Genomic DNA, 60948 nt, shown 5'->3' with positions numbered 1-60948 from the left:
AATTCTGCTACATTTTCCAATATGCACCTTCACATTGGCATTGGCCTACTAAAGTGTCTCAATTATGAGAAACCTGTATGTTAGGCAAAAACAGATATAGCAACAATGTTCCTGCAACAAGAAACTGTTAACCCCCGAAAAGACAAAAATTACCTTGATTTCAAGGTGTGTCAGCTCCCCCCAATAGTGCCCATGGAGAGGAATGTTCAGAGCTGTGGCCCCTTTTGCCATCAAGCTCATTTAATAACTGTTTTCCATTCATCAAAGCAGGGCCATGAAAATCCCACGTTAGACTGTCCTTTAGTCAGCAAGAGGTTTTCCTATCATTCCAAACTCTTTATTTAAAAAACTCCCACCCCTGTCCCCTTTATTCTCTCAGGGGTCATCCAATGGAAGCAATGGGGCTAATCCAAACAAGCAGCTGTGAAAGAGAGTCTGTAACAACTTGCATTCAAATTATGAGCTTATTCTGTTTGGATGTAAAATCTCAATAGAACAGTGGCTGAGGCCTCAATGCTGCAAACATAATACACACTTGAGCGTTAAAAACAGATCAACACCAATACGTTCTGGATTTAGCAGGTTACCTCAGGGATAAATTATGTGTGTGACCAAGGCAACATTTAATACTTCACTAGCTTCTTGAACAAAATTCCCCAACCTTTCTGGCTTTGTGGACTGGCTGTGGGGCAGGGGGCAGATGGTTCCATGCAAGTGGCAGGCAAGCGTGCATCTATTCCTTTTTGCGCAAGCGGTGGGCACACCAATCGAGCTGCATGTGCACATTCGCCCACTGCTCACACAAGCGCATCTGTGCGCTCCTGTGCTTGTCCAACACTTCCCCGTGTCAATTTCAAATGGCTCAAGGAGATAGTGGGCTGTGGCTTGGGGTTGAATAGAATAGAATCACACAATTGGAAAGGCCCTTGGTGGTCTTCTAGCCCAACCCCCTGCCTAAGCAGGAAACCCTATACCATTTCAGACAAATGGCTATCCAATTTCTTCTTAAAAACCTCCAGTGTTGGCATTTACAACTTCTGGAGGAAAGTTGTTCCACTATTGTTCTCACTGTCAGGAAATTTCTCCTTAGTTCTTTCTAAGTTGCTTCTCTCCTTGATGGGTTTCCACCCATTGCATCTTGTCTTACCCTCAGGTGCTTTGGAGAAAAGCTTGACTCCCTCTTCTTTGTGGCATCCCCTGAGGTTGGGGGCCCCTGTTCTAAAGCTTGTAATGTATCTTCCATTACACACTGGGGACCGAGCATGATGCCTCATTAGCCCCAATTCCGTGCGCAGCCTAGGTATAGAACTAAAAGAGCTGACAACCCCTGCCCAACAAGTAGATGGATCCATGATAGGGGAAGTCCGGCCACGCACGTAACCGAAAAAATAAAACTGACTATGGGAAAGCACTGGGAATTAATCAAGTTTCTTTTCAGTTGAGGGTTGGGGCAGCCTGTCATGCCCCAATTTGACACGTGTGGCCATTTTATTTAGCTCTCTATTATACTCATTTATTCTTTTTTCTTTCTCTTCACACTATAAGGGGGTTTTCAGGCTCACCACATTCTTAAGGTGGGGAGGGGGGAAGGAGCAAATAGTGAGGATTGTTTTGGCTAGGTGATCTTTTCCCCCCTGTGGCAACAGAGGTTGCTCCTGCTGAGAATGGAAGGTGGAGTTTGAAAACACCGGGCAATATGGATGGAGTATTTTTTGGAGGTGGTGACTTTTGAGGGATATTTCTAACTCACAATATTATGTGGTGTAATTCTGGTTTGTGTTTCCAGAATTTGCAACAGACTTTGCCAATTTTATGTCTACCTAAAGAAAAAGAACTTGTTTTCGAAGATGGACTTTGCACATTTCTTCTTTGGATGGGGTTTCATCACTTGGAAACCTGACACACCATGGCAAAAACTCTTCTTTACTGAAGGAGATGGGGGAGTCCTACTCCAAGAGGGGGGAATGACAGCCTCTTTTCAAACACAGGGGTTGCCACAAAGAAGAGGGAGTCAACCTATTCTCCAAAGCACCTGAGGGCAGGAGAAGAAGCAATGGGTGGAAACTAATCAAGGGGAGAAGCAACCTAGAACTAAGGAGAAATTTCTTAACAGTGAGAACAATTAATCGGTGGAAAAACTTTCCTCCAGAAGTTGTGGATGCTCCAACACTGGAAGTTTTTAAGATGTTTAAGATGTTTTTCCTAAAGGCGCAACCCCCTGCTCAGATAGGATACCCTACACCACTTCAGGCCAGAGGAGCTGCACCTTTAGGAAAAACATCCTAGCAGTGAGAGCAGCTTAATAGCTGAAGGAATGATCAGGAGAGCATTCTGGAGTTCAATAGTGGCTGAGATGAGCATCAGACATAAGATACTGTATTTTTCAGAGTATAAGATGCACCAAGATTTTTAAGAGGTAAATTTAAAAAAAAAAAGTTTTTGCATTCTGCAGGTCTCCCAAACACTCTGCACACCTCATTTTTTTGTGAAAAACGGAGCATGCAGAGTTTGAAAGGCTCTTAGAATGCTCCTGAAAGCTGCCCCCCCCACCGAGCAAAAAATGGCCCGTTTTTTGCCAAAAACAGGGCATGCATAGGTTTTGGAAAGCTTGTAAAGTGCTCCTGGGAGATTGGGGGGGGGGGGGCAGGGGAAACAAGCAAAAAAATTACCAGTTTTTCACAAATTTTTGCCCTCCCAAGCCCCCAGAAGTACTTTGCAGCCCCCCCCCAACCCTCGCCATGTCTATTTTTGCAAAGGAGGTGGGCTTTCAGGAGGCCAAAAATGCTGTATTTAGTGTGTAAGACACACCCAGATTTTCATCTTCTTTTTTTTGGGGGGGGGAAAGGTGCGTCTTATACTCCAAAAAATACGGTAGCTTAGGGAACTGATTCCACAGCCCGATTTTATGATTTTTAACTTGGGAGTTAAATCGCCGTGGTGCCCAAAATTATTCCCTGGACTTAAGCCCAAGAGAGAAAACCACCATACTGTGTAACATGGCACGTTTGTGAGGGATCTTGGAGCCTTAGTGGACAACCAGCTAAATAAGAGCCAGCAGTGTGCAGCAGCACCACCACCAAAAAAGCCAATGTAATCCTAAATTGCATTAACAGAGGGATACAATCAAGATCAAGGGAAGTAATAATACCATTCAATAAAGCCTTAGTAAGACCACACCTAGAATGCTGCATGCAGTTTTGGTCATCACACTATAAAAAAGATGTTGAGACTCTAGAAAGAGTGCAGAGAAGAGCAACCAGGATGAGTAGGGGACTGGAGGCTAAAACACACGATGAACGGTTGCAGGAACCGGGTGTGGCTAGTCTGGTGAAGAGAAGGACCAGGGAAGACATGATAGCATCCTTCCAATATTTGAGGGGCTGCCACAAAGAGATGGGTGTGTGTGTGTCAAGCTATTTTCCAAAGAACAGGAAGGCCAGACAAGGAATAATGGATGGAAACTGATCCAGGAGAAATTCAACCTAGAAATAAGAAGGAACTTTCTGACAGTGAGAACAATCAACCCATGGAACTGCTTGCCTTCGGAAGTTGTGGGAGCTTTATCACTTGAAATTGGACTGCCATTTGTCAGAAATGGTGTAGGGTCTCCTGCTTGAGCGGGGGTTGGACTAGATGACCTATAAGATCCCTTCCAACTCTATTAATATGTTAAAAAATATGTCATTTTCCACTTGAAGACTAAAGAAAATTCAGATGATAGCCATTTTCTCTTTCAGGTTGAAATCTCCAGTATCAAGAAACTGTGCTCACTACGTGTAGGTTTATGTATTGAAAGTAGCAATTTTTATTCGAGTTAAAATTATTTACAAAAACCAAAAGACATACTTCATGAAACTGGTACAAACTATTATTCCTGCCGTTGGCTTTTTGCTCCAAAGATCACAGCTGAGAAATACTGTATAAAATAAAAATAGGATTGGATTCAGAAAAGTACTCTACGGTTCTAGTTTCCAATTGCGCTTATTTACACATATATTTACAATGGAAAAAAAAGTAGTTTTATTTTAAAACTTTTCAATTTGAAGGTTCGCCTCAAGTACCCATTGAAATGCAGAGTTTGATGAGGGTTTTAAACAAGAAAATACACTGCAGCTCCACAGGGGGCGTTTCCCCTGACTCTTATCCCCCCCCCTCCCCCAGACCATCTGCATCCATTCAGTGCTTGTTAATTAAAAACTGTCAACACAAGACTTTAATCAATTCCCATTCAGGTCATTTACCAGTGTAACAGAGAAGGGTGGGTCCTGATTTCCCCCAGAATTGCATTTAATCGTCCTTCGCCATGGCGCACACACAAAAAGCCTAACTTAAAAGCTACATGAAATCAAACTCAAACTGGAAGCCGTTTGCTCTACAAACTAAAAATGCCAAAAAATATATCCAGAAAAATCCTGCATCGCAAAAATAATTTACAAGTTCAGCTTTATTCGGTTGTTCTCCCTTGTCCTTCACCCAAGGGCAAACACATAAGCCTCAGCTGTCTTTTCTAAGTTACACTGGTACGTTTTTGGGGACGGAAGGGGGTTTTCTTAAAAAGTGGTGAGAACATTTTTTTTTAAAAAAAGAAGAGGATAAGCTTTTGTTTCTAATCACTTACTTCCATACTGAATTCCCAACAATCTGCATTATCAAAAATAGGAAGACATAGAAGGCAGCCACTGTGTGTAAAAAAATGTACAGCTTGCACTGATACAAAAGCACGTTTTGTAATTTTATACATGGAGATAACAAGATCTAAAAAGCAGGTTAGATTTTCTGTTATTTCTCCCTTCCCTCATTATACATAGAACTTAATATTTTTTTTATGGCTTCAAGTTTTACAAATTCAAAGAAAGATGATGCAACTACCTAACACAAGTAATGTGAAAAGTGTCAGTGACACACACACGTGTCCCCAAGAAACTTTTGTGAAGATTCAAGACCAGCTTAATAAAAGTCATGAGCAATTCCGTCGGGACGATGAGTGCAGGAGGGTCCCTAATGTTCAAAAACACAACGGAATGAAACAAAAATAGTATTTTGCAGGGATCTTTGTTCCACAAAAGTCTCAACACAATCCTTTGCTGTGAACTAGACTCTACACTGAACAAAATTTTTGCTATATTCAGCTATTTAAGGCTTTGTATTGTATGCGTTTTACCTGCTCAAAACTCAAACTATAGAAAGATTTACCTTAATTGGAAAGATTTGTCTGCCGGATGGTTTAGCTCAATGTTTCTTTGAAACAAACTGACAGCATTTAAGAAGTTTTTGCTTATTTCCGAAGTGTAAACTACCCTGGATCGAACATGGTTTCACACTAACCTTTAGCAGGGCTTGTTTTACTGCATTTTTAAAAAAATATAGATATAGACACCGGCCGGGAGGGGATCTTTTTTCTTTCTGCATGCCTCTCTCAGAGCTCTGACGTGATACGGTCCATCAGTTTACAGTACTTAGGCCACAACAATTGCAAAAACTGAGAAGTAGCTTCCAACAACCCAATTTTCAATCAAAGCAGTATAAAAAATAAACTATCCGAGCCTCAACCTCTTTGGATTCCAACACATTTTTAAATATAGACAGTAGTTAAGATCGCAAAAAGTATTTTAAAAAAATCTTTCTATGTCTTTTTTTTAAATCGTTTTGGAATAATCTCTTTCAAAAACAAGAGCAAATTAAACTCAAATCAGAGCTAACGCTGCTGTCCAGAGCATTTTTATTGGAATATTTTTTCCCCCCTCGATACCTCAGTAGCTAAAGCTGCCTTCGCCTTGGCTGGCATGAAAAGAAGAACAGTGGCTCAACAGTAAACAGCAGTTGCCTTACCCGCAGTAGGATTATTATTTTTTTCCCCTTCGAAGGTTGTCACAAAAAAGCCAGACAAATAAAGAGGATGGATAAAACTTTGCCAAATACATGGAAATACTGCGCTGAGTTAACTAGAAAACATTGTGAGTTCTCTCGGTCCCCAGATCTCTCATTTTTGATAAATTTGCAGATTGAAGCAGTAGCGGTCCTTTGGAAAATGCCAGATGTGGTGGGGAGACCAGGTAGCCTTAAAAATCCAAAGAGAAAATGAGACTGGAGGAATGCTCTTGACGCATCCCTGAGCACGTCCGTCGCCACCTCCTCTGCTTTTTCTAAAAGAAAAAGCCCCCTCCTCCTTCTCCGAGTGCCTGTGGCCCAATGGGGGTGATTAGCAGTGTTCCAAGTATTCAATCACTCGGGAGATTGACTTCTGGCCTGTGGTTCCAACTGCACACTGGGTGAGCAAGGAGACAAAAACAGGGATAAGCGTTAAGATTGCGCTCTTCCTTTTGAGGGACTCCGGACTGCTTCATTTTTCTGCTGACCCCTTGCGCCAGTCTGGCCAAGGCCTGATAGTGTTCTGGAAGTAATGCTTCTTATTCTTTACTCCTAACAGAAAAGCACTGTTAGGTGCCGTTTGAAAAAAACTCAGCATGTTCCAGATCTCTCAGGAACATCCTATTCCCCTAACCAATAGAACAGGGGTGTCAAACTCAAGACCTGCAGGCCGGACCCATGCCTCAGAGTGCTTAGATCTGACCCACAGGGCCACCTTGGAAGCAGAGAAGGAGCAACCTGTGATCTGCCAGCGAAAATGGAACTTGTGAGGGGTGAGCGCAGCCATCCCTGGCTCCGTTTTCGGCTCCGTGTGATGGCTTCCTGCAGCCCTCTGCCAGTGAAAATAGAGCCTGGGAAGGCCTCCATTTTCGCTGGCAGAAGGCTACAGGATGTCGAGCTGGCCACGCCCATTTGGGCCCCCAAGATCAGAACTCTCATGTGGCCCCAATGAAATCGAGTTTGACACCCCTGCGGTAGAGGTTGCACATCCTTATTTACAGCAACACAAATGTGGAACAAGATTAAATAAGACTGGCAGTTTCCCATTTTCAAGAAGAAGAAAAGACTTGCCAGTTATTGCTTAGGAAAAGCATCGGGCAGTAAATGACTCCCATTCATAGCCATGAATGAGCAGAATGCTCTCTGGCTTTGCCTATAGTCCTTGACTTATGACCACAATTGAGCCCCAAAAATTTCTACTGCTAAGCAAGACATTTGTTAAGTGAATTTTGCCCCATTATACTACCTTCTTTCCCACCGTTGTTAAGTGAATCACTGCCCTGGTTAAGTTAGCAACACAGTTTGTAAGTGGATCTGGCTTCCCTGTTGACTATTATTTTTAGAAGGTTGATCACATGACCCCAGAACACTGCAACCATCATAAATATGAGTCAGTTGCCAAACAGCTGAATTTTGATCACATGACCATGGGAATGTCGCAACAATGGCATGAAAAATGGTCACAATTCACTCTTTTCAGTGTCATTGTAACTTGGTTGCTAAATGAACTGTTGTTAAGGACCGCCTGTATGTGGTTTGTTGGTGAACCTCTAGCTGAGATCAGCTAGAAATCTGCCCAATCTTATGCTGCAAATAACAAACAAACAAACAAACAAAAAAACCAACATCAATGCAAACAAGCTAGTCAGGCAATAAATAATTAGAATCGCCGAAGATCTACTTACGGTAAGATTCATGAAACTAAGAAATTTTTTGAGCATTTCAGTCATGATTGAGAAGTCCCCGTCAGGTAAGTATGTCCTTACAGTAGTCACATTGATCTAAGGAAATAAATTTTGCATCAGGACATTTCCAAGCTTGGAGGAAAACATATTTTGCAAAACATGACACGGGAAGAAATAAGTGTTCGCACGTGGATCCACGCTGCCTTAACATAGGACCAATGTCCAAATATCAATCTGCATAACTTTAAAAACTAGATACCGTAAAGCTTTCCAGCCACTTGTAGCTATTCCCTCTCCCCCCCCCTTTCCATATACAGATCGCCTAACTCACCAGTCTTAGCATTTCAATAAAGATTGGAAGCTGTTGTTGCTCTTGAGAAAAAGAAGCAATTTCAACCAAACGTGGTACACAGATGACTTATTCTCTGAAAACAAATACTGTGGGGGTAAGACACCCTTTTCACCCCTCGGGGTATGTGTTCTGTTAATATATAGCCTGTTGTGCCTTAAAATGGCTTCTGCTGTACTGCCGTAAAATGGCTTCTACTGTACAGCGCAGTGGAGCTGCCATGGTAACTGCTTCACAGTCCTCCACAAGGGAGCTCCCTCTGGTTAGGGGGAAAATCCAACATTAGAAATTATATTTGGTTCTGACACTTACCCCCTATAAATAAATACCCAGGCAACGCCAGGTTAGCGGCTAGTAAGAAAATAAAGATATGTAAGAGCTATGAAGCCTTTGCCAAAAGCTTTGCCATTTTAACATTTTCCCTGGCTACGAATGATCTCAATGACTAAGCATTGTTCCGGTTGAGACTGCACTCGCCAGAGAAAAAGAACTATTTAAACAGCAGTGCATTTGCTGTGTCAGACTAAAGAACCCTGACGTAATATCAAATATTTTATTCCCTCTTTGCTTGGGATGAGATTCCCAGCCTGCCAGCAGACATAGCCATGAACAAGATTGGGGGGGAGGGGAGGTCAGCCCCAGCCCCCAGCCCTAACATAAATTTGGCAGCACACGAGACAACTGGGAGCGGGAAAATGTAGGTCCACATATCCAAGTCCATTTCCTGAAGATGTTTTAATTCTGGAATCCCCCTGCCCAAACACATTTAGCCCTGCTCACTGGCAACAATGACATTAAGGGCTTTCGGCAGCTGCAGATTTTTCAAAAGTGCAGTTCATGTGCTGAACAAACCACACAAACATACACTGCCCTTGAGTTAACAAGGTTGATCTTGGATTGAACACATAAGGAAGAGAAATTAGCTTGGGGATCTTCCAGCAGCCAGAGCAAACAATGCAGAACACGAGACAGCTTCAAGTGTGTTTTGCAAACACTTTAGAAGTGGTATTAGACTATAAACACAGCAACAACCAGTCTTGGAGAAAAACACTGTTGTGGCCTGCCAGCAGACAACAAGGACGTTGGAAGGGAACATGGGCCAGTCCTGGAGTCTGGAGAAGGCTTGGACGAGGGTTCTGCGTCAGAGGCAGAGAGGGGGTCAAAGCCATTTGGTAGTTACATGCTGCCTCCGGACCCTGACATCAGTGAGGCAGAAGAACAGCGGGAGCCTGTTCCCAGCATGCGCATGCGCAGAGCTGCCAGAAGGCAAGAACGATTAAGAAAATGGTCGACTCGGGAGTAAGACTTGGAGACGATTGGTCCCTCCAATAAGACATAAAATAAGAGCGCACGGGATGTGAGCTTTTGCAGGAAGCAATTAGTTCATCTGGTTGGTTCAAGCTTTGAAAAGTTCTGTCTGACTCTGTGCTAAGTTTGGCCTTGCTCTGCATTTGGCAATTAGACCTGTGGCAGCATTCCCAGGGAGATATTGTGGGCGTTTATCAACATTCCCCTAAAAGACTGTGGCAACTCGAGCAGACATCTGTCGGAATCTTCACAGACTGTTTGTGAAGCCTTGCGGACAGTTAATGACCATAATTCACAGCCATATAAATAAAAGAGGGTTTTGGGAACTAAGATTGCGATTTATGCTTTCTCAGGAAGCCTAGGTCAAAACAAGCCCACTTGGTGGTGGCTTTTGTCCACCTACGGAATCCCAGCCCTGTGTGCAGACTGTACATAACCAAATGCCCTGCTTCAAGCAAATCCACTCTTTCCAGCCATCTAAAGGGTTATGCAGTAGTGAATTTCCTTACTGGACTCTCCTGGCAGAGGCAACCTAGCAGAAGGGCTGTGTAAGAGGCCACAATGCAGTCTTCCATGTGCTTTCCAGCATGTTGAAGGGCTGTAAATAAACAAGAAGGTTTTAGACCAATAGGCTCACTTCACATTCTACACAACTTTCCTGATTTTTTTCCCACCACAGAGAAATACTGAGCAATCCCAAAGAGTAAGTTTCTCCCCAATCAGCTCGACTCTGAACTCACTGGCTAAACTCCCGATTTACCAGAACGCAACCTGAGCCAAAGGTCAATCATTAATCCATTTCTTTCCTCAATAAAGACATTATAAGGTTCAACAGACACATTCGGCACTCAAAAAAAAAACCTCACACACCAATCAAATTAGTTGCAGTTAGGTGTGAGAGGACACCAGGGGAAATATTGCAAAAAATTGATATGAAGGAGCGAGAGAAGGAAAAGAAATAGAATTTAAAAGAAACCAAGATACTGAATACAAGCAGGTAAGATTAAACTTCCTTTTATCAAACAAGACACGATGCCGTAGCTGGAGGAGAGCCCTGTCAATCCATGGGAGGGAAAAAAACAAAAAACAAACCCAAGGGTGTCTGGTAACCTATCTTCCAATTAACAAAATTAGCACTACTGAGAAAGGCTTTTATACCTCTTAATAAAATTTATTAAAAAAGGGGGCCACCAAGCTCTTTCCAATAGTGTCAGAATCAAGGATTTCCAGGAAAGAGACAGCAAAGGCTGACACCTTAAGCAGAGAGATTTTTAAAAAGTAAGAAAATAGCCAGGGCGGTCAAGAATCACACACTATCCTGGCTTCTTTAAATGCCTATTTCGTAGGCTGCTCTCTTGTCCAGCTGCTGCTATCCACTGTCAGGCCTGCAGCCATCTTTTCTTTTGGATCTTTGGCCTGCCACACTTTATATTATTCTATTATGCCTTTTTCTATTGTGGGAAAATGGGAGGGGGGGGTTGTACGGAGTTGGATGATATGTAGCCATAACAAAATCCTTTCTAGAAAGCCAAGGTCATCCTTGGCTTTGCACATCTGCACCTGACCAGAACTGGATGGGTGGAACTGCCAGCACGGCAGTGGGAGATTGGACCATGAGATGAACTTGTGGGTGTGGGGGCAAGATCTTGAACTTTCAACTGGGTGGGAAAAACCAGGAAGCTTTCAGATTTGGGTTTCCCCAGATGTGCCAACGTGGCTCTCTTAATAAATTGGAACTTTGAGGAATCCTTTGCCTCGGACTCTGATTTAATTTTGGCTGCTAGTTGGAACCCTGACACCCACCTTTATTAAGATCCAGCTCTTCTTCTTCCTCTTCTTTCTTTTCTTTCTCCTCAGCGTTTTCTGGCTTTTCCGTGGAGACCCACTGAATCTCCCCACTGGTCTCCTGCCACTCCCCACTCTGATCATGCTGTGCGGTAGGAGCCTCTTTAATCAGCTCGTCGGTCTGGCTCTCGGCCAATTGTGCTGCTCTCTCTCTTTCCAGGAACAACTGAGAGACAAAAGCCAACCATGGTTGAGTTGGAAAGTCAACTGCACTACATTAACTCACCAGCCGCCCTCTTTTCACAACATACTTATTGTGGCCGCCGGCCCCTCCAGCAGCTGAATCAGAGAAGGCGGCAGCGTGGGAGTTAGGGTCAGCATCAAGACAACGTGAGCGCTCCGAGGGGGAAGAGGGAATGGAGAGAGAGAGACAGAGAGAGAGACAGAGGCGGAGCCTGAGCCGTCTGACAGCTCTCAGATGGAGAGTCAGCAGCCCCCAGGTCTGGAGGTGGCTGATGAGAAAGAGAAGGAACAGCTGGGTCCAGTGTTTGATGCGCAGATGCCCAGAAGGCAGAGGAGAGGAGAGGAGAGGAGAGCACTGGAAATCTATGGGCCAGTCCTTGGGGCAGAAGAGCCACTGCTGCTAGCAAAGCCCCACCCTAGCTATGGGGATAAAAGGCAGGGGGAGGAGATGAATAGATGTGGCAGACAATCTTCCTGCTGGACAGACTTGTTATCCTGCTATGTGAGAGAGAAACTATTTGCCAGGGCTGCTGGTGCTCCTAATGAAGAAATTATTGCTTCAACTTCAGAGGGCTTGTCCTGTTTGGGGAGGTGGGTCAGAACAATATTATAATTCATGCATCCCCTTAACAGCTTTGGGATTCAGCACGATGGTAACTTCAATTCTAGTGTAGGAAGTTGTACAAAAAAAAACAATACTCTGATGTGATTGAAACTTAGCACCCCACAGTTGATCATCAATGGGTCAGACGGTGGTAAGCAGAGTGCTGTTGTGTCAAGCCAGGCCAAGACTTTGGGGCTGGTAGTGAATTCAGAGCTGCTGGGAGTAGGATTAGGGCTGTGATGGTGAACCTATGGCACACGTGCCATGTGGAGCCATATTTGGTGGCACACCAGCCATCAGCTCTGGTGCGCATGCATAGCCAGCCAGCTGATTTTTGCCCTTCTAGAGGGCTGGGGGAGGCTGTTTCTGCCCTCCCCAGGCTTTAGGAAAGCCTCCAAAGCCTGGGGAGGGGTCGTGTGTACATGCATGGGCGGGAGTCGCATGCACATGCACAGGCCTGTGGGCTTGCCAATTCCCCAGCCAGCTGGGGAATTCTGGGGGTTGAAGTCCACAAGTTGCCAACCTTCAACACCCCTGCTCTAGAACCTTTTCAAATGAAGCCGAAATCTGAGGTTTGGCACACTTCTGTGACTAAGTCGAGGAAATGGGAGTGAAGCAGGGATGACTCTCCTTATACACCCGCTTCTTGTTTGGAAGATTGTCAGGATAAAACGGAGCTTCATGCCAATTACTTCCCCACAAGGGTGGCTGGGAGACACCTTTAAGGCTTTCCAATGGTCACCTGTACTGTAATATCTGATATTATAAGTAATAATATTTGTGAGAAAAATTGCCAAGGGGAGGTGACAAGAAGCAAGTTTTGATTTCTGACCCAATAACCTTAACTGGGCAGCTACTTTCTCTCATACTTTTTGCAGCCAGGAAATATGTTCTCTCTGAGTGAGAAGAGACAGGTTTAACCACCTCCTATAGAACTCTAGCTCACAACCCAACCTAGAGTACATTAAAAAAAAAAACTATTTGGACTGCAGAGCAATGGTTTTCAAAGACTGGCTACATTCCCTCTTCTGTGCAATTTGAGGGGATGATAATTTCAGGCAAGGGGTGAAATGCTGAATTGTGTCCTGCTATGGATGCCTGTTCCCGTAGTTTAACTCTTCAAAAAGCTGGGCCTCACTCCTGATCCCTTGTGATGTGCCTTTATGTCCTTTTGTCATCATAAAGGTGAAGGTTCCCCTTGCACGTATGTGCTAGTTGTTCCTGACTCTAGGGGGCAGTGCTCATCTCCATTTCAAAGCCAAAGAGCCAGTGCTGTCCGAAGACGTCTTTGTGGTCATGTGGCCGGCAAGACTAAACACCAAAGGCGCATGGAACGCTGTTACCTTCCCACCAAAGTGGTCCCTATTTTTCTACTTGCATTTTTACATGCTTTCAAACTGCTAGGTTGGCAGAAGCTGGGACAAGTAACGGGAGCTCACTCCGTTACGCAGCGCTAGGGATTCGAACCACCAAACTGCCAACCTTTCTGATCGACCAGCTCAGCATCTTAGCCGCTGAACCACATCGTCACTTATCTGTCATCATAGGAGCAGTCATAGAACTGGTTGAAATAAAGGAAAAGAAATTGTTGTGTTCTGCTGAGATTGCGCTTTAGCTTCCCCCGGCAAGTCTACAATTGATGGACTACCCCAGCAAAGCAGGTTATACGTGTTCTTCACCTTCAGGCTTGTGCGCTTGAATCGTCTGACAGCCTTCCTGTCTTTCGCCAGCACTGTTTTGCTGAGATCAGCAAACTGAAGAGGGAGCAGCAGCAGCCCAAGATTCCAAAATGGAGGTTCTACTCCTCCCAGAAGGCAGAGAGGTGAGGCTATTTCCTCCCCCAGGAGGGGATCATCCCAGCTTTTATTTCTAGGCAAGGGGGTACATGAACCATTCTCCAGCTCTCCACAATTCTTACTTTTAAGAACAACTTATGTGGGCCATGTGAGTCTTAAGGCAGGCATGTCCCAAAGGTGCTTTTTCAGGAGGCAACTGGACTTCCTTGTTTTTCTTTGAAGACGTTTTGCTCCCCAAGAGGTTTAAACAGCTCTGACTGGATGGTGGGGAATGGAGGGATTTATAATCTTTGCATTTAGCTGGTCATTTGCATCCCTTTAGAGAGTGGTTGAGGCTACTTGGAGGTTTGTCTGTGTCCTCAGGGTCACCTGAGTAGTACAAATGGGTGTGGAGCCTTCATGGCTGCACCTCCGTGGCTTCATCAACCCTCAAAAAGGATGCAAATGACTATCTGCAGGGAATATCAATCCTTCCATTTCCCACCACCAAGTCAGAGAGAGACAGAGAGAAAGAGTGAGAGACAGACGAGAGAGAGGGGGGGGGGAGAGACGGAGGGAGCGAGGGGGAGAGAGAACTGTTTCCCATAGAAAAGAAAACACCGGGAGCCACAAAACTTAGATTAGACTGGGTGGGTCATGTGACTGGGTGGGAGTGGGTGACATCCAGTTGGCTACACCCACCCAGGTTTTCTGGCTCTGTGTTTTCTTTTCTGTGGGAAATGGGTCCAAATGGCTCTTTGAGCATTTAAAGGTTGCAAATGACCAGCTGTATGCAAGGAATATAAATCCTTCCATTCCCCAACATCCAGTCAAAGCTGAAGAAGCTTCTTGGAGGAGAAGCGAAACGTCTTCAATGGAAAACCAGAAAGTCCAGTTGCCTCTTGAAAAAGCACCTTTGGGACAACCAGGACCTGGATGACTGAGAATCTGCATAGACATTAAAGCAGGCTTGTCAATAAAGGTAACATAAAGGCTGACATTTTACTTTGGAGTAGATTCATCATCATTATTATTTTTAATTAAAAGAACCTTTGTGCTGGGCCTGAAATAAAGGGATATACTCAAAGACTTAGCAAAATCTACACGCAAGAGGTGGTTGAATGTCAGCTCCTGCTGAAGATATGATTTATTTATTTATTACGTATTTGCTATAGCTTGCATCCCATTCACTCTAAAACGGCTGTGGGCATCTCAGATTGTGCAACAGAACATTCAATGAGAATCAAAACCTAACCAATAGCCTCTAATTGCACCAACCAATGGGGGTTGGTCAATCATCAATATCCCCAATTGCTTTACCACTTTCCCATGTAGCTCTACATGACTTCTATTTAGCCCCTGGGAACCCCTGCGAATGGACTTCAGGCACCACAGATCAGTCCACCAATTTCAGTCAAACGAGACACAGAAAGATGGTGGTAAAGGAGAAGAATTAATATTGCCTGCCTCCTCTGTGCCGGGTAGTTTTCAGTAACACCTCCCCACCCCCACCCACCCCGGATGATCACCAAGCTACACATATTTTGGATGCAAAAAGATGGAATTCACCTGTACTAAAGCCTGAACAGCTGCCATTTGTCCAGATGTGCTTATGCTCTCCTCAGCTTCTCCCAAGCAGAAGGAATCAAAGGAACACGATGTTTCCATATTCACAAGGCAATGTCTGTTTCTTGCGCTGTATTCAACCAGATTAATCAAAAGACCCAAACCCTTAAGGTTAAAAGAAAAAAAAGAGGGAAGGAAAATTAGAAAAGTGCCCTGTTATTCCTAACTTAGACATTGATTGTTCAAGTGGACCAGACAGTTGTAAGGACTTGGTAAGATGCATATCTTGGTAATCTTGCCTATGAAATTTACATTATAAATGTACCTATGACTGAAAAATGGATCTTCTGCTTTGCAAATGATGGACTCAGAAGCCTCCCAGCAGTTTGAAAGTTAAACCAGAACTGTTTCCTCCACGGAGGCAAAAAGCCACAAAAGGCTATGAAAATCTTTCGGTGCAAGGATGGGACCAAACTGGCTTCAGCAGAATGTTAAAAAGAAAAAGGTTGTTTTTAGGATCTATCGTGCAATGCAACCACAGAAACATTTTATTTATTTTCCAAATACTCATGGGTGGAAATGAGGGGTTTTTTTTACTTACCAGAACCCGAATATCAAATCTCTGTTCTTGAGGTAGGAATTTTGGAACCTGAAGCACACAGTTCAGAGCGGTGCCGATGAGGCCCTCTTGCTCCCCGGTTTTGGTACTGCCCCACTCTGCAAACATTAAAAGTGAGGAGAAATTGATGAGTCTGTTTTATAACCAGAAACAGTCCTAACTTGTTATCCCAGTCCCTCTTTTCATTTCCCTCTGTTGTAGGGAAAATATGAAAAGGGAGTATTATGCGTGTTTGCCCCCTTGAGTTACTAATAGTAGTAGCACTTATATACCAATTCATAGTTCTTTTACTTTACTTTATTGTCATTGTACATATATACACAGTTTACATATACAACGAAATTCACATAACAGGCCACAGAGACCAGGCCTAACACACATAATAATCCCCAAACACACACACACACAAATACCAAAAAATTCCTTGCCCCTAAACCACCCAAGCATCCACACAACAGACCAAATAGCGCTGTCCAATAGCTCACTGATGGTGGCCCTTCAGTTCATTGTTGAGTGCAATTATAGCTCTGGAATAAAAGCTATTCAGAAGACGGGTGGTCCTAGTTTTAATTTTTTTGTATCAGAAGGCAACAGTCTAAAAGATTGTAAGTAGGATGGGAAGAGTCTCTGAGAATGTTATGTAACGTGCTCAAACAGCGAGATGTGAAGATATCATCCAGTGCTGATAGCTGGAGCCTGGTGATAATCTGGGCAGTTTTAATGATTCTCTGTAGAACTTTTTTGTCCGCTGCAGAGCTGCTCCCATACCTTACAGCCCACTAAGCGATTTAGAGTCAGCCTCTTACCCCCAACAATCTATGTCCTCATTTTACCAACCTCGGATGGATGGAAGTCTGAGTCAACCTTGAACTATTCAGAATCGAACTCCTGGAGTGAGCAGCAAGTTACCCTGCAGTACCACATTCTAACCACTGTGCCACCATGACTCTTTTACTAATAAAGTTGGGGCAAAAATCTAAGCAATCAATGTCACCCATTTTTCATTTCCTCCCTACAGATGAAGACTTTGCTCTCACAAAACATCCGTTCTTCTTTGGAGCATCTCCTTCAGTCCGCTATCCCAAGACTACAAATTAGATGTTATTTTTGTGACAAAAAACGTTGCCTCTAACAAATGGGCGAAGCTAAATGTAAGACATGGAGAGGTCCAGAAGAGTTAAAAGGACCTTCAAGGCTAACAGGATTCAATTGAGAGATCAACCCACATTGAGGCCTTTGTCTCCATTTTTTCTTCTTCTGATGCCTGAATGGCCTTTGACCGGTTGATCCCCAAAGAATCTACCTTTGTGGGTTACTTTACATCACTTCACCAGCAACAACCCCTCCTCCCCCCCAAATACTACTGCCATTTTTGAGAGAGAGAACCAACAGTCCTCGCCACCGGTTGCCTCTTTCCATGCTTCCTTACAAGAATCAGCTACTTACCATTATCATTTGTCAAGTTGAGTAAGACTCCGATGATGGCTCTCATACAGTCTTCGACTGCCTTACCCACGTGGTTCATTACATTCTGGTAAGGCAGTGGCTTACTGTCTGCAAGACAGATGGTGTCTTCTGCTCGGTTGTATCTCTGGATTAGCTCCTCGCAATGCTGCAATGCTCTGGAAGATTAAGAAGCCAAGAAGGCACAATCCAAATTATCCCTGCATCACCTTCCTTAAAGAAATGTTTCCACCAACAAGTTCTGATTGGAAACTGAATGTCATCTGTCATGTTGCCCTAATAACAGCGAGCCACAGCAATGACTGCTCACTTTTCACCTTTTCCCTGTAAATTCAGAGAAAAGCCAGCACAGAAAAGCTTCAAGACATAAAACTTTCAAAGTTTAAATATGCACTGGGCCCTGTTGATGAGTCTTTTAACTAACTGTTATACCATTAACATAAATATGTTTTAGAACTTACTTAGCTGAAGAGACGATGAGCTGTGAATCCTTATATGCTATTAAATAGCTTTGATTCTCTGGATTGTGAACTGTTACCTGGAAAAAAAAAACTGTCAAAAGACTAATTTCTTATGTCTTTCTTAAATGAGCAATGCTTTTATTTTGGCAACATTTAGCAGCCTAACTTGTAAACAGAAAGGGACCAAACTCTAATCCAGTGTTTGAGCTGCACAATAACAAATGGTGAAGATTAGCATTATTTTAATGTACTGGAAATTTAGGATTACAAAAACATGGCGGCATGGGGGAGGCAGAAACATGGGATCTGCCTCTTGAGGCCACAGAGGTCCTTTAAATCAGTGCTTCCCAATCCTGCCAACTTTAAAATGTATGGACTCCAACTCCCAGAATTCCCAGGCCAGAATGCTGCAAGTGAACAAGGTTGAGAAGTACTGGTTTAAGTGAAAGAGTGAGGACCTGGTTTAAGGCTGTTTATGGGATGCTGACTATGTCTGTACCTGCATAGGGATCATTAAATAGGCCAGCCTTCCACTAGCAATTACAAATCCAATGTGAGCCAGAATCACTTCAAGCCACATCATTCTTCTCAATCATTTCCATTTAATGACCCCATAATCCCTTGCAGGGTGGAGTCTGGGCAACTGAACTGGAGCTGAGTGATTACTGGCTGGATGCCCTTCCTGTCACCAATGTGGAGTTATATTCAGCAGATATATTCTCATCGTGCCGAAAGAGAGAAATACCATATTTTTTGAAGATGCACCTTTGTCCCTCAAAAAAGAGGGTGAAAATCTGTGTGTTTTATACACTGAATACAGCATTTTTGGCCTACCAAAACCCCACCCCCTTTGCAAAAATGGACGTGCAAAGGGTTTGGGAGACTTGCAAAGTGCTCCTGAGGGCTGGGGAGGGCAAAAACAAGCAAAAAACGGGCCATTTTTGCTTGTTTTTGATCAGCCCCCAGAAGCATTCTACAAGCCCCCCAAAGCCTCTGCATGCCCCCATTTTTTGCAAAACGGACCTTTTCTGCTTGTTTTTGCCCCCCACCCTAGCCCCAGGAGCACTCTAAGAGCCTTCCAAAACTCTGCATGTCCCCCCTTTTTTGTGAAAAATGGGCTGTTTTTTCTCCACCCCACCCCCCTCGGAGCACTCTACAAGCCTCCCAAAGCTCTGCATGCCACCTCCCCTCCCCTCTCCTTTTTTTTCCCCCCAAAAAAACAAGGCATGCACAGGGTTTGGGGAGTGCAAAAACTTTTTTTAAATTTACTTCTTCAAAATCATGGTGCATCTTATAGTCCGGTGCTTCTTATACTCCAAAAAATACAGTATCTGTCTCTACTTAGGATCATGCTCACAGCCTAATTGTGAGGCGAGAGTTCCACCTCTAGGCCACCGCACCCCTCGCCATCATTCTTGACAATGTTACTTATTATTTATTATTTTTCAGCAGACCCACTTAAAAAGAAAACCCTGAAAAACCAAAGCTCTGTCACACAGAGAACTTCAGGAAGCAGAACCAAATGTTTTTCCTCAAGCCGCAGCGAAGCAAAAAGGCATACCCCAGCCAATAACGAGGCATCATATACACCACATTCTCCTTATTCTGGTTCAACATCCATTTTCTCCAGGATATTTCATACTTACACTTTCCAAGACCCGTAAACATCTTTCCGCTCCCCAGAGTGAAGCAACCAATTTCTCTTCATTCTCATCGCTGCTTAAATGATCCACACACTCTTTAACTGAGAAACAAAAGACGGGTGTGATTGCTAAGCCCGTAAGACATTTTGTAAGATTTTTTTTTTACTTTCCCAAAATGGTGTAAGATTGGTATACGTTTCAGTTATACAACTTAAGTACCTTTGAAGGCAAAATTAATACCTTTATCTACAATATGATCAAGACCACCCAGAAGTCGCAGCTCTTCTTTAAACCAGTCGCCTGCCCGCTTTGAAGTGAGAGAGAGAAGGGTCTCCATGGCCAAATGACCAGTCTAGAAAACATACAAGGGAAATCTGCATATAAATACAGCCAAAAGGCAAAATCCTCCCACAAAATAGAACCACTGGCAAACTTATATGTGTTTCATGGCAGATTCCCTCCATGTACGATCCATGAGCCGTGGTGGTGCAGTGATTAGAGTGCAGTACTGCAGGCTACTTCTGCTGACTGCTATCTGCCTGCAACTTGGCAGATCGAATCTCACCAGGCTCAAGGCTGATTCAATAGCAATAGCAGTTAGACTTATATACCGCTTCATAGGGCTTTCAGCCCTCTCTAAGCGATTTACAGAGTCAGCATATCGCCCCCACAGTCTGGGTCCTCATTTCACCCACCTCGGAAGGATGGAAGGCTGAGTCAACCTTGAGCCGGTGAGATTAGAACCGCTGAACTGCAGATAACAGTCAGCTGAAGTGGCCTACAGTACTGCAACCTAACCACTGCGCCACCTCGGCTCTCACCTTCAGCCTTCTATCCTTCTGAGGTGGGTCAAATGAGGACCCAGACTGTTGGGGGCAATAGGCTGACTCTGTAAACTGCTTAGAGAAGGCTGTAAAGTAGTATATAAGTCCAAGTGCTAGTGCACTTTTCTATCCTTCCTTCCTTTCCTCGCAGTGGTTAGAACGCAGTTTGATTCTTACAGGCTCAAGGTTGGACTCAGCCTTCCATACTTCCGAGGGGGGTAAAATGAGGACCCAAATTGTTGGGGGCAATAGGCTGACTCTGAAAATGCTTAGGGAGAGCTGTAAAGCACTATGAAACCGTATGTAAGTCTAAGAGCTATTGCTATGTTGACTAAAAATACACTGTATATAACTGTAACTGCTGTTTCTCTGCATTTTCATGATTGTTTTTTTAAAAAGGTAAACTCAGAGCTCACCGTTATGTTTTCGAGATCCAGATGTTTATTATGAACAGTTTCACAGAGCCTTCGGATTTTTTCCTTGATTTTGTTCATGTCTTTTTCATTAAGCAACTTGGAGGAGGAGGAATCCTGCTCGAGCTCCAGAAGTCGGATCATTAAATCTAAGCTGGCTCTGTCTAGATCCATGTTTAAGCGATCTCTGCTCAAGATATACATTAAAGCTGCTGTACAAAGCGACAAGTTCTTCGGGCAAAAGAAAAAGAAAAGAACATGAAAAAAGGAGTAAACCTTTGAGTAGGAGAATGTGAGACTTGGTTTGCTGTTTCAAGATGTTTTAGAAGAGCCAGATACGGTTAGCAGGGTCATGAATTCACAACTCAAAATGACAGCTAGCTAGGTTTTCCTGACTTGGAAATATTATTATTGTTCTATTTTACTTAAAATACATTTCATTAGAATACAGCTCTACCAGGTCACTTGAAATAAGTAACTTCTCCTTATGTTTAGCAACAGTATCAAGGGCAATTTCATGTACATATTTGCATGTATGTGCACACATTTGGTACAAAGACTTCTGTACAAAGATTGTGAGATAATTATCCCCCAAATCTGTACCACAGATATTTTTATGCTCAATTTAATGCTGAAACATTACATCTGAAGCATGCGGCGCATACTCAAAAGTATTCCTCCCCTTCAAAAATTCAAATCAAGCTGTTCGACAGCGTCGTGCCCAACCTTTCTACATCGTGTGGTCCTGAATTCAAAACACCCCGTTCTGACAAATCTTTCAATCTTCTGGTCCTTTGAAACACTTGCAATATGATCAAAAACGCCCCACTTCCCATGCCAAACAACTGTTTCATACTCAAAGCCAGCGTTCTGGACTAGAGACCAGGCACTCAGAATTCAGAGTGGCACCAATCCTGCCTTTGTGCACCGGCAGAGTTTCCAGATTGCTAGCAGACTGATGCTTTCAAGAGAGAAGCCACCCGTGATATCAAGAGTTTCAAAACTGTTACTATGGAATGTGACTGTGCTCTCCTTGGTAAAGATAAAGCCTGGAACTTCCTTGTGGAGGAAATATTCTGATTTCCTGCTTTACTAAAAAAAATTTTTTTTTAGAGATTCAAAAGGCCCCCATCCTATTGGTATTCCGAAGGGCACTTTAGCAAGAGTGATCGACACAACCTTTTTGTTGTTGTTCCTACCAGGGTCTGTTTTCTCTTCCCTCTTTTTTTCATTGTGTTCTTTTTGTGTTTGTACGTTTGTTTGTTTGTGTGTGTGTGTTGCTTTTTTCTTAAATGTTTTTAACAATTCTTCAACTGTTGCTAGGAGCTGGGCGGCATATAAATTTATCACATTATTATCATCACATTGTGTGTTAAAATATAGGAAAGCCCACAAATGGTATCTTCAAAAATTATTTTAATAGTGGTGACATCAGCAGCAGAAATGGGCAGAAAGTAAAATAAAGTTGTAGTCTTAGTTTATGGTTCCTAATCTTTCAATACATGCAAAAAACATTTTCCTTAGAACAATAGTCAACTGAAAACAGAGTATTGAAGTACCACGAACGACGTGAGTCAGAGATACCTGGTGGTGCTGTGAGTCATCCAGTGTTTTGAAGACCATCGCAACCATTCCATGTGCTCTCAAATGCATTCGGAAACTGGGCATGGCGCACTTAGTCGCCAGACTGATAACACTAAAATGAAAGAATGAGTGAATGAATCAAGATTTAATGAGAACTGAGCAAATAGAAAAGGAGATAGGTACCAGATCAAAGAGAGCTATTTATGCAAAAGAGAAAGCAGTAATATACTGTTTCCCATCAGGAAAAATATCTAAAAGTATATCTTGTTTCTCTGAAAATAAGACCTCCCTGGATAATAAACCCAATTGGGCTTTTGAGCGCATGCGCTAAAATAATCCCTCCCTGAAAATATTGCAACACAGCAGCAGCCATGAGGTGACCATGCTCGCCGCCTCCTGCACCTCAAAAATAATAAGAACTCCCCAAAAATATGGCCACGCGCTTATTCCGGGGGGGGGGGGGGGGTGGGTGTCAAAAAAAATAAGACCCTGTCTTATTTTCAAGAAAACTTGGTATATACCTTTATTAGAGTCTGAAAGACCGGATGCTATGAAACCACTTATATGAATCCTTATGAAGGATTCTGCAAAACTGGTTGCACAGTCAATAATAACATTTTGGTCGTAATAAATATACTAGCTTAATCAAATGAGACCACAGTTTGTAAATTACTTTGTTTTGTTTCTCTTTAATCATAGTTAACAAGCTCTCAATGACTTTGGAGGGGAAACGTAGGACACTATCATGCACAGTGATGTTTATCTCTGTTTATAGCTAAAAACAGATTAATTCTGCCTGGTTACATACTGACAGGTTCAATACTGAGTCAAATTGTATGCATTCTGTGTTTTTTAAAAAATCAGTAAAATTAGCTGCATTACAAATTGAGGTTAAAATTACTCTGAATTGATGCAGTCATTTAAGGAAGGTAAAATGACTGAACAAATACACTAATCCTTTACGAAACATGAGATGTTTCTTTTCAAGCTCATATTTCACACAAATGTGTTTTATTTGACAGAAAACCTATCAGAAACAGAACTACAGCTCTCGCTTTCAAGCAAGAAAAATGAAGTCATTTCATTTTGAAGAACTGCTTGCTTTTTTTCTGTTAAACATCAGGAAGAAAAGCATTCTTCAAGCACACACATTAATACAGCTAGCTGGATTTCATCTTCAGAATAAGAAAATAAATGCCTCAAATATTGTTAAAACAGTGTTCAAAATCACTAAGTATTATAAAAGGCTAATGTGCATATTGCTTAGTCGTTGGGTTTTCTCATCAGTTGGTTTCAAAGTATCTTGGGTTTGACATTCTAATGCTCTTTCAAATATTTTATCACTAAAATACATATTGCAAGAAAAGTTAAAATAGTTTTTCTTCTACAATTTGTCCATAAAGTGTAAAAGGTAATCAATACCACTAAGTAAATGGTAAATGTTCCCCTTGCACATATGTGCTAGTCGTTCCAGATTCTAGGGGGCGGTGTTCATCTCAGTTTCAAAGCCGAAGAGTCAGCACTGTCCAAAGACGACTCCGTAGTTATGTGGACAGCATGAAGGTGCATGGAACACTGTTACCTTCCCACCAAAGGTGGTCCCTATTTTTCTACTTGCATTTTTACATGCTTTTAAACTGCTAGGTTGGCAGAAGCTGGGACAAGTAACAGACACTCACTCCATTACGCAGTGCTAGGGATTCAAACTGCTGACCTTTTTGATCAACAATCTCAGCATCTTAGCCACTGAGCCACCGCGTCTCCTATAATCAACCTCACTAGAATGGTGTAAATGAAAAAAAAACCCTCATTTTTTTCTGAAAGGAAGATCCATCAATGACTTCTTGTCCCAGTAATTTCAACTTTGCAAACCTTGAAATTAGCAGAATTTTAGTCAAATGCATCTTTTAGGAAGCAGTGTAACGAGAACCGCAAATCTTGCTACCCAACTCCATCCTTACCATGCATTCCTATGGCCAGGATTAGCTACAGGCATGCAACTGCCTTCTTTTAGTAAGCTTTTAGTAAGTGTACCAAGCATGAGACAACAAACACGAATGGATAGCTATGTTCTTGGGCCACATATCCCATTGTTCCTAAAAATAAGTTGGGTCTCCAACGTGCCACTTTCAGCTAGTATGGTCTTTGGCAATACCAAATTCTGGGAGTTGCAATTTACCTGGATGTGGCCAGACTGGAAAACACCATCCAAGCTGTAGCCAGTTTGCTTAACAAAGCTTGAAATCTGTTAGCCTGCTATTCCCCCTGGCTAATTCCTCCATGCTCAATTCTTTCAGTCCATCAATTTCCCTTCTTCTTCTATCCCCCCTACCCATGTCGAATGGAGCTGAGAGGCTCCCAAATAGACATCAGCAAGATCACAAAAATCTCCAAAGGGGGCTATGTGCTCAATGAGCCAATCAAATCAGGGGATGTAAAGCAGCAGGGGAATCCTGACAATCACACATAGGCTAATTGCACACCCATCACTACTAGTTAAAAAAGAAGACAAGGAAGACAGAAGAGCACTCTGGAAATGGTCATCGCTGCTTCTTTAGTGGAAGGGAGAATGTCAGCTTCAGTGAAGCAAGTTCCTTACGCAATACGCACACACAAACCGAGCTCACGTATCATGCTTGCCGTTAACCAAGGTTGATTTAACAAGCGCCAGTGTCTATCTTCATCCATCCAACTAAGCCAACGGCAATCAACTATGGGATGGTTTAGCAAGATTTGTCCACTGAGCTGCATTCTAACACGGTATCAGCTTACTCTCTGAATGAACTGAAGTATGGGAGATTTTCAGAGGCATCACTTCGTGTCAAGTCACTCATAAAACTCCACCTTGTCACGAGGATAAGGTTACCCTGGAATTAGATGACTCTGGAGAGCTGGAAAGCAGAGGAACTGAAGGGAAAGAACAACCTTTCTCTCTGCTCCAGCGTCCACTGCTGTTGGAAACCCTTGTTTCTTCTGACTTGCAATGAAGACAAGTGACAATCTGTATAACTTAATTGTTACTGACTTTCAGCCCAATTAAGGGAGACTATATGGCTTGGAACGAAAAGAAGACACATTGGGGCCTTTCTTGACATTTATAAGATCATGATTCACAACTCTGGAGGGTCGCCCCAGAGTGGCCTATTCAAAACGGCAGGGAGAGAGAGCAAGCCACACCAGATGGAAGAAATAGAAGGGAGGGGTTGCTATATGAAGTAGGTCAGAAAGATGGCAGATCTGTTGCCTCTCCTGGTCTCCATGCAAAGTGGTGGCTTGACTCTGCCCAAGAGTGGAGTCAAGTATGCCTCTTAACTAAAACACGTTCGATGTAGCATCAGTAAGACTTTTGCACCACAGCACCAATATGAAACTTCTCACAGTCTCAAAGTTGCCAGTTTCAAATTAACCAACAGCTTCCTTCCTGTTCTCACCGTACCTCCATGCAATCATCTACGAAGGTTAAGGAAGAAACCATCCAAAGAAAAATATCTTACCTAAGGCAACGGGTGTTTAGGGGCTGATTGCTCTTCAGTCCACTTAATAAATACTCAATGTCATCCGTGAACTCTTGGTTTTCTCCAAATTCTACCACATCGTTGAAGTGTTTCACGTGTTGCACGACAGTGTATAACTGGAAAACAAGCAAACAATAAGTGATTGGAAATTAAAGGGCTGGTTGAGTTTGCTCATTTCTAAAAGAGACTTCTCAGCTTCTCGACTAGATAGACCTCAGGTGTTTACTTTTTTTTTTTTTAAAAGTATATTGTGGAAAAATAGTACTGGAGTTATCCCACTTACTTCTTTGTCTTCTTTCCTACATTTCAAGGCAGTTACTATCTCCTGATAGGGCTGAGTTGGTAAAGTCACAGTTTTTATCACTTTGGGAGGTGGTGCTGGAGCTTTGAATACCCCATCATCTTTAGGAACTGCCTCTTTCGAAGACCTTGCCTGTTGATTGAAAACATGAATGTTGAAGTGCAAGATGGGAAACGTGTCCCCTTTCCATAAGACTTTAGAAGATGTAAGGCTAACCCTTCAAAGATGCCAACACAACATAAATGAGATTGTGTTATGTTTTTAAACTGTTTATTCAGAAAGGTCCTAGGGAATAACTAAAATGAATGTACATTTCTTTCCATCCGAAGTAATGAAGTCATTTACTGTATTTTTTTGGAGTATAAGACGCACCTTTCCCACCTCCCTAAAAGTGGGTGAAAATTTAGGTGCCTCTTATAGATCGAAAACAGGCATTTATGGGCTGCCAAGCCGTCTTTGTATTCCATTTACGTCCTTCCAGGCCACAGAAGCTCTCTGTAGGCCAAAAACAGATGCATTTTTGCCTAAAACAGGCACATTTTTGACTAAAACCGGTCATGTGGAGCACTGCAGAGTGCTTCTGGGGGCCTGGGAGGGCCAAAATGCAACGTGAGGCCAAAGACTATATTTTTCTTGTTTTTCCTTCTTTAAATTTAGGTATTTCTTATAGTCCAGTGCATCTCATAGATCGAAAAATACAGTATGTCTCAAATTTGCCATTTTATATCTCAACTCAGAAGAAAGTCCCAACCCAATGGTTCCAAACTGTCTAAGAAACTTGCACTGCCAATCTTTCAAAAAGTACTTATACTCTTTGAACTTTAATTCTTATACTTGGCCTTCAGCTTCTCTTGAATTGAGGGGGTAAAATTAATGTTTTATTCCAGTATTATTCCAAAATTTATTATCCTTTAATACAATCTTAGCAATTTTATGCTAAGCTGAGGAATTCTCAGAGTTTAAGTCCACGCATCTTAAAATTGCTGCGTTTTAAATCCTGCTTTAAGAGGTATTCCAATATTAATCCTGAATATATATTTTCTTCATTGAAGAATTTTATATGGGAAAAGAGATCATTAAGGATTTCATTGGTCCAGATTTATATTTTGAGGATGTTGGTTTTATTTAGCAGATATTCAAAAATATTACTAGGCTTATCTTTGGCCATATTTACATAGAATGAAAATTTAATAGAATATTATCTATTCTCAGCTTCATTGGAAGCTTTTTATTTATCTCTAATAGGGTCTTAGAAAATGCTTTGGTCAATATATAATAAAAATGTGATTCATTTCTGGGACAAACACATTTAAGCTCTGTTGGGTTGGAGATTGGATTTTGATATCATAGGTCATAAATATTTTACACTATGGAAGAATTCTTTAAAAACGGGCAGCAGAACATTGTATTGGAAACTGTGAGCGGAGTCAGGAATAGTTAGGTTAAATCAATTACTTGGATGGATGGGCACTGAGCAGCATTTTTTCTTGCTGATAAGGTATTACAGAAGGGGTGTATACTGATTTGCTTCACATAGTTATGATTTTCAAATTTGTGAGTGGCACAAATTGGTTCAGGAGGAAAAAAAACCCTATTAAAAATATCAAAAAGGAGATATACTTGAAATATATGTTATAACTGGAAGGAAGGAGTTTAGCTACTCTTTTTATTCTAAGAGACCAAGTAATGTTATTTTTTAAAAAAACAACCTGAAAAACTATCTTTTACATTTTCGGTGGGGAAGGGACATTTTTATAAGAAACAAATATTAATTTACCATAGAGAAGAGGTCTACTCCTTTGTTTCCTACAGGAACTTCTTTGACTTCAGTTTCTTTAAAAAATCATGCCCTTGCCCAAATTTTCTGCAATTTAGGTAGAAGGCAGTATTCAACAGTGTTCCGTGTGCCTTCGGCATTTAGTCATGCCGGCCACATAACCATGGAGACATCTTCGAACAGCGCTGGCTCTTTGGCTTCAAAAGGGAGATGAGCACCACCCCTTAGAATAGGGAACGACTAGTACATATGTGCGAGGGAAACCTTTATCTTTAGCATTCAACATAGATTACTTATTCCTTTGGCTAACCTTTTCCTGCTGTTCTATTGAGAGTTTTGTTCCTATGCTATCCAGCCAACCAAGAACATTTTGAGTGGGTTTGCTTCATTCCAAACTTGAATCAAAGCACATTTTCTGCTTTGTGTGCCTTCCTATCTGATCCCAAAATGCTCTTCCTCAGAATGACTGGGATATTTATAAAACTTGACATGGCAATGGGATAAACTGAAAGTTGCATGATGCTTAATTCCCTTTCCTATTATGGAGCAAGGATATTTGAAATTAATTTAAATACATAGTTCATGTGAAGGACAGTCCATGCTGGCTGGGGAATTCTGGGAATTGAAGTTCACCATTTTCAAGTTGAGAGATTGGGAAACTTATTTTAGATCAAATCACACACCCAATGCAGATACAAAAGCATATAAAGGAATATTTAGGTCCAACTATACAGTACGATACAAAACTGGAGAACCTAATAAGCAAAATGTTATTTTGACAACATTTTGTACAACCTAGAAAAATCATTCAAGGGAAAAAAATGTAGAACCTAAGATATTGTGCTTTCTAATGAAATCCTAGGCCATTATCCCTCTCTTTTCTCCCAAAATATTTATGGCACAAGTCTGACTATTTTTAAGTGACCCTCCAATGTTGTGATGTCAGAAATTCTATTCCAGAACTTAGCCACTAGAATCGGCAACTGTGGTTCAGAATAGTTCTTTCTACTGTTGAATATGTGTGACCGTAACCTTTTTCAAAGTTAATTTTTCAAGAAAGGCGGTATAAAAATACCATACTCACTGGAACGTTGGGATTTTTCAGCACTTGTGTTGCTGGGAGAACCTCAGATTCTGGCTGATTCCAATGTCTAGCATTGTACACAGCTTTTGTTGGTGACTGAAAATTAAAACAGAACATTAATTTCTGAAAGGTACCCAGTTTGTTCTTCAGAAATACCGAGTGTTAAAGGTGCCAGTTAAGAGGAGATTTTATTTTATTTTATTTCTTTTCTCAAAATATTCCAATATACTATTAGAATATTATATTAATATAATTATATTATTTCTATTCCTTGAAGTATTCCCTTAAAAACATTCTCGATATTTTAATTTTAAATTGTAAAGATAATCCTCTAACATCAAAACTGAAATCCCATTTCATTGTTTCAAATTCCAAGAATATGCCTTTGGTTTTTTTAAATTTGAATGAAAAAGGTATTAAAGAGGTAGGAAAGAATTTTTCAAAATTAATCCGAGAGAGAGTAAATCTTGAAAACAATTTTAATATCTTATATCTTTAAGTTAATATAACAAGCCGTGACACAGTATATGAGAACCACAAAATCATTTAGCAGTCAAGGCCCTGTATTAATTAAATACACCTCATTAAATATCTAGTTCTTAAGCAGCTATACAGTATTGCACAGATTAAACAAAACTTCCAAACACCTATCAGGTCACATACATTTGGCAACCGGCCTAGGTTGTCAACCATCAGACCATCCCACGGTCATGTGATCAAATCTGGGACCTTCTTTGTCAGCTTCCCACAAGCGAAGTCAGTGGGAGAGTTGGTAGGAAGTCAAAAGATAGTCATGTGAAGGCCTCACTTAACAGCAAAACTGGGAACCACCAGAACTATCATTGCTAAGTAGCGCAGTCACCCAACATCATGCTTTATGACCGCACTGCTTAGTGATAGAATTCTGGTTCCAATTATCATTTTTAAGGAAGGACATTTGTGACATACTATGGTTGTATATTTTTTATGAACATATACGAATGTAAAGAGACTCAACTATGTCTTAAAACTACCTTTAAGGTTAAGGTTTAAGGTTTATTAAAATTTGTATGCCGCCCACTCCCATTGGGACTCTGGGCGGCTCACAGCAAGACAGAAACAGTTTAAATTCAAAAATAGAAAAATACAATATTAAAAATTCACATCATCCATTACATCTAAGCGGGGGCTGGATATCCATCAACAGCCCCAGGCCTGCCGGAACAACCAGGTCTTAACGGCTTTACGGAAGGCCGGGAGAGTGGTAAGGGTCCGGATCTCTGCGGATAGATCGTTCCACAGGGCCGGTGCAGCAACAGAGAAGGCCCTCCCCCGGGGAGCCGCCAACCGGCACTGTCCGGTTGACGGCACCCGGAGGAGGCCCAGCCTGTGCGATCTTGTTGGTTGTTGGGAGGTGAGTGGCAGGAGGCGGTCTCTCAGGTAGCCAGGTCCTAAACCATGTAGGGCTTTAAAAGTAACGACTAGCACCTTGAAGCGAGTCCGGAGACCAATGGGGAGCCAGTGCAGCTCACGGAGAATCGGTGTAACATGGGTGCATCTAGATACACCCCATATCGCTCGCACAGCTGCGTTCTGGACCAACTGTAGTCTTCGAACACTCTTCAGGGGCAGCCCCATGTAGAGCGCGTTACAGTAATCTAGTCTTGAGGTGACGAGGGCATGAGTGACTATTCGAAGTGCCTCCCAGTCCAGGTAGGTCCGCAACTGGTGCACCAGGTGAACCTGGGCAAAAGCCCCCCTGGTCACAGCCGACAGGTGGTGCTCTAACTTCAGCTGTGGGTCCAGGAGGACACCCAAATTGCGGGCCCTCTCTGAGGGGTGTATAATTTCACCCCCCAGGGTAAGAGGTGGAATATCTGGACTAACCTTGGGAGGCAACATCAATAGCCACTCGGTCTTGTCTGGATTGAGTGCAAGCTTGTTCGCTCCCATCCAGACCCTGACAGCCTCCAGGCACTGGCACATTACTTCCACTGCTTCGCTGAGCTGGCACGGGGTGGACAGATACAATTGGGTATCGTCCCCATATTGATGATATTTGATCCCGTGCCAGCGTATGATCTCACCCAGTGGCTTCATGTAGATGTTAAATAGGAGTGGGGACAGGACCGAGCCCTGCGGCACCCCATATTTGAGAGGCCTAGGGGTCGACCTCTGTCCTCCTACCAACACCGACTGCGACCTGTCCGTGAGGTAGGAGGACAACCACCTTAGGACGGTGTCTCCCACTCCTACCTCCCGTAACCGTCGCAGAAGGATACCATGGTCGATGGTATCGAAGGCCGCTGAGAGGTCAAGGAGCACCAGGATAGAGGAATGACCTCTATCCCTGGCCCGCCAGAGATCATCGATCAGCGCAACCAAAGCAGTTTCCGTGCCGTGACCAGGCCTGAAACCTGACTGAAAGGGATCCAGATAATCTGCTTCATTCAAGGTCCGCCGGAGTTGAAAGGCCACCACCTTCTCAACAACCTTCCCTATGAATGGGAGGTTGGAGACTGGATGATAGTTCTTTAAAATGGCTGGGTCCAGGGATGGTTTCTTAAGGAGGGGTTTCACCACTGCATCCTTTAGAGGCTGCGGGAAGGATCCCTCCAGAAGAGGTGTTAACAATCCTCTGGAGCCAGCCACGTGTCACCTCCCTGCTACTTGAGACCAGCCAGGAGGGACACGGGTCCAGTAAACAGGTGGAGGCACTCACCGCTCCCATGGCCTTGTCCATTTCCTCAGGAGCAACAAGTTGAAACTCGCTCCATAAAATCCGATCAGGACCTTCCCCCGGCGCCTCGGCTGGTACCGTCCAAGTGGAGTCCAGGTCGGTCCGGATCCGAGCGATTTTATCCGTCAGAAACTGAAAAATTCCTCAGCTCTACCCTGCAAGGGTTCGTCCGCATCCCTACATTTCAAGAGGGAGCGGGCTATCCTAAACAGGGCGCCTGGGCGAGATTCTGCGGATGCAATAAGAGTGGAAAAATGTGCACATTTTGCAGCCCGTATCGCCACTAGATAAGTCCTAATAAAGGCTCTTAATTGTGTTCGGTCGGATTCGGAGTTCGGACCTTTGAAAAGGCAATCAACTTATGAAGCTGATTTAAACATTCCTACTTACCCTCTTTGGTCCACTGAATATTTTTCGTGTATTTTCTTTAGACTTATCGCCTTGCGAATTGGTAGATTTCTTATTGCTTTCTAGAACACTGGATGAATCTTCTGCAAAGTCCATCAACTCTACAAGAATAAAGGTTATATGGTTAACAAATAACAAATCTCATTTTTTCAAAGGTGAAACGATTAAACATAGCATCTGCTTGAAAAAGCAGCAGTACTTTTGAGAGGAAACTGCTAAATAAAATAAAAAAAAGTGGCAGCAAAATTTACCTATTTTATCTCCAGGAAAACGTACAGCCACCTTCTTTTGACTTAAAACCACAGTAGCTTCAGGCTCTTCTATATTTTAAAAGAGGAACAGAGGACTCCGGATTACAACTATGGTTGAGTATGTAACATTCCCCACAATGATAAAAATAAAAAGGGGAGAAAAGATTGTGAAAATGAGTCACGTGAAAAGGATCCACTGAGTGAATGGGGGAGGGAGCAGAGATACATGAAATTACAACCAAGGAGGAAATAAACTACTCCATCTTATTTATTTATTTTTTAAAAAAGCTTTAAAAGCTTTCTTTAAGTGTGTTTGGTGACAAATCAGCCTACGGAGAAAGAAAAAGCCTCAAATGCATGCTAAGTAAAATCCTAGCTAATCACCAATTGTCCCTGCCACCAACAGCAGCTATATAAAGCAATTTCCAGCTTCTAATAGTAGAAAGAATCTTAATTTAGCATTAGCCAAATGGCGAGTGCCATTAACATCAGCTTCAGAATAGCTTCATAGACATAAAAGCTAAATTCATTAAGGCAAAACACTGTAGAACTGTCACCATATACATGACCACATACAAGCAGCAGAAATTTTTCAACATCTATCTACCTGCAAAAGCTTATCTATTTAGAGAGATGCTCTTTCCTCAACTGGTAAAAAGTTCAGAATACCCAGTCTATAACTTCCTAATCAATAAAATAACTAGAATTCTATGAAAGCAAAAGGCAATCGTAAAATAACAACATAAAACTTAAACATTAACAAGGAAACAGTCTCAAAACCCCAGTGAAAACATCCTGATGAACTGAAATTATGTATTCCCATTCCATATAATAACACTGATTTAATAATTACTACATAGGAAGGGGTTTAACTGCAACCCCCCTTCAAATATAGATGAGGATTTGAAGCAGTTGTCACAAAGATGTATTTGTAAGTATTTTTACTTCCCTATAGAAACTGACTCTATTTTAACATTTAAATCATTCGTATTTTTGATTGTACAGATTTTTAAAAGGCATGTGCTTCTTCCCAGTAATCTGCCTCTTAAATAACTTCCATCCTTTTCCAAAATCCCACTTTGCATGCAGGAAATTAGAAACAGGAACGATGTTTTTGCTAAAATGTTTTAACTTGAAAACAGCCTTACCAAGAAAGAGTCACAAGGCTGGATTTGAGTTCACCCCACACAGTACCCTCCCAACTCTCCTGCTGCGAATTCAGAGGTATTGTTTTAATATGGAAGGGCAAATATCATTTCTAGGCAACCCCTCCATTTGGGGGTTTTAAGATTAAGAGGGGCGTTATCTCTTTAAGAGTAGAAATTATGAAACGCATGTCCAAACACAGCTACTTTTATCTATATAGTGTCTGACATTTGATAACCAACCAATTAAAGTAGCCAGAAGAGTACACGTTAGGCGAATTATTAGACATTGTTCAAAACTATAGAATTCTAAATATATTTATACCTAATGCATGGCTCCATTACTAACAGACAGACACTTCCTTGTAACTAAAGAAAAAGGCCACCACTTACAAAAACATATTTTATAAACTATTTGTAATACGAAAGCATAATTAAGTTGAACAGCAAAACAGTATTTGTTATGAAAGCAATTCCTGTGTTTAATAATAGAGAAGGAAAACCAAGAAGGCAATTAGATGGGTGTTAGGGGGAGAAAAATCCAACTATAACAGTAATTTGACAGGGGCACCAAGAACCAGAGAGATATTGTGCTAGATTCTTCTTCACTGGATATGTTCAAACGGAAGCTGGACATTTAAAAAAAAATAGAGGTCATATGCATAAAGAAGCAAAGTAGGGAACAAACATATTAGGGAGGAGATGGAAGCAAACAAACAATGAAAGAGAATGCATGTAATATAAATTAAACAAAATAAATTAAAGTGATAAATGAACAGATTAAAGAGGAGATTGTTGCAAATATCAAGCATCATCGGTCTCTGGAGGGTGAAATATGTAACCAAACTATTCAAATTGCCCAAGCATATAATTCAAAGCCACCACCTTCTAACAATAGCAATGGGCAGGATTTTGTCCATTTTTTCTCTTCTCCAAACATTAACAAGGGCTGAGCTGAAAGACTACAGAAGAACAAGTCTGTTTTCCAAGATGAAGAAAACTTGTTGATGAGAGTAGACTGAATTTGTTTCAACCCATATTCCGAGACGAATTATCCCATGGCCTAGTCCCGTGATGGCGAACCTATGGCACGCGGAGCCATTTGTTAGGCCATGTGAGGGGTTGCCCTCTCAGCTCCAGCACGCATGTGCACTGGCCAGCTGACTTCAGCCTTCTTTTGAGGCCGTTTTCACCCTCAAAAAAACGGCACTACGGGCAAACTGGAAGTCCGTTCCCAAACTTCCGGTTTGCCTGTAGGGCCGGTTTTCCACACTCCAGAGGCTTCAGGGAAGTTCCTGAAGCTCCAGAGGGCCTCCGGGGAGGGGGGGGCTGTTTTCGCCCTCCCGGGATCCTAGAAAGCCTCTGGAGCCTGGGGAGGGTGTAAAAAGTGTGCAAAAAGTGGGAGGGGGGAGTGCTGGTTGCACATACACGCACGTGGGGTCACGCATATAGCATTATGGTGTGGCACGCCCACGCACGACCCACCCCTGCGCTCCCCCTGCTTTTGGCACACAAGCCAAAAGCCAAAAAAGTTTAGCCATCACTGGCCTAGTCAAAAAGCCTCACTTGGTTCCAGTATAGAGCAAAAAACATGGAATCATCATTTTGAGTACTGCAGAGAAACAAAGTCTTTGCTCCAAATTATTTATTACACTCCATGTAGTAGCGGAGGGTTTATGGACACAGATGGCTATTTTTTAGTCTTGTCGTCATCAAATGATCAAGACTAAAAGCAGATTTCTAAATATTTGCAAGCAAGAGACTGCTAATTTCCCGAATAGGCTGCAGTTGGGGAATAAGACTACATTCACTTAGTGGAATTAAGTTGCAACTGATTAATATGGCAGAACGTTGCTTGAAGTCTGAAGCCTCCGACAATCACTAATCTAGAATGACAGCAGTGTCAACACAAAGAGGCATGGAAGGGGATTATGCTTTGGGGTAGAGCCTGTCTCAGCCAATTAATATAAATGTTTAATAAAAGGGGGACTCCTCTTTAAAGTGGGAATAAATAGAGAAAGAGTTCCACTCGTAGCACCTGTAGGTGTTAAGTATTTTTCTAGAATATAATATAGCTGGGAGTAAAAGTGTGTGTGTGTGTGTGTGTGCGTGTGTGTACGTGTGTACATACGTACTCTGGAGGAATTGATAGCATCTGCTGTGAATGCCCTTAGTTGGATTCCTACATGAAGCATACTGGCTGGTGAATTCTGGGAATTAAAGTCCACATATCCTTCAGTTGCTAAGTTTGAAAAACTCTAGTTCAAATGAATATCTTTATTTCTATTACTTCATGGCAGTTCCTTCAAAGGATAAGTAGCAGTTAAATAACAATACTAACTTAGATATTCTACAGACTTTGTGTTTTAATTGTTGGTTTGCACAATTGTTTTTTTTTTTAATGTAGGCTGCCCAGGGTCTCAAATCATTGCAAATATGACATATAAATAAATAAATAAAATGTATGAACCGACCAAAGAAGTTAAACACAATTTTCATTGAAAAAAAAAATCCAATCAATCTCAACAGTATGAGATCATAAAACATTATTTATTCTGGCACATTACCAACAGCTATCTGACTGCAATTAAGATTCTTTCTAGTTCTTTTTAAGCTAATTTAGAGACCCAATTAAGCATCAGAGGAGTTTCTTTTGAAATATATGCAAAGCAGAGAAATTATCTTTGTAACCGAGAATTCTGTAATTTAAAAAAAAAATTATTTTTAACTGAAGAATTTCTTTACTTCCTAGTTCAAATGTAATTCTCTCCTACTCGGTGATTAAATTATTTATACCATAGATAAATTATCCTTTATTTAGAATCTTTAAACATTAACCAGTCTATCTTATTATTGACACAGTTCAAGCATTTTTACTGGAAAAAAAATCACTTCCTTAATGTTGATGGATGGGTTTTTTGCAGATTGTACATCTTTTAAGTAGATGAAATAAATTTACAACATGTACTTCTAATTATTTCACAAGCAATTCATTGTATCACTTTAATAAATGTTCCCAAATAAAGACTCTGAAATCAAATATACGCTACCTGTTACTGCTTAGAACCACTTTATAAAGTCGAAATTACTTTTCTCTATCAAACATCAAGCTATATAAAAATGCAGGATGGATAATCAAGACTTCGCTAGAAATTCTTCAGCTTGTTTTGGTTTCCTATTACCTGAATCACTTCAACACTTACATTGTATCCAAGGATGCTTTCAGTTTACTATTCCTTTTTCGATATATCTTTGTGTTGGAAGACTTCTAAAATAATATAATTCTGCATATTCAAAATTAGTGTCATTCTACACTTTAACATTAGGCATGTTAGAATGGAAAAGTGTTTCTAAGGATCCAGATATTCAGCTTTTCTACAAAGTTTGATTTCCAGAGGTGGGTAAACATAGGCAGCTGAGAATCTGCTCATCTATTTTTGAGACATCTTGATGTATCAAAGTCTCGATGTTATTTATTAGGATATATAATTATAATCCAATTAGCGCCAAGAAGCAGAAACTTTAAAAAATAAACAAATTACTCTATTGTCCCACAGGGAGCAAATATCACCCTACAAGGTTGACTCTGCTAAAGTAGATTAGATTGATATTACAACTTAACACAATATTCAGACTCTCTTAATTTAATGATAAAACTCACACTTTCAAATTACTAATCAGGAAAATTCAGTTCATGTGTGCTCTGTAGTAATTTATTCTCCGGATTTTCGTCAAAAAATACAGATAAAAATGTGCTGCTTATTTTCAGCGTAAATAAATTAAGTTTTAACGAGTTAGTTCCCTCTACCTGAGTGGGCAAAACCACATGTGTTTGTTAAACACTCTGGGAGATGCTGACTTACCTGAATTGGAACTTGACTGGCTATCCTGGGAGTAGCTCTCATTTCCATCTGAAGTGGATTGTTGCGAAGAAGAAGCGACTATGGTTTGGCTTCTTTTTTTATTGACTTTCCGCTCTAACAGTCGTTCTTCGTCATCATCCTCACTTTCACTTAAGTCATCAAAACCAAAGTATTTAATTTTGTAATTGGAGCTCCCAGAGGTTCTGGACCCGCCTTCACCACCCCCGCCTTCGTCGTTGTCGTCGAAGCCAAAAAATTCTAATTTGACATCTTTCTTGGATTTGGTATTGCTAGGTCGGAATCGAGTCGTGGTCTTGGCCGTAGCGATGTCGGCTTTCTTCCGCAGGCGGCCCGCTTCCCCCAGGTCAGTGGGTGCGGCCGTGGCGAATTCATCCATGCGGTCCATAGTGTCTTGTATGGTGACGTTGCAAACCGATAAGCAGGATGGATGGAGAACAGTGTAGTCTCTAGTCCTTCCTGTGCCTTTAAAACTGGTCCCACTACTTACAGCAACTTTTCTTACTGGGTTCACACCATCTGCATTTGAATCACTGTTTGCTTTGGCTAGAGGTTGAAGGGTGCCATCCAGCAGCTTATCAAAATTTGACATTCCCTGCAATTTTGTTTTGCTTGATCTACAGTATGTCCGACAATTACTCGGCCTGAGAACAGTTTGCATCAGTTCTTCGTTAATGGCTTCCTTTGCGCTCTCCATGTCTTCCTTGACCAGCTCTTCGTCCTTGTGTTTTATCTCTGAAAGTGGATCGTCATCAAATCCTAACATATATTCTCCTCTTTGGGCATCCTCATTCTCATCTTCCCAATCATATAAGCCAGTGATTAGCGATTTAGTATGGGATACGTCTGAAAAGGAGTCTCTATTGGCAATATGGCAATCCCAAGAGTCATGTGATTCCTTGAGTTCAATGTTGTATCCAGAAATTTCTGCTATTTGAGCGTTAACACTACTGTCTTCAGCATTCTTGTAGAGGAAATGGCTGTTCTCATTGTCCTCGGAATAATTCAGTGCAGTATCTAGAAAATAAAAACCAGTGAAAAATATATATATCTGACACTACAAATTGAAGTGAAATTAACAGCATTTTTCATCAACAGATTATAAACGCAGATGTTTTGGTAAATAACATCTTTCCTATTTTGGCATGTTTGACTTAAATATGACACAACTTATTTAGAGTGTAGTCTGTAAACAAGATAATGACAGAAGGAAACAGTTGCATTGAGGAAGAAAAACACTTTCCTTGACTCAGCCTTCCATCCTTTCCAGGTTGGTAAAATGAGACCCAGATTGTTGGGGACAATATGCAGACTCTGTAAACCACTTACACAGGGCTGTAAAGCACCATAAAGCGATATATAAATCTAATTGCTATTGCTTCTGTCCAAGCAAGAGGGAAATTTGGGGGAAAATGCCTCAATAAAATGACATTTTCTAACCATAATGTACAAGAGCCAGCAAAGTTTCATGTGGCACTGGGAACAGAGGCCAGTCAATCACCCTCTCTCAGCTCAGCCTACCACGCAGGATAGTGTTTGTGGGAGACTGCTCTTAGATATTAGCAATGCTCCAATATTTGAGGGGCTTCCACAAGGAAGGGGGGATTTAACCCTTCCAAAGCATCTGAAGACAGGTGCACCTGAATAGTCCAAACCACCTGAGGGCAAGACAAGAAGCAATGGGTGGAAACTAATCAAGGAGAGAAGCAACCTAAAACTAAGGAGAAATTTCCTGACAGTGAGGACAATCAATCACTGGAACAGCTCACTTGCAGAAGTTGTGGGTGCTTTATCATTGGAGGCTTTTAAAAGGAAAATGGACAGCTATTTGTCCAGAATGGTATAGAATCTCCTGCTTGAGCAGAGGTTGGACTAAAAGACCTCCAAGGTCCTTTCCAAGTCTGTTATTCTGCTATGTAAGTACATACCACATAAAACTACTGCTATTAATGTGTCAGCCATTTTAGATCTTACTGAAAGCAACACAGGTAGTACTATACTTACAACCATAATTGAGCCTAGAATTATGGTGGCAAGTTGTGGTCGTTAAGCAGATCACCATGGGACTGTGACTGATTTTACAACCCTTTTACAACCTAAGTGTAAACAACCCAAGCTCCCTAGCTAACTTTTATGCACTAAGACTAGAATTCACAATCTCCTGGTTTCCAGTCTGATGTCTTAACCACCAGGACTAAACTGGCTCTCATATATTACGATATATTGGAATCTAAGAGATATTTTATCCATTCTCTTATTTCTAAGACTAATTAATGACAGGTAGTCCTCAACTTACAACAGTTCATTTAATGACTGTTCATGGTTATGTAACCGAAAAAGTGTCCTATGGCCACTGCAGCATCTCCATAGCCAGGTTATCAAAATTCAGGTGCTTGGCAAATGACTCCTGTTTATGACGGTTGGAGGGCCCAGGGGTCATGTGATCAGCTATTGCAAACTTCTGACGAACAAAATCAATGAGGAAACCAGCTTCACTTAACAACCGTGTGGCTAATTTGCCAACTTGCCATGATTCACTTAACAAATGTGGGAAGGAAGGTACTACAATGGGGCAAAACTCACTTAGCAGCATAAATTTTGGCCTCATTTATGGTCATAAGTTCTACTATACTGTACAGCTAAAACAGATCTCGGGGTGATGCACCACAAAACCACAAATTTATTGAAGTGACACACTGGGAAATACTTAGAACCAGAAGAAAGGGTAAGGAGGGAGAAACTTTTGTATGAGCAGAAATATATTCTATTTGTTTACATACAGCTAAATGTTAAGTAATTGTCATTTTTTGAGAGCCAGTAGCAACAGAATTTTTTCTTCCATTTCACAGGATATCCTTTTGAATGACAGGGAAACTAAGAATGCTATGTCAGTCATTTTTTTCAAGAAGCAACTCTACTTGTAAATAAATTTTAGCTCTGAAATGATTTGCAGATCAGAATTTCTATTCCATTCAAAAGAGGGAGTGAAGTAGAGAATTATGATGAAGCAAGCATCGATATTTATATATTGCTGGCTCTTATTTCTCAAAAAATGTTTTCTTTTAGGGCTGCATGGGGGCTCTGTGGCTTTGCAGTGCTCAGGAGTATGTACAATGTTGTGCTTGCCAGCAACTAGTCAGCAAACCCATTTTTTCCTGACATTATTGTGATAGTTTCAGAAGTCCTCCGTATGATGTCAGAAAAAGAGGAGACTGCTTTAAAGAGTTACGCCCAAATTCCTAAAGACAAAGTGATGCACATCCCTATTTAACACCACATTTCTCATGTCCACTTTCTAATAAGATGCAGGTTTTGAGAAAAGGTTGGACTATTTAATGATTTGTTGAAAGGATCACTTAAAAGTAGTTAGTAGAAAAAGGCTACCAATTGTAACTTTTCATTTAAGGAAGGTGATTTCCCCAAAACCTCCTTTTTAAAGCCTTTTCAAAACAATTTATTAATATGATAAATGACCTAAATATTAGTATGACCTCAATGGAGCCTGCTTGTAAGTGGGTACAACTACGAGCTAAACTACTCATCTAAACTAATGGAGTTGCCTAACGTTTATTCTATTTCAAACGTTAACACCATCAGGTCTTCTTATTAATGGTCCCCCCCCCTGCCCTCGGGAGATAGTTCGATTTGCAGGTTCTTAAGAGCTTCATCCAAGCATTCCTTGTAGAAGCTACATGTTCGGCAAAGGGACAAAGAGAAGCCTTGATTGCTCCCCTTTCATGCTTCATAACTTGGTATGCCATTTATATCATTTCACTATAGCTGGGCCTGGAGGACACAAGCTTGACAATAATAGAAGGTGGGAATCCTGAATCAAGATTATGATAAATGTAATCTTGGTTTCCATTCCTATAGAAGTCAATTTTAAGAATGCAATACACTCTGAGCCATATATAGCAATGGCATATTCAGAATTAGGATGCTCTTTTATGCTCTTCCTTCAGTTTCACTAATTCTTTCAGAGGCGCAGTGACCTGAACTGCATAATGTATTATAGGGATAATAAAATGGCAGCTGTATTTTTATTTCCAGTTCCTTTTCTAGTGGTTCTCACCATGCAATTTACTTTTTCAAGAAAAAACAGCAACACAATGGAACAATATTTTTAGTAAGTTGTCCGCTATTGCTCTAAATTAGACTTTTCCTGGTGGTGAAACACTATCAAAGCTGACCCCAAATACATCTATAGGTTTTGCCCCAGTGGTGGGTTACGGCCAGTACGCCCCAGTACGGGCATACTGTTCTGGTATGGTGCTTCGGAGGGCCCAGCTCCCGCTTGCATTCCTTACCTGCATTTGACCCAACCGGGCCATTTGCGCATGCGCACACAGCGTATGGTGCCTGCGTGATGCTCTGCCGAGCAGCTGGAACATCGCAGGGCGGTTGTGAGCATGTGTTCGCAGCGCGCGTACACGTGATGGATGCCCAGCCCTGTCGCAGTGTACTGGTTGCGATGGGATCCGAACCCACCGTTTTGCCCCAACAGTTATGACTTCCTATTTGCTTATATTGTTCATTCATTCATACATACATACATACAATTTCTATAGCTGCCCATCTCAGTCAACAATTCTGGATGGCTTGCAAATAAAAAAACATGTTACAGTTAAAATACCAGAAATGTTTTACAGTGTTAGCTACATTCACCATTGTAACCTCAATTTTCCAAGTCTGAAAATTCCTGCTGAAGTTCTTAATTCCATGGGGGACTGGGGGGGGGAGGGGTTTAACTACAATAAATTATTTGATATCTTTTACAAACATGCTTACTTCTCATTCATAATTCCAGATCACTTATGATAATGCAAAAATATTGGGCCCCGTTTCCTAACATTTGTTTTCTTTCAACTCAGATTTGGAAGAAGCTAAGGACAATTTCAGCATTACAACTACATTATTTACGGCAGTGTGGTGTTGAACTGATAGACTAATGTTTGTATCAGACGAGAAACATTAAGTAAACACCTCCCCAACTATAACTCAAGAATATGTGCACCAAAGTACTATCAAAAAAGACAGGTGGTGTGATAAAACTCATTTTGATGCCTTTGAACATTAGATATCTCCAGACAGAGCAGAAAACCTGAACTGTATGAAATATATTTTTAAGGGGAGTGTCTGCCATGGATAGATAAAATGATATATTTGGCAACAGTGGCCATCCGTATAGGACAGTATTGCAAATTATAACCGCTGCATAATTTGCATGGTAAAAAGACTGCTGCAGGTAGCAGAATTTACACATCACCCCAAACCACAGTTTAGTGCAACAGATAAGCCACATCTCCTATTGTCCATTTTCTTCTGTAGTTCTTGCTTTTCTGATTACATTTCAGATCTTCATTTTGTTAGATGTTAGCTATGGTTAATCTTAAAAAGCTCTAATAATTTTTCAACTTGTTTGGATTAACAAGCTAAATAACATAACATGTTAATCGTTTTATCAGGACAGACACTGGCCATAATTTAAGCTTTTAATCTCCCAGCCATACAGAAGAGAGAGGCAGCCAAGCATTGTTCACTGTGGCTCATCTGGGTGGCAGTAAACTATGGTCTAATATGACATGCAGGTACATACAATCTGATGCTCAAGCAAAAATGCCTTTAAATCTTACAAAAAGTGCAGAAGATAAAGAAAATCCAACAAAGAAAAAAAAAAGTGCTCCAATGGTATTATGTCTACTAACTGAAGTGCAAGGTGATAAGGACACCATTTTGTTTTAAATGGCTCCATTTCTAGGACCCAGAAAGAAACCAAAACAATTTCTTCACTCATAGCTATGAAATACCACACCTGAAATTGCTTAATTTCATAAATATATGTGTATGTTACCATAATTTGACTCTATATGCAGGCACATGCCTAGTGAATGAAGAGTTGTTATTTTACCAAGGATTTCAGGAATCCAGATGACTATTACTCTGTGGGATTTCATTCGAGTAAGTAAACACCATATGTTTTTCTTCCAATTCTTGAGCAGGTGGATTTCACTAATGAATAGCATTATTACCCTGTGATTTTCACCCTAAGCTTGAGTTCTATTAAAACCTTCAATTTTGTATCTTTTTTTTAAAGGCTCATGTATTTTCAAAAACCAACACACACACACTGTGTGCATACATACATACATACACACAGACATACATATACAGAGTACTACATTAACATTTCATATGTAATTTAAAACAGTTGGACATTTATAGCAAGAGAAGAAAAACATGCCTCTTTTCCCCCTTACTTATACCTGCATTAACTTACTTTTATTCACAGGTGATATTTACGTGTTTTAGCACTTGTTATATTCCTATCCTACCCCATGGGTAGAAAAATACCCACTTTCAAGACAGAACGCCATTATAATTACATTTCTATTCTACTTCCAATATGCACAGTTCTTTTAAGAAAACTCCTTCAATTAACACACTACTTAAACAGAGATGGTAAGTAATTGAATTTTAACTGTTCCAAAACTAAAAAGTTGAAGGCCATTAAGCGATAATCAGGTACACCCTAACAGTTTTACAAAGATTGCTTAAGGTTAGCAAAAAGCTTTGGATTTGCTGAAAATGTTATATAAATGCCAATAGTTAGAGGAGTTTTTAGCATATGAATGCAATCAAGTTTGATGAGAGTATTTGTAAATGCAAACAGCCTGTAAACAGAATAGGAAGTGGATTAAAGCATTGTAGAAAAGATAGCACCTCTGGTAACTTCCTGAAAGGAATTACCCAGGGTGGATAAAAATCATTTTTTTAAAAAAAAAATGGAATTTTTAAATTTTAAATCAGATTTTTTTTATTTAAATCAGATGTTTTATTTTCATCAAATTTATTTTAATAAAATGCTTTTGGAGTAAAAATCTATCTAAAGATAGTTTTCTATTTAAGATCCATTAATTTAATAATTCCATTAATAATTCCATTCAGCATGAAATGGAGCTTAGTTATGTAGCAAGAGGCTGTATATTCTGCAATATTTACATTTTTTGTAAACTCATTCAATGAATCCAAGCTCTGCAAGCTAAATAGGAAACCTTCATTTTGTTTGCAAATAACATTAAAAGATTCTAACTGCCAGCAAGAATGAGTCCTTACATTTAAAGAGCACCTGTCATTTCAGATCCATCATGGCAGCACCTGTTAGTGGGCATCTGCTGCCTGCCACGTCCCTCACCTTGTTGTGGCACTGCCGCATCACCAGCCATTAAAGTGAATGGGATGGTCGGTGAGTCAACAGCGGGTTAGAGGAGCCGCTGCAGAACAGAAATGACAACTGCTTTTTAAAAATTATGTTTTAAATTGAGTTGATTTAAATTAAGCCTTTTTACTGGTGATTTAAATCATGGTTTAAATCATGATTTAAATTGACTTGACTTAAATCAAATCCATCCTAGAATTACCTCAATGATCCAAATAGGAGTCTTGGATCCAAATGGATCTATAGTAGTATTATTGTTTCAAAGAAATCACCCCCCTACACAGATCAGATGGTTCAAAAAACAGGCCCTGGGCTAGACAGTATAGCAGATTTTAATGTCTTGGGTTAGCAAAGTGACTGGGGAAAGAATAACAATGGATAGCTAAAATACCATTTAGAGCTACTATATTATTCTATTTAAAGAAATCTTCCTTTAGGAGATAAAGAAAAATATCTCCATTTCAGACCAATGATCCTGCAATGTTCCTCTATATAAAGTAGTACAACAGACTGTGTATAAGTATACAAACCTTGCTGTTCCAGGAAGTAAAAATGTTAGAAATGCCTATAACATTTTGTTTCTCATCCAGACCATGCCAATCCAGCCATTTTGGTAGCTTTCTAGAAGTTCTTCCCCACCCCTACCCCCCTGAAGCCAGTTTGTGGCATCCACAGAAACAGAACACTCTGGCATTCACAGAATATTTTGTTCCCAGAGTACTTTTGTACATCCCTTCATGAATGAATTGTATTCTTTAATATCATGTTAGGATTATACACTTTAACTGGCAGATCAAGTACAGTACGAGAAGGCGTGAGCATTTTAAAACCATACAAGATGTGTAAAGTCGAAAGATGTTACCGATTCTGTCCTAGTGCTATATGATAGGAAAGAGATTATATCGAACATGTGGCCCTTTATACACATTTCTTAACTTGGATTCACTTCACTTAAGGGTTAAAGGGATTCTGATAGTGATGCTTTAACAATACATTTTACATTGGGTTGTTTAGAAACCGATTAGGCAGACTAATTTGTCAAACATTGCAAAGATTCTCATCTCCTGATGGTAACCTTCAGAATATGAGACGTGTCCAAAACCGCCTTCTTCCCCGCCACCATTGCCAGGCATATACCAATTGGAGTGATTCGAATCAGAAAGCTAGCATTTGGCAAAGACAATGACTGGCAAGCTAGTTTTCCACACCGACCTAAGGGTCAGCTTTGTGCACAACTACACTATGTGAGCATACCTGCAGCTAGAGGGATAGCATTGCTACTTCTGAAGTCTTCTTCTGCCGTGTTTCTGGCCGAATTCTTCTCTTTCAAGTCATGCAAGGCATTATCAAAAGACACAACTCTGCTGGACAAAGGGTCTTCACCAACCAAGGGAGGAAATTTGCTATTAGACTCAAGTACAGAGGAGAAGTCTCCAGGCTGAGAAGCTTCAAGTGACTCCAACTGAGCAGAGCCTTTCGCTTGGGACATGTTCTTGGAAGAAACTGGCAAAGATTCTTCATCGCTGTCAAATCCAAATGGATCTTCTATTGCTTCCTCTTCTACTTTGGGTTTCTTAGGGATCTCGGAAATATCTGGCTTGCTGTTGGGCCTCTTCTGGCCTAGCTTGGCCATAAAGGTCGTTTCTCCCCATTTTGTACTAAGAGTGGTCCGTTTGTTTGAAAAAACTTCATCAAATTTTGAATTGCCATTACCACCTTTCCTGCTATATGTCTTCCCAAATCTGGATGTCATTTTGACGCCTGTTTCATATTCTCTGTGGAAAGAAAAAAATTGCTTTAAAATACAATTTCAATTTTATTTAAAGGAACATTCGTGTATTTCACATTTTAAGATGGTGAACAAAATCAGTGGCATTTTGAAGCTGCATTTTTTTTTAAAAATCACTCAAGAAGTGATGAAACCACCCAAAGGCACAATTCTCTTCTTTATATGTTGCCTGCACAAATAGAAAATGCCCAAGAGTTGTTTTGAAGAAGAATTGCTTTCCCCCCAAACAGCATGGCATGTGATAACAAGCAAACATTGTAAATGATTTTTTTTGTTGACGTCAAACCATTTTTATCTATGGATGAAAACCCTTAACCACTCTCTAGATATAAATCAATATTGCAAGATGAAGAGAAGAAAACAGCTGAGGATGAGGGAACTGCTCCACATTTTAATGTCTCTTACAGGTGCAAGTTTTTTATAGTGAATATAAGCCAATGCCATCTGTTGAATTTCATCAACCCTGATGCACAGATAAATATCCTCCCTGCTACCAAACATTGTGGATATTAATAAGAAATTTTACAATGTTGCATATAATAAATGACTTTGGTTCTTCATCCAGTATATTTTCACAGGTAAAGGTGGACAACTGTCTTATAATATCTCAGCCTGATCCTGGAGGGCCATTCACTAGCCTATATAATGAATGAATTTGGGCCTTATAGTTAATGTATACTTGAACTTGTAATGTGATCCCAGAGAAGTCTGCTAAGTGATAACTGTGGTAAACAAATCCTGTGAATACACCCTATATTTGTTAATAAATTATCCCACACAAACACTCCGAGTCATCTCCAAAGTAGAATGTATTGTACTAGCCAATTTCTAGGCAATACAGTTATGACTGATTATTGCCAGACTACAAAGGCAATCACATTTTTTCACCAGTCTCAACTTCAAAAATGAACCATGTATAAAACCCATGTTAAGAATACTCAGACACTGGTATTTGATTAAAGAGCACAAACATTAACAAGCTTAACCCAAAGGCATATTTAGATACTTGAATGTTAACTAGGTTACAGTATTTACAATATAGAAGATCCAGTTAGACCACTGGCCTTCTACCTGAAAATACGCCTACAGTTCATTGTACAGCTTTTTTTGAACCCTAATGCTCCAGATGCATTAAATATATGGAAACTTTCTAGATATTAAGGTAGTGGAATTGCAGTGATCTGGAAATGTTTGTACAAAAAAAAATTGCGATCAGAACAGACAAGTCCCAGGTGATCTGTACTGGTACAAGGAACTAACTTTGTCAGAGACAGTAAGAACAGTGGTGGCATTCATCAACATATTTTAGAGATGTCTGCCAAATAAATTGTCTCACCAAGGAAGTCTACTGTCGGGAGACAGGTTCAAGTGTAGTATTGCTAGGAAGGGGGGGGGGACCAAGAGTGAACCAGAAGCTGCTGGCACAGACAAGAAATCTACCTACTTCACATGGGCTATAAGATGTTGATTAACAACTGGTAATTTACATTTCGAAACTAAAAAGCCGGGTCAGCTCCAAATCCTTTACCTATTGCTTCATCCCAGCAAGCTTTGATCATACAATCCTGGTCCTATCACTCCACTATATCTAATTCCCTCCAATCCAATCCCGCCCCCCTAAATGAGATTCAGTTTACCTGGTCCTTCTTCTCCCAAAAGCTGTCCCTGACCGAGATCTAGTTTGCAGCTTTCCCCTCACTGTATCTGATTCTATCATCCCCACCCTTCTCTTGGTTTTTTTTCACTGGCAGGAATAATTTCAAAAAAGCCAAGATCTGCCAGGGCAAAACTTCAGTCAGTCTCTGCAGACTTGGCATTAAAGGAGAGAGAGAGAGAGAGAGAGAGAGAGAGAGAAGGGAGAGAATCTTATTATCTTCCTTTTCTCTCCCTACAATTATGTCTAATTAGGCTAGAAAGTTTCAAGCTCCCAAGAAGCTCAGCCAGAGCCTTAAATTAGACAAGCCTCGTCTGAAATGACTCCCTTCACCCACCATTGGGAGAAGCTGAGAGTACCTACAGGGATTTTCCTTCCTTCCTTGCCTCCCTCTTTCTCCTTCTTTTCTTCCTTCCTCCCTTCCCTTGCTTTCCTCCCTTCTTCCTTCCTTCCCTCCCTCCCTTTCTCCTCCATTACTCCTTCCTTCCCTCCCTCCCTTTCTCCTTCCTTTCTTCCTCCTTTCCCTCCACTTCCCTCCCTCTTTCTCTTTCCTTCCTTCACTTCGCTCCTTCTTTCCTCCCTCCCTCCCTCCCTTTCGTCTTCCTTCTTTCACTTCCCTTCTTCCTTCCTTCCTCCTTTCCCTTGCTTTCCTCCCTCTTCCCTTTCCTTTCTGCTTCCTTCACTTCCCTCCCTCTTTCTCCTTCCTTCCCCTGCTTCCCTCCCGCCCTATCTTCCTTCCTATTTCAGTTTCCCTTTGTCATGGATATGTATCCTCGGCCAAGACATCCAACAACATCAACCACCACACCGCTGCCAAATAAAGTTGCCTTGCCTTACACAAAGTGTCGTATGAATCCAGAATTAATCTCGCCACATCAAAGCCACCAAAAGCGCATCCGGGATCCCCTCCCCGTCTCTCTCTTTTATTTTAAAGAGGGCTGGGGGGGGGGGGAGACGCGGCTAACGGGGGGGGGCTCGAAAGCCCCCCACTCCTTTTCCTCAGCTGCCCTCCATCCGCCCCACCCCCACCCCGCCCCGCCTTCCCAGGGAAAAGGCCCAGATCCAGGGCGGCCTTTCCTTCACGATCCAGGCCAAGCCAGGCCTCCCCGCCGGGGGAGAACCGCGTGGACATGTGAGGGGCCTCGGGGGACAGGAGGCCACCAGGAAATCCCCGCCTGACGGGCCGATCCGGGCCCGGGGGAGCCCCCACCCGGCCATTTCCGCCCCCGGCGCCTGCGTGGCTTTCCGCCCGACAGGCGCGCCTTCCGCCTCCATCCCCGGCTAGGCCGCGCTGCTCCCCTCCCTCCAGCGCTGAGGAGGCCGGCGAGGCCCGAGGGAAGCCGTGCCGCCTTGCTTACCTCGGGAGGCCCGGGAGGAGCGGCGGGCAGGGCCTTCTCAGCCGCCGCCTGGGCCCAGCAACGCTCCGCGGCCCGCCTAGGGCGGGAGGACGCGGCGTCGCCTCCGCCGCCCCCTGCGCCGCCGCTTCCTGCGCGCCGGGGGGAGGACGACGACTACGATGGCGGCGGCGCTGCGAGCAGGGCCCTGGACCATCGCGCCGCCATTTGCCCCCGCTGCTTACGTCACGGAGCGCCGCCCCCTCCCGGCCCGGACGCCGCCAATCCGCGCGCGCCTTACTCAGCCCGCCCGACGGGCCCGAAGTGCGCCTGCGCAGCGCCTCGCGGCGGGGCGCGGCCGAGCGCCAATACGCATGTCAACCCCGGGGGCTGCTAGGAATTGTAGGCGGCGGGCGATGGCTGTGCTGACTCAGCGCCCGGGGAGGCTGGGAAGACTGAGCTGACTCCCTCCCTCCATCCCCGGCCAGGCGGACTGTTTGGTGGGGCCTCCTTTTTGAAAGTACTTTGGGGCTTCCAGAAGTGGCCCACGCCACAGGGATTTCCTTGTGGTCTCTGACCCAAGCGTGAACCAAGCCCCATCCCGCTTTCAGGTGTTTTTTTTCATCATCTCAAAGTGCTGCCTAATAGACCAAGATGGCATTATAATTGTGAGTGTTAGCAATGCATCAAATTTGTGGCCAACCCCACATCATTTTAAAGTATAATAAATTTAAAAAGATGAGCAGCCTAAAACAATTACTGTTAAAAAAAAGATAAAGAGTGGTCGGGAGTGTTACAAAGCCCCTTGGACATCACTTTTTGGTTGTGTAGGAAGTTTGCACCCACCTCTCTCCTAGAAGAATGAAACATCCTGGGAAATACTAAAAAGGCAGCATATTATATTTCCGTGGATCAGAAATGGAGAAACATGTTTTTAGGCAGGAAGCAGATTCACTCTTAATAGCCTCCACCTTTGTCAATGGACCATTAAAAGGTCTGAGCCAGTCTATTCTGCATAACAAAGATCTCCCCCTTTCCACTCCAGGGTGATGGGATTGAGGCATGATAGTATTAGCCCTCTACCCATCTCACCACAGGGAACCTGGGAAGAAACAATGCTCAACCACACTTGGGCTCAAAACACAACCTAGAGAGTTGCTCCTGCGGTTGCCCCATAGGAGTCTGACAATCAATCAGAATACATTTCTTACACAGGAACAAGAAACAGAGAGGTGGGGCTGAACAGAGAGTTTAAAAAAATTAGGAACTCTCAGCAAGCCCCTTTTTCTTTTCCTACTTCACCCAACATCTGGAAGCATGTGATGCCCCTTTTCTGTTCAGGAGCTCAAGCCATGTAGTCCTATCCACAATTAAACCATCTTTCCAAGCAGCCTCCATGTTTCCAGTGTCTTTTCCCCCACTTGGAACTGAACCCAGAAGGACATTTCTTCCAACAGTTGCTGACGTGCACATTCATTGTTTGCAAATAAATTTAATAAATAATTGTTTTGATCAAGGCTTGCCTCAGAAAACACAGTGCTCCCTTAATTGATTATCTCAGAAAAGAAAAGAGGATGGGATGGGAGAGGAGAGGAGAAAAAATTACTGTTGTTACTTTTACACAGAAAGAAACCACTTGCATGTATCCCAAAGACAGATTAAGCAAGTACATTTCAGCCCCTTGAAGACTTGCTTTGAAGATAATATTAGAGTAGAGAAGGTTAATCTATGAAAGACAAAAATGAGACTGGAAAGATCTGGATGTATCTTCTAACTAACATCTAAGGCATTTATAAGTTCACAAAAACTTTTAATAAAACGTGTTAGTCAGAAAAAAAACCCTCTTTATTTTAAAGATAAAAGCCACAGGTTTGCTCCAGGCTTCCATCTACCTCCAGACTGTTGCCTCAGAGATGGATACAGATCCAGATGGTATCTGGAGCACTTGAAGGATATTGGTTTCCAGCTCCTTTAATATTAGGTGGACTGCCTTGACCAATGTCTCCCAGTGATCAATCAGCCTTTTCAGGGAAGGATTTGGTGCATGTGGTCCCATAACTCCAACACTCCTGAAGGAGGATGACCTGAGTTCATTTTTGACTTGACATTGTTTGAAATTTCCTGACAGTCAACCAATGGAACAGATGTTGCCTTCAGAAGTTGTGGGAGCTTCATCACTGAAAGCTTTCAAGAAGAGACTGGACTGCCATCTGTCAGAAATGGTGGAGGGTCTCCTACTTAGATGGGGGATTGGACTAGATGACCTACAAGGTCTGTCTGTCTGTCTGTCTATCTATCTATCTATCTGTATATATGTCTGTCTGTCTGTCTGTCTGTCTGTCTATCTATCTATCTATCTATCTATCTATCTATCTATCCATCCATCCACCCACCCACCCACCCACCCACCCACCTACCTATCTATCATTCATCTGTCTGTCCATCCATCCATCCATCCATCCATCCATCCATCCATCCATCCATCCATCCATCCATCTATCTATCTATCTATCTATCTATCTATCTATCTATCTATTTATCTATCTATCTAATCAGCTGTCTGGTATCTATCTAATCAGCTGGTATGCTTGGGCCCTCCGGGTGGCAAAGAGCCAGAATCCAACTCCTATCCAGGACTTGAAAAGTTCATTGTGAATGCTTTTCATCTGTGGTTTTGGAATAGATTTGCTCTTGATAAATAATTAAACTCAGGGTGGACTAAAACAACCCAACCCCCCAAAAAACAACCAAAACACTGCCACCAACACTGACAAGGCAAGCCAATAGCCCATGGGTGTCAAACTCAATTTGGGCAACATCAGGACTGAGTTTGAGCTCGGAGGGCTGGGTGGGGGGCTAGGGGCTGGGTGTGGCCATGGTGGGCATGACACAGAACTGCACCGTTGCAGACATGATTTTATAAACTTATAAAAATATGTCTTCATTTCTGTGATTTTATTTTTTTAATACTTACCTGATCTACATGATCACCTTATGAGAGAGAGACCAGATCAAGAAAATGACTCCATAGGAAGACTAGAACTATAAATTATTGACAGGCCAGAGAAGGCTAATCTTTTTTGGATTGTGTGCCAAAAGCGGGGGGAGTGCAGGGGGATCATGTTGGGCGTGCCCACACCCATAATGTTATGCGTGCAACCCCAGTGTGCATGCACGCCCAACTCAAAGCACCAGAGCGCGTGCAACACCCCCCCACACGCCTTTGTGCACAACCAGCGCTCCCCCCACCACTTTTGGCATGCTTTTTTGCCCTCCCCAGTCTCCAGAGGCTTTCTAGGAGCATGGGGAGGGTGAAAACAGCCTCCACCGCCCTCCCGGAGGCCCTCAGGACGCTTCAGGAGCTTCCCTGAAGTCTTCCGGAGGGCAAAAAATGGCTCTATGGGCAACCCAGAAGTTTGGGAACGGTGGCTTCTGGTTTGTCCGTAAGGCTGTTTTTTGCCCTCCGGAGCCTTCAGGAGGCTTCCCTGAAGGCTCCGGAGGGTGAAAAATAGCCCTACAACCAACCAGAAATCACCTTTCCCGAACTTCCGGGTTGCCCATAGAGCTGTTTTTTGCCCTCCAGAAGGCTCTGGAGGGCAAAAAACAGCCCTCCGAGCAAACTGTAAGTTCGTTCCTGAATTTCCAGTTTGCCCGTAGGGGCAGTTTTTCGCACTCCGGAGCCTCCGGAGCGTGAAAAACAGCTTTAAAAGAAGGCCAAAGCCAGCTGGCCAGCACGCACATGCACGCTGAAGCTGATAGGGCAACACTTCGCGTGCCCTAAGAAATGGCTCCGCGTGCCACAGGTGCCATAGGTTCGTCATCACAGACATAGGCTATAGTAGCGGAATCCTGCAAGCCTGAAAGGTAAAATATTTTACTTTTCCTCCCTTTTATAACCTTCTGAGTCAAAGATGCCCTTGGGAGAGCTCTCGAGGCGCTGTTTTGGGCCTGGAAGGACTCCCGCAGCACTCTGGAGGCCAAAAGTGGTTGCGGGGGGGGGAGGCGCCCTGCCCACACCCCATTTTTCCTAGCAAAGGCACTGCAGGTTGGTGCTTTGCTATTTCCAGACTGGCCCCATGGACCAGATCTAAGCACCCTGCAGCCCGGATCCGGCCCAAGAGCCTTGAGTTTGACACCCCTGCACTAGACTATAAATTGAGAGTAAACCCCACTCCTTACTAGACTGATGATGTTACCTAGTTGGGTAATGAAACATCTCCAAGAAAACTATCAAAGTCAGAGAGCACTAAGTACCCTTTATGAGGTTTGACTTATAACCACTATATCACACTGGCCTTTGATTCCAGTTGGCCTCAACCCCACCTAGCCTGGCAATGGGGAAGTTCATCAACATCTGGGGCACCACATTTTCCATAACCCTCTTCTACATTCCTCATGTTGTCCTATTATGTTGCCTTCCTATTCTCACAAATCCCCAATCGCAATTTGGGAGTCCTCCTGGACCCACAGCTGACTTTCGAACACCACTTGTCGGCTGTGACCAGGGGGGCATTTGCCCAGGTTCGCCTGGTGCACCAGTTGCGTCCCTACCTGAACCGGGAGGCCCTCACAACAGTCACTCGTGCCCTTGTGACCTCTAGACTGGACTACTGCATCGTGCTCTACATGGGGCAGCCCTTGAAGAGCATTCGGAGACTTCAGCTTGTCCAGAATGCAGCTGTGCGAGCGATTATGGGTGCACCTCGGTTCACCCACGTAACACCTATCCTCCGTGAGCTGCACTGGCTGCCTATTGGTCTTCGGATACGCTTCAAAGCGCTAGTCGTCACTTATAAAGCCCTTCATGGTATTGGATCTGGGTACTTGAGAGACCGCCTGCTGCCAATTACCTCCAATAGACCGATCAGATCCCACAGATTAGGCCTCCTCCGAATTCCATCTGCCGGCCAATGCCGACTGGCGACTACCCGGAGGAGAGCCTTCTCTGTGGCTGCTCCGACCCTCTGGAACGAGCTCCCCGTGGAGATTTGAACCCTCACCACCCTCCAGGCCTTCCGCAAAGCCCTTAAAACCTGGCTGTTCCGACAGGCCTGGGGCTAAAGAGTTTTTGCCCCCCTTCTCGAATGGTATGGTTGTTGTGTGTTTTTAAATTTTGTATTGTTATGTCTCGTCTTTTTTATCCCCCTGTCTCTACCTCCTTCCCTGATTGAATTGTGAGCCGCCCTGAGTCCCCTTCGGGGAAAAGGGCGGCATATAAATGTAATAAATAAATAAATAAATCATTTTTTCTCATTTCCCACAACCTAATCTTGTTTGGGTCTATTCCTATATCAAATGAAGAGGAGATTATGCATGCAATTCGTTCAAAACAAGTTGTTCCTTCATACAGAGCTCTTTTTTCTGTGCATTGGAATCTTTTTTCCATCCTATTACCCTGTTTCCCTGAAAATAAGAGCTTCCCGGACAATAAGCCCAATTGGGCTTTTGAGTGCATGTGCTGAAAAAAAGCCCTCCCCTGAAAATAAGCCCTCCCTGAAAATATTGCAACACAACAGCAGCCATGAGGTGATCACGCTCGCTGCCTCCTGCACCTCAAAAACAATAAGACCTCCCTGAAAATAAGGCCAAGTGCTTATTTGGGGGGTGGGTCAAAAGAAAATAAGACCCTGTCTTATTTTCAGGGAAACACGGTAGTAAGTTACGTTGAGAAACTGTTTTGTTTTTGAAAGGAGCTTTAGATCTCCATAAAGAAAACCAAATAAATGGACTTGAGCTATCCACACTAATTAAAAGGAGATTATTGAAAGGACCAGTAATGAAATGGAAATAAAGCTTGCTCACCTGCTACATCTTTGAGCACAAGGAGACTTCTAACAAATGCAAAAATGCAGCCTTAACAATAGCAAAAATACTTTGCCTCTATGTAGCGCACCTCCAATGTTTAAATTGCAACCGTTTGTACGTCAGACCTGGAAAATAGGTCAGCGTTATTACCTCTGTAACTGTGGTTAGGGCTACACCTATGGGGCATCTTATCGAGTTTATTTCTGAGCTGGGGTTGAAATGGAGGCTGTGAAGCCAAACCCCAACTTGAGGCAGAGCATTCTCACTGCAACCCTTTTGTTGGAAGAAACGTCCATCTGGGCTTAGTTCCAAGTGGGGAAAAAGACTCTGGATTCATGGAAGTAGCTTGGAAAGAAGGTTTATTGATGATGGGCAGGACCACATGGTTTGACATCCTGGGGGGAAAGGGAATAGATGCTGAGAGTGCCTGGGTTTTATGCCCTGTCTGAGCTTTTGAATTTGAGCTTGTATTCTGATTGGTTGTCAGACTCCCATGGGGCCATGCAGGGGCAACTCTGTAGACTGTACTGAGTCCCAGGCTTGGTTGAGCCTTGCTGGGTTATGATGTAATGAAAAGGCTTTGGGATTCCTACTTTGGCTCTGCCTGAAGGGGTAGATCTTTGTTATGTAGAATAGATTGGCTCAGGCCTTAATGGCCCATTGATAAAGGTGGGGTTTCTGCCTCCCTTTTAGGGGACATATTCTGCCCTTTTAATACTTCTTAAAATATATCATCTTCCTAGGAGAGGGGGAGGGGCTAACGTCCACACCTCCTTGACAATCGAATTGGGCTTGTGGTTCAGGAGCCCAAGAAGCTGCCTCTTCTTTTCAACATGGAAAGGCAACATCAGAGATTTTGCTTAGTGGAGAAGGGAGATGAAATGTGTGGGCTGAAGAAAGTGGATAGGGAATTGTTGTGGCCCAGCAGGAACTGTTGGAGCTGCCGATGGACTCCGATAACGAGGGACCCTATGAGTCGGCTCTGGAAGATGTGGAGGACCCTGGCAGGGTTCAGACTCCGAGCAGGGACCAGAGAGGCTGGTTGGCCACCAGGCATGGAGCAGTGGTGAAGATCAAAGGGAGTTGGTCCCTGACGCCAGGTAAAGGAGGGCGGAGAAACGGAGGCAGCAGTTACGGAGACAGACTCATAAGAGATAATCAAGCCCAGGTGGTTGTGGCTTGGCTCCTCCCAAGAGAGTATATAAGAAGAGACTTTGGGAAGAGACCTTTTGCAGGACACAACCGTTCATACCAAGCTGGAGAAGCTCTTGTATGTATTGTTATCTCTTATCTGTGGGAATCTGGGTTGCTGCCAATGTCTTGTCTATGAGTAATTACTGTGAATAAAGCGTGGCTAACAGTAAGCCTGTGTTGGCGTTAATCACCGGACGGAGGGGGGATCAGAACAGGGAATTATGTCATTTATGGAGCTAACTTTTTTAAAAAAATAAAAAATTAGGCTGCTCACAGTCTAGAGCAGGACTGTCCAACCTTAGAATCTTTCAGACCTGTGGACTTTAACCCCTAGAATGAAATGCAATGAAATGGTGGTCCCAGTTGTGATCGTAAGTCGAGGACTAGCTATAAAATCTTGCATTTTTTTTGCCCTGTGTTTCCTTTGAAGAGATCCACGGCCTCCTTAATGCAGGTCAGAGATCCAGAGAACAACCGGGAGCCAAATCTGACCTGCAGCCCCCTCGCTTGCTTGAGAAATAGGCGGCTTCTTCAAAATCTACTGTGGGAGGAGCCCACTTTTTCACTAGCCATCTGCAAACCTTCCCCAACCTGTCCTGCCAGCTGGACTTTGATACCGTCAAAGCACCAAGCTTCATAAAGCTAAGCACACAACAGGGGTACAAAATTGTGGCTGGAGGGAAGATGATTTCATCCATTGCAACTGATAACTTAATGGCCTGGATAACCAGAGAGAATCTCTTTGTCTCTTTCCCTCTCCCTCTCTTTCTCCTTCTCTCTCTTTCTCCCTCTCCCCCTCTTCTTCTCTCTCTTTCTTTCCTCTCCATCTCCCTCTCCCTTTCTCCTTATTTCTTTCTCACTCTCACTCTCTTTCTCCTTCTCTCTCGCTCTCCTTCTCTCTCTTTCTTCCCTCTCCCTCATCCTTTCTCCTTCTCTCTCTCTTTCTCCCTCTCCCTCTTTCTCCCCCTCTCCTTCTCTCTCTTTCTTCCCTCTCCATCTCCCTCTCTTTTGCCCTCTCCCTTTCTTCTTCTCTCCCTTTCTTCCCTCTCCCTCACCCTTTCTCCTTCTCTCTCTTTCTCCCTCTCTTTCTTCTTTCTTCCCCTCTCCTTCTCTCTCTCTTTCTTCCCACTCCATCTCCCTCTCCATCTCCCTTTCTCCTTCTCTTTCTTTCTTTCCCTCGCCTTCTCTCTTTCTTCCCTCTCCTCTCTCTCTCTTTCTTCTCTCTCCATCACCATCTCTTTCCCCCTCTTTCTCATTCTCTCTCTCTCTCTCTCTCCCTCCTTCCTTCCCTCCCTCCCTCCCTCCCTCCCTCCCTCCCTCTGCTGACTCAGAAGAAGCCAGCCCACAGACCTCCCGCTGCAAGTGGCAGGACTGGAAAATTGAGTTGTGCAGGATGAAGCAACCAAGATTCTCAGGGATGTTGCCCAGCAGTCTGGCCAGAATGAGGAGCAGGACTTATGCAAAGGCACACTTTCTAGCCCAAATTCTCAGGGGAAAGTCTTAAGCAGGGGATTCCCAACCACAGACACTTTAAGAGGCCTGGACTTCAACTCACAGAATTCTATAAAGTGGCCAAGGCTGGGAACCCCCTTCTCATAAGAAAAGCTAAAAGAAGAGGACCAAATTTGCAAGTTTGAGGTCTCCTGGGTGGGTAGACATTTCATAACATTTCCATCCAATGCTGGAGGGGGAATCTGCCAGCCTGCAGATCAGGGGTGCAGAAAATACCCTATTTCTCCAATCCGCATGCTGTATGCAAATATGTGGGTTGCCTCTGCAGGAAAAAGATTAGGTCACTTTTCCCTGAGAGACGAGGAAAGGGGAAGTGGAAGGAGGAAGCACCCCAGCAAACAGCCAGGCAGGGCATTGCTTGCCAGCTATTCACTCTGCACCAGAGGTGATTTGGAGTAAGCCAAGCCCCCTGATCTCAAGCAAACTCCTCCTTGAGCAAATTCAGCCAAGTCAAGGCTCATCAAAGAGGGCTGATGGGGTAGGAAGTTAGGATCCACCCCTACCCTAGAAGAATGAAATATTTTAGGAAATATTAAAAAGGCAGAATATTATGTTGTAGGAAGTTAAAACCAACCTGTCTCCTAGAAAAATGAAATGTCCTAGGAAATATTGAAAAGGAAGAATATTATATTTCCCTGGATGTGAAAAAGGAGAAACATGTTTTTAAAGACAGAGTAGCTCCCTGCAGCTTCCTGCCCCCCCCCCCATTGTTAATGAGCCATTAAAGCCTGCACTAGTGTACTTTACATAATAAAGGAAGGATTAGCCTTCCAGAAAAACTCACCAGAAGATATCTGGAAACTCAAACTTGGCCCCATGGGAGTCTGCCAAGCAATCAGAATACATTTCTTACACAGGAACAGGAAAGAGAGAGGTGGGGCTGAACAAAGAGTATAAAGCCAAAAACTTTCAGCCCTTCACTCTCTTCTCTTCTTCTTCACCCAACATTGAAGCATGCAGGGAAGTGTAGTCACTAGAGGCAGGGGAGGTGGGTCTCCTCAGGAAAAGGAAAAAAAATTAAAGAATTTTTTTAAAATAATTAAAGCCAAGGTAGTTGCTACCAGACTCCAAGTCACAGTGACTTGGATTCTGCTTAGTGTTAACTATAGGAGGAGGCGAGAGAACTATGGGCCTCCTTTGCATAAGAAATTTTTCGTCTTTTAAAAGTTAAGCAAGGGTTAAAAAGCAAAAAATTTCATATGCAAAGGAGGCACTGATTCTTCCGCCTCCTGATCTGGGAGCAGCGAATCATGCCTTGTTGCAGTTGAGCACGCTTACGTTGGGCGGGTTATTTCGGAGGGCGTGCTTCAGAGGAGAGAGGAGTGGGGGAGAAGGAGGAGGCTCACTCTTCATCCCTCCCCAACCTTCCCGGGGTCCAGATTCCCTTCGCTGCAAGCCTTGCCGTCTCTTGCATCCCAAAGGTGGGTGGGTGTGAGAGCTTTGGTGGCCCCAATTCTTCTCTGGGGGGGGGGGGGTCTCCTGGGGCTGCTGGCTAGATAGACTCCCAAGGAGCGACCCCTTCCCTCCTAGTCCCCCTCCCCCAGAGAGTGTCCAGGTTTGGAAAGGCCGAACTAAGAAGTGGTTTTTCGGGGTTCTCAACTCTCTTCTACCCTAAAGAAGGCAAGATCAGGGCCTTCCTGCAAAAAAAAGAGAGAGATAAAAAGACCCCCATCTTTAACCAAAAGCAAAGCGCTGCTTCAGGATCGCATTTTGCTTCTGCTTTGTGCCAGAGGAGGATCCAAAGCAAACCCACCCTGCCCAGAAGAGCCCCCTTCCCCATCCACTTCTCCATGGTTTGTACTCAATGGAATGGTTGAGTCTGTCTGCACGCCACTGCCACCCCTCTTTCTGATTCTATTGGCCGCCCTACCCTTGCTAATTTTTTAGCAAAAGCCAGGAATGCCACCTGGCAGGCAGATGCGAGAAAAGATGGTTTGGAAGGAAGGGTGGTGTGTGTGTGTGTGTGTGTGTGTGTGTGTGTGTGTGTCGAGAAAGGATGGTTTGCAAGGAAAGAGTGTGGGGTGTGTGTGTGTGTATGTGTGTGTGTGTGTGTGTGTGTGTGTGTGTGAATTGCCAAGGTCTGCGCTGAGGGCGAATCTTAGTGGCTCCCTTCTTCTCAGACCCGCTGAGTGCAAAGCCAGCCGCCTCGCATTGCAGCCCCGAGTTTGTCTGAGATGGTTAGTTTATAGCTTCCCCGGAAAGTCTCTCAAATTCAGGAAACCGCGGTTAAACCCGGAGTGGCCACGCGCGCCCCGGAGTTCCGCGAAAAAGCAGGAGTTAAAACTTTGAGACCAATTCGCTTATCTGCAGTGTCATTCTGGAGCGAAAGGGCGCGGGTTGAACCAGATTCAGTGCGTTTTTACCCACCGCGTTGGGCTTCCCTAGAGACAACCCCCCCCACACACACACTTCTCCGTCCAGTCCCCCCCCCCAACTGCGCAGTTCACTTCATTTGCTTAAAATTGTTTTGAGGCTGCAGAGCAGAGTTTGAACCGCTGGAATCAGTGACATGCGGTGAGCTTCATGGCCGGTGAGGGTCCTGCTCTATGGCGGAAGGTGCTGGGACTTTAAAGTCCTGCCGCAGGGGCCCTGCCGCCACTTTAGAGCCCTGCCGCCGTGTCCTGGCACCGTCCGCCATAGAGTGGGTTCCGGTCCCGCTCTATGGCGGACGCGGTGCTGGGGCTTCGGCGGGGCTTTTGCGCTTGCCTCACCGGCCATGAAGCTCACCGCACGTCACTGGAAGCATGTGATCACCTTTTTGGTTCAGGACTCAAGCCATGTGGTCCTGTCCACCATTAAACTATCTTTTCAGGCAGCCTCCATGTTTCCAGTGTCTTTTCCCCCACTTGGAGCTGAACCCAGAAGGACATTTCTTCCAACACTAGGGAATATTTAAAAGGTAGAATAGTATATTTCCCTGGATAAGAAATGGAGAAACGTGTTTTTAGGCAGGAAGCAGACTCACTCTTTGACTTTTGTCAATGGGCCATTAAAAGGCCTGAGTCAGTCTATTCTACATAACATCTCCCCCCTTCAGCTCCAGGGTGATGGGATTAAGGCCTGATAGGATTAGCCCTTTACCCATCTCACCACAGGGCACCTGGGAAGAAGCAATGTTCAAGCAAACCTGGACTCAAAACACAGCCTGGAGAGTTGCTCCTACATGGTTCCA

The 60948-nt window shown here is 42.9% G+C and overlaps 1 protein-coding gene across 2 annotated transcripts; it reads right to left on the bottom strand.

The window, feature by feature from the left end:
- Positions 1–3781: 3781 nt before the first annotated feature.
- Positions 3782–49520, bottom strand: WAPL (WAPL cohesin release factor). 2 transcript variants are annotated; one of them, XM_032231745.1, is made up of 20 exons: positions 49290–49520; positions 45743–46263; positions 37255–38289; positions 32247–32315; positions 31978–32096; positions 28869–28964; positions 25990–26139; positions 25686–25822; positions 22192–22303; positions 20611–20838; positions 19611–19722; positions 19374–19471; positions 17728–17804; positions 17249–17424; positions 15785–15900; positions 15187–15348; positions 11014–11221; positions 9720–9808; positions 7554–7649; positions 3782–6265 (listed from the first exon to the last, which is right to left on the bottom strand). In XM_032231745.1, exons 2-20 carry the CDS (start codon positions 46239–46241, stop codon positions 6200–6202), a joined length of 3645 nt encoding a protein of 1214 aa, XP_032087636.1. In that variant the 5' UTR covers positions 46242–46263; positions 49290–49520; the 3' UTR covers positions 3782–6199. The 2 variants fall into 2 exon arrangements, with proteins under 2 accessions (XP_032087636.1, XP_032087635.1); XM_032231744.1 differs by lacking the exon at positions 32247–32315 and having other exon boundaries at positions 49290–49372.
- Between the last annotated feature and the right edge of the window lie 11428 nt (positions 49521–60948).

This window comes from Thamnophis elegans, chromosome 15, assembly GCF_009769535.1.
Source record: "Thamnophis elegans isolate rThaEle1 chromosome 15, rThaEle1.pri, whole genome shotgun sequence".
Classification (NCBI taxonomy): Eukaryota; Metazoa; Chordata; class Lepidosauria; order Squamata; family Colubridae; genus Thamnophis; species Thamnophis elegans.
The sequence above is the reverse complement of the archived record's forward strand: the minus strand, read 5'-3'. Positions and strand labels throughout refer to the sequence as shown.

What these genes read in the sequence shown, in the direction of transcription:
- WAPL (XM_032231745.1), bottom strand. Translation starts at nt 46,241, where the DNA reads ATGACATCCAGATTTGGGAAGACATATAGCAGGAAAGGTGGTAATGGC. An exon ending in TGGATCTCGAAAACATAACG is followed by an intron (nt 19,723 to 20,610) that starts GTGAGCTCTGAG and finishes TATGTTTTCTAG; the next exon opens with ACTGGTCATTTGGCCATGGA. An exon ending in GATTTGATATTCGGGTTCTG is followed by an intron (nt 15,349 to 15,784) that starts GTAAGTAAAAAA and finishes TTTAACCTTAAG; the next exon opens with GGTTTGGGTCTTTTGATTAA.